The following is a 72,089-nucleotide window of genomic DNA, read 5'->3' on the forward strand; positions in this document are numbered from 1 at the left end:
TTAAAATGAGTAAAGTTTGGTGGAAAAGGTGTTATGGTTGAAGGAAAAAAACCTGAAAAGCTAAACAAAAAATGAAAACAAAGTAGAATGTATGATATTTATGTAAATTGTGTGGTTATGTTAAAAATTCTTTGAAATTAAAGATAAATGGTTTTAAAAAACCATAATACTTTTCATCATAAACTTTAAAAAAAATTTCGCATCCCATTTGCTATGTGATTCTTAAGAAAAATGTCTCTTAGGAGATGTTTTTGCAAAGTTTCTGTATCAAAGGATAGAAAGGATAAACATCAGAAAGGAAGCAATCAGTATTATGAGCTAAGTTTCTGTTTATCACTCAACAGTTGCATAATTTGAAAAGGGCAGTAAGAGAGTTATCTCGTGCTATCCACCTTCAGCCAGATGGAATCCAATTATATATAATAAGGTATGGACATAGAAATAAAATTCTCCTTGGAATAGCTGAGCAACTGCGCTAGCTATTGGAATCTTTAAGTTCTCTCTCGATCTTTCCAGACTCCTTGTTTTACATTTAAGCTTTCAACAATGGCCATCACCCAACCAGCAAGTTGGATACAGTTATTGTTTTTGTTAAGCTTCAAGATAATTTGTAATATAAGATAACCAGATCTTTCTCTTTGCTCTCTCCTTACATCAAAATACAACTGTTTAGTGTTTAAATTCTTTGAGGCCTCTGCAGATTACTGGTTATGTGGTTATCACATAGCTCAGGAAATTAAGGTAACATATTTTGAACAGTTTGATTGTGTCCACAGAGGTACCAAAAGTAAATCGCAGTTAATTCAGTGGGAAAAAAAAAAAGTGACACACTGAATTGTATTTCAAATGCAGTAGAGCTTGCTATAAAGAGACCCATTGCAAGTTATGAGTTATCACCAAAAATATGTTAGAGTCTCTAACATGGGAAATGGGCTTACAGATGGGAAAATGGACTAGAACAATGCTTTCTGATAAAAGCTTGCTTTGTTTTTAAACTTTTGAACCACGTTTTAGCAATTTATGTAAATACTTCCCCACTTTTTTGTCCCTTGATAAACTGTGTTTATCTTTTGTAATTTCTCAGCATCAGAGTATCACACTTTAAATACAGGTAACTGCAAAAAGCTTTGAGTATATTTCTTTCAGCTTCACATTTCCTAAATTGTTTTCTTATCACATCCCCAAGCTAATTGGTCCACTTAGACTGCATAAAATGTTTATAATTTTGACATTGTTTTCATCATAGATATGTAAGTATAAGTAAATGTATTGTAATTGTAAAATTTTAACTAATTGTTTATAAGAAACTTTACTGTAGAAAAATTGTTCGTAACTGCTTAGAATTGAAAAGGTATTATTTCTTCCAGAGGACAGTATCTTCTTATGATGAAATGTTATGCTCTTGCAAAGTTCACTATTTATCAAGTAGCAGAAATGAACAAAGGTAAATATAATTAGTGCAAGATTATAATCATCTTAATTTAAAAAGAAACACCTCTTTAAAACGTTTAAACTATTTGCAATAGCTATGTACAGATAGCTTGGAGGGTTCACTTGAAAGTCAAAGTTAGATTCTGAAATCTTAAAACTTCAGTTTCACTTGTACATAATCAGTTAGTAAAATGGTTCATAACATTGTGAATTTTGTGAGATTTTCATAGGAAATACCAGGCTTACATTTTTATTTTTGTTTATAATCGAAATGTCTTTCGTTTGTTAATAGATTTTAACATCATATTGATTTGTTAATTTATATTAAAACAGATCATTGAATTGCTTGACTTCTTTAGAATGATTACATATAATTCTAAATCCCAGACAGTTGACAAAGGTATTGATAAACTTTCCTTTCTTTTTAGGTGTCATTGAGTTGAGTCCCATACAACAAGCACTCATTTATTCATTTTGTGAAAACCATGACAAGGCCATTCAGGTCTTGAATCGGATCACCTTGAATAAGCCTGAGATCACCATGTATAACCTACTAGCAAAAGCCCAGATGAAGGCCAAGAGATACAAGGTGCAGTCTTAAGTAATGTTTACTAAATCTATGAATAGAATTTTTATATTTTGCTTAGAATGCTTAGATTTTTTTTTTTTTACAAAATTAAATTATACCATTTTTAAATTGAATCTTCTGTTAATTAACACTTGGGTTGTTTCCTTTTCATTTTTTTTCCCTCTTAAGAGTAGGGCTACTATACATATTCTTTTGCATGTCTTCTGTTAACACGTGGAGTAGTTTTCCAGCATTTTCCAGAAGGTCCTAGGAGTGGAATTGTTAGTATGTAGAGAATGTGAATGTTTAACTTTCAAGAAAGTGACACATTGTTCCATTGGGTTGTACCAGTTTATTCTCCCACCTGCAGTGTACGAGTGTCGCTGTTGTTCTGCATTCTGTATAATAATTGGTGTTGTCAGACTTTATTTTTTGTCAATTTGGTGCATAAACACTGCTGTCTCATTGTGGTCTTAACTCATATTTCTTAGTTTGAGCACAGGTCGAGCATCTTTTTATATGTTTATTAGCCACTCATATTTCCTGTTCTATCAATTTCCTATACACATTTTTTTGTTTGTTTCTCTTTTTCTTATCAATTTTAGGCCTTTGCACACTAAATTCTGTATATTAATGGTTGGTTATATGTATCACACATATCTTCTTGCAATTTGTGGCTATCTTTTCCTTTTCTCTATTGGTGTCTTTTGGTGAACACAGGTTCTTAATTTTCATGTGGTTGAATATAATTACTTTTTGTTTTATTGGCATGGCTTAAAAAAAATTTTGTTTAAGAAGTTCTTCCCGAATCCAAGGTCATAAAGATATTTTCCCATATTTTCTTCTAAAAGTTTAAAAGTTTTACTTTTTTCCATTTAAGATCTTAAATTGGAAATTCTACCTTAAATTAATATTTTTTCAGTTTGAGATAGTGATAAAATTTCAATTTTTCCCATATGGATATTCAAATGTTCCAGTATCATTTATTGAAATGTTCTCCTTAATCTAAAGATCTGAAATGCTGTAGCTATCAGATTACAAGTTTTCATGTATGTGTAGATGTGATTTGGGGCCTCTTCTGTGCCTTTGGTCAATTTTTCTATCCCTGGCCCAACAGTGCAATGTCTTAATTACTATAGCTTTGTTGAAATTCTTAATATCTGGTAGAACAAGTATTCACACCATATTCTCCAAGAAATTGCTGGTATTCTTGGGCCTTTACTCCTCTCTATGTATTTTTCAATTCAGCTTGTCAGGATCCATTAAAAATCCTATTGGAATTTTGATTGAATTTTATTGAATCTCTAGTTGATTTTTGGGAGAATCGACACCTTTATGATATTTCTCTCCTTTTAAGAATGATCTTATATATACTTTAATCTCCACCCCATGTCCCATTTGCTCTACTAGAAAACGGGTCCCCCTTGGTTGTCCTTTTCTACCCAATCCATAGTGATGTTCCTTTGGTTCTACTTTCTAAGTATCTCTCGAATCCACTTTCTTTCTCTATTTCTGTGGTCATTATCCTAGTCCAGAACATATTTTTATTTTGCTTGAATTATAGCAACAGTGTTACACTTTTCCAAGCATTTATCTACACAACGGCCCCAGTACTGTTTTCTGAATGTAAGGACACCTACCTGTAAGTCCCCAGAGCTACCTGCCTAGTGAAAGAGAGGTGAACATCAGCTAGAGGAGGAAGCAAGAGGAAGTGAAGATGTGTTCATTTAAATTTAAATGGGATGAAAGACTTGATGAACTCAAAAAGTCATCTAAGGTGCAGAGAACTAAAAAAGGAAGGAAATAATAGGTTGTACTCAGGTGGGGCAGGAGGAGTTGGGGTCAAGTACACAGCTTGAAGAGTTAGCTCTGAAAAGGAGCAGAAAGGAATGCATTCAAAAACAGGAGGGAAAAAAGGAAATGGAGGAAGATACAGATACACAAGAAGTTAAAAGAAGGGAAATTGAAGTGATGATATATTCTATGGCAAGGTCTTGTGCTGAGAGTGGGGATGGAAGGATGGATGTTGAGGCTGTAACATGGGGAGTAAATGCTAAGGACACAGGACACAGCATATCCAAGTTATTATAAATCTCATTGTTTCTTTAGCAATTTAATGTAATTAAGAAAATGGCCTAAAGAGTCAAAAGTGTTTGTGTTTCTATATAGATATATTCATCAATTAGCTAATTACAAAAAGGTAGTTCTATCTGGAAAATTGAAGTTTTGTTTTCATTATTATTCAACTATTTTGACTCAATAGTTTAAGAGGGTGATTTTTGATGTGAGTTTATTTTCTGGTGTCCATGGGACCTCGTTAAGAGCACAGCAGGAAAAAACAAAGGTTGATTAAAACCCCATCAAATATTATCACTGGAGATTTTTTACCACCTAATAGCTGTCCTGTATTCCCTTCAGGAAAATTACCAGGAAATTGGTGATAAACTGGTCTTTAAACTTACGTCTGATTTAAGACTATAAGAAAATAACCTTTAACTTTTAGTTCCAGAAGTCCACGGGTGTAAGCCTGCCTAAGTCCCTGCATTAGGATAGACACTTGGGTGGGACCCACTGCCATCAGAAGCCCAGCCTAGGTCCTCTTCTCGCCGAGTGTCACAACATCTGTGCCTTTGCCAGGCCTGTGTGTCCCTGTGGGAAATGAGAGTAGGGCTCGTGCTCAGGATTCCTTTTAATGTTTAAGGCTTTCATGTTCAGTAAATATTAGAAAGAAACATTCTCGCCCCTCTCACACTCTCTCTTTTTTTTTAAAACCATTATAGGAAGCTGTGATAATATTTAAAAAGGCTTTGGAAGTATTTTCTCATTCCCATAAAGGACCAAATGCCATAGAGGCTTCAGTAGACTGTCTGTATAACTTGGGTCTTTGTTACATGGAAGAAGACAACTTACAAATGGTATTTTCTGTTTTTAGGAACATAAGTTATTTGTGATTTTAGAAATTGCTTGCCCTCAGTTCTATTTCGGAAGGTTACCTATATAGTGAGTGACTAGCTCAAAGTTTCTTATAAAGCTTGGCTTACTACAGTCAGTATGTGCCCTGCAATATCTACTATTTTGTTTTAGTTTTCAACATATTTTATTTGAGGCTTATTTGTCAACAATATTCTAAAGAGTAATGTGTGTTTCCCACCAAAACAATAAATCTAACTACAAGAAATTATTATAGCAAAATAATTTCATCACATTAATATGAATTTACTTATTAAATTGTAATACTTTAAATTGAGTACTTCAATGTAATGTAGAATAAATGGAGAATGATTAGGGCACTGATTTCTCTTATTGACAGCTGAACAATTCAAATCAGATTGAAAATGGTTATTAAGGTGGCCAGATTCTTTGAAAACCAGTTGATTTAATTTTTATATATTTATACAGTATTTGGCTATTTGACACACAAGGCCATTTCAAAATTGTCAATGATATGATAAATATGTAAAATAGTTGATATTTTCCAATGGCTAATGTTGGATATTCCACAGCTCCATCTCTCTCCACACGCACAACACACCTTTCCAGTCCTTGTAGTCATAACGATGGACAGTGTGTGAAACTTGCATCTCTATAACCTTTAGAAAGAGTTGCACTTGATTAGTTGTTCCATTAACAGTCCAATAAATATAAGATTAAGTACAAATCTTTGCCATGTTTTTAGCCCTTTTGACAATCAGAGCAAACCGAGCTTTGTTTTACAAAGTTGGGAAAAATTTCAGAGTTCTGTTGTTCTGAAATTTCATAATTATGTATCTGCTGTGGTTCTTGGGCCCTCATGGAAAACAAATGTACTGGTTGTGATTTCTTTGGACTACATAATATGAAGAATAATGATTACAATTATACCGCAAAAATACTGTCATGTAACAATGATTATGTAGACATTAATATGGAAGTAAGAGGACTTGTAAATTATAATAATTAGCCTGACTTGTTCATAAATATTTTGTTTGTTCCACAAGGTTCACTGGGAAAAATGTGTTTAAAATGACTACAAAAGAGTGAAAACTTTCAATAATAGTTATATATAGTAATTTATTAATATTTTAAATTAATATAGTATTCTTACTAAATTATTTGTTTTTTAACAATATACTGTTCTAGGCTGTTGATTCTTTTACAAAAGCTGTGAAAGCAAATCCTAATTTTGCAGGAGGCTTTTATCAACGTGGGCTTTGTAAAGTAAAACTCCAAAAGGAGAGCTCGATCCTGGATTTTAACCGTGCAATTACCCTGGATCCAAAATATTATGAGGTATTTAAATGAACAATTTCAGTGATTTAGAGAGTATGCTAGCTTTGCTAAAACTGTTAAATCATTTATATGTCCTTGTTGTTAGCAACAATCGGTTATTTATATATCTACTTTTCAGCTAATTATGTTTTGATAATGCTTGTATCTGTATTTCCCCTTGAACTAAAAATATTATTTCCAACAGGGATATTATATATGTAAAAGTGTTTTGTGAATTGTGATGCATATAAATATTGTTAATATTTTGATGTACCTATTAATAATTATAATTTCATATACTTTTATTAATTTTATTTACGTCTTGTTTTGTTATCACATTTATTCCTGCCTTTTAAGAGACTATAGAGACAATACAAAATTCAATAGGTAAAGTTTGATTAGATCCCGATTTTACAAGTCTATGAATTTTGAATATGGACTAAATATTAGATGATTTTAGGGAAATACTATTAATTTTCTTAGATATATTATGATAGTGTGATTACACAGGAGAATGTCTTCTTCACAGATGATGCATTCTGGAAGACTTGGGTGAATTGTTATGATGTCTACAACTTATTTTTAAATAGTTCTGGAAAAAGTAAATACAATAAATATTACAGAATGTTAATAATTATTGAATCTAGGTATAGGCATATGGATGTTTATTGTACTATTCTTTCAATTATTCTGTATGAATCTTTTTCTAACAAAAGAGTAGAAAAAAGGCTACATATTTTACCACCTTTTGGTGGCATAGAGTTGTCCAAACTAGCATATATTTTGGTAGGATTGAAGCTTTTATGAAAATATCCATTCCTACTTTCCTCCTCTCTTTCTCTGAAAAGGCATATTTAAGCCGAGTAGCCTTCTATGCTATGAAAGGCAGATACTCAAAAGCAATCTTGAATTGTAATGAGGCCATCAAAATTTTTCCTCAGAGTGTGCGAGCGTATCTCTACAGAGGCATTCTGAAATACTCGTACAAGGTAGGGTGACTTCCTGTCTTTACTGAAATCTTAGGGTGGGCGGATGCTTGGAAGCCAAGTAGGGATGCACTTCCTTTTAGTCTCTGTGCAAGAAGAATCACCACGGTGTTAAGGGCAGAGCTGCGTAGAACACCTTACACTTCTACAGTATATCAAAAGGGATTTCAATTCATAATTTCTCACAAAATAGTGATATTTATTTTGAAACTTACATTTTATTTATTGTAATTATTTTCTTTTTCTAATTTAAAATTGATTGAGGTGACACTGGTTAGTAAAATTACATAGGTTTCAAATGTACAATTCTATAATACATCATCTATACATCACATTGTGTGCTCACCACCCAAAGTCAGTTCTCCTTCCATCACCATATATTTGACCCCCTTTACCCTCATCTACCACCTCCCTCCCCTCTTACCTCTGGTAACCACTAAACTACTGTCTGTGTCTATGAGTTTATATAGCACTTATTTTTTTATTTTTATTAAGAAAGTAGTATATATTCACTGTAAAGAATTTGGAAAATTCAGAGTGGGAATAAAGAAGACGACTAAATTCACCTATTATCCCATCATCAAATGAAAATTCTTGAGAGAATTTTGTTGTACTTGCCGTGTCTTTATTTTCCCTAATAATATATGATATTTATTTTCTAAAATTGGGATTACACTATTTACATAATTTGTGTTGTGCCCTGCTTCTCATACTTAACCTTTGAAGATACCACTTTTTTCAATGACTGAATAATATTCCACCATAGTTAATTTTTTACCACTTGATTGTTGGAAGTTTGAGTTGTTTTAATTTTTTTACTATTCTAAATAATACAGTTGTACACACTGAGAACAAAATCATTGCTTGAGCTTATGATTGATTCCTAAATGGAAATTAGAGTCAAAAGGGTGTGTATAGAACTGGTATCTGATACTTCATGGAATACTTTGTTGCTCTCTATTGTTCTTTTCTGACCTTTTTTTGTAGCTATTTCATATGAAATATTTTGCAAATAATACCTTAAAGCAAAGGTAAGACCTTGTATTATGTGTTAATTCCATGAAAATTGCTATCTATAGAAATGGGCGATCTAAGGTATCAGAGAAGCATCAAAGAGGAAGCAGAAGAGAACATGGGTAGAAAACATGACGATTATATGACAGTATGAGAGAAAGAAGGAAGCAAGCTGTGAATATTTGCTGAAGGAATATGGTTTGCTTCTCTTTTATCAATAAGAAGTCTAATCTTCTCCTCGTTGTATAGCAACATTGGCAATAAGATAATCATCTAAATTAAAGTTCTTTATATATTTAATTTTATTTGCAAGTAACAGAAACTATAATAATAATTCCTACCAAGATATCTTCTTAATTAACTCTATGAAAGATCAGCTTGATCGTCTTAATATCACAGATGGTATACAGCGAGTTCCAAAAACTCTGATAGAATCACGAATTTATTTTACAATTAAATTGCAGTCCATTATGATAAACGCTTCTCACCTAATTATTATTTTTTTCCTCGTAGGTTTATAAGCTAGCAATTGCAGATTTAACTAAGGCTATCAACATGTACAAAAACAATTATATAGCATTTTATCACAGAGCATTATGTTACACCAAGATCAGTGAACTTCGAATGGTAAGATGACCATTTCAGTAAACAAAATGTTAAAGCATTTGTAAACATATTTAAAGCCTGTGGAAAGTGTTTTCTTATTATTTGTTGTAATATTGAAAAGTAATTCCTGTGGAAATACACACACACACACGCACACACACACACACACACACACATACACATCACATTCCTGCTGCTTTGTGTGGTCACGCCCCCCAATCTGCTTGAAATGTGGACAGTTAAAAGTTAAATCTGTTTAAAACATTTAGAGATTTAAAAATTTATTTGCTATGGAAAGGAAGAACTTGAGAAACATTGTTTCTGCCTAAAAGGATGTAGAATTCCTGGTAACCAGACGATCAGGTTTCCCCAGGAAATGTTGACAAATGAATAACTAATTTTTAACAAAGGAGTTGTTAAGATTCTAGGAGCTAATTACAGGATCATTTATCAGAGTAACCTGCACAGCAGGTGTCTTTGATGACTCCCTCCAGACCTGCACTCCTGCCTTTCCTGGGTAACTATGAAGCCGAAAAGAATGGTCTGGGTGGAGGCAGGGAATGCCCATTTTGTTATCTCTGATAGGTAACAGCCCAGTGCTCTATAAATAAGGAAGATGTAAAACTACCTAAAGAGAGACCTAAGTAGAATAAATCATATTGGCTATTTTAGAGCTGCCAGGTACCCAACCCATTTCATCCAATCACTCATTTTACAGATGAGGAAATGGAAGTAGTGAGAGGTTAGAAACACATCCAAGTCACACAAGGAGTAGAGACCCGCACTGGTGTTCACAGGTTTGTTTGCTTCTGGTTAACAGTCTTTAGGTGGCTTTGTGAAAACATCTGACCTCCAGCTTATGGACCGGATATCCTTTAACAGTGTCATCTCCTCCCTTTTTGTTTACCTCCACCTGTTTCTCAGCATTCCTGCCATCACTGCAGCGAGAAAACCCAAGTATCTTACTGCAGAAAATGTACTTAGACATTCTCCCAAGATATGGTTTCATAAAAACTAAGAAAAGGTGAAGTCTGGTTTCCATCACCCTACATTAATAAAAATAGTAACAATTACCACTTACTTTAGGGCTTATTGTGTACTGGGCTAAATGCTTTACCAACGTATCATCAAAATGATGACTTTTTACAGCAATATGATATATTATTAATATCCCCATTTTGCAGATGAGGAAACTGAGGCTTGGTGTTAACTCACTTTCCCAAGACTGAAACGCTCGTAATAATAGCGGAGGCATGATATAAATCCTGCTCATTAATCGTCATGAAATCTCATCTACCAGCCTTTGTTTCCTTTTGTATCACATATACTCAGCTGCTCAGTGGATCTCTAGGGCATGTTACAGGTTTTACATTCTGTGATTCTATGAAAGGAAAAGTGCTAACATTTTAGTTTAGTTTAGTTCTATTTGTATAAGTATTATGAATTATTTTTACGACCCTTGCAGTGTTTGTTTATAATTATGCCATAACATGCATATAGGATCTTGAACTGTACAGTTCTTTTAGACACTTGAGTGCCTAATCATGAAACACTAGCAGACAACTGAGCAAATAGTAAAATACTATTTATTCACATTTTCAGTTAGCATGTGCTGTAGGCATATGATTTGACCCTTTTCTGATGAAACCATATGGCTCTTTTGGACAAAATGTTCAGTAGAAAAATGAATTAAAAGATTCAGCTCTTACTCAAATTTGGGATGCTCCTAGTAACTGGTGTAGAATAGACGACCAATAGAATATTTGTTTATTCATTGAGTAAACAAAAAAGATACAAGTAGTGGAGAAAGGTCCTCTGGGTTGATTTATTCTTAACTGAGGCTAATACCTTAAAAAGAAACGAGTATAACTATCGAAATATTTTGAAGTAATTGTCCAACAAGTGATTATTAGTTTTGTTGAGATCCATTTTCATTGATTCATGATTTATTCTCTCAACAAAAATTGATTGAATGCCTAATATATGCAGGCATGGTGCTAGTTACTGGCATTATAAAGATGAACAAAATGGATAAGCTCTGCCTCCATAAAATGTAGGTTCCAGTGAGAAAAACAATAAAATACTAAAATGAAAGTAAATTTCAAAAGGCAGCAAGTGCTCTGCTTTAATGTCAACAGTCATTTGGTGAAACTGAGTGGGGGAAGGGTGTCGTAGGCCCCCTTTCAACCCATAGACATGAAATATGCTTCAGATGAGTCACAATAACATGTGAAGTGTAAGCACAGTGAGTACCACTTATTAAAAAGTAGCAGTATTGAGAATATTTAGTTAAGGGGACCTTTAAATCTAGCAAATGATTATTTTTGGCTATAAATTGTAAGTCAAATTAAATACTAATTGTGAGGTCCCAGTTTGTATTTAAACACATTTGTCTTTGGCCAATGTAGTAAGACTTTACAGAGTTGAATCTAGGTTGTAAGCAATTATTTTATTTTTAGGCATTAACAGATTATGGAATTGTGCTTCTTCTTGATCCTGGAGAAACTGTGACATTAAATACCTTCATTAATCGTGGACTCATTTATGAAGAACTAGAGCAGTACAGCTTTGCATCAGAGGTAATCCTTCCTGTTTACTTGTAAAAATGAACCCATTTCATTTTACATGTTCACTTCTGAAAATAGTGAACAAATTTTTCTTAATATCAAATGAAAATATTACTCAGCAACAATTCAACTTTAGCAAGAATTGTATTTAAATACTTTGAATGACTAATAGACTCTGCAAAAAAAAAGTGTATTTTCACTTTGTTTTGATTGCAGGTACTGTGTTTCCCCGAAAATAAGACCGGATCTTATATTAATTTTTGCTCCAAAAGATGCATTAGGGCTTATGTTCAGGGGATGTCATCCTGAAAAATCATGCTAAGGTTATTTTCCGGTTAGGTCTTATTTTCGGGGAAACACAGTAAGTAGCCAATATGTAAAACTAATGTTTCTGATTTGATGAAATATCACCTCTAAGGGAGTATCTTGACTATACAGAAAATACAATTATTTGTCAAATAAAATGATTTATGTATTGCTTACTTTGCTACTTGGTGCTCTCATTCACGGTTTTCCTCATTCCTCATTGAAAATATATAAAAATAAATCAGTTTGTTTTGCACAGGGCAGAAAATAGCAGTTCAAAATAGGCTACTGAGAATAGTGGGCACAGGAACTCAGAATTGCAATAGAAGATAGCATCTGCAATATATCAAAAAGAAACAGGTGGTTAAAATGTATTTCTTTATAGAATAATTAAACAAAATTCATCATTCTCATTTTTATCTTATTTGTATTATCAAATTTAAATTAACTTTGGAATTAAGATTAAGAGATACAAGGCAAAAAAATAAATAGCAATTTGAAGTTTGCAGTTAAATAATGGTAGTTTTGCTTCTTTGTTTCTGAGGAACTACAAGGAAATATTATGTAGTGGAATGTTTCCTATTTTTCTCACCTCCAAAGATGGCTTATATTATTTTTCTACTTCTGGAGTCATCTTTTGAGATTCTGCCCAACAGAATTACTTATTATTAAGGAAGCGTCTGAGAAACCTTATTCTAGGCGATTTACACCATGATGAAATGTAATTCCAAGAGTTGAATTTTAGGTTTTGGTTTTGAGATATGCCATTTGGAATTTCCTCAGGTAGGAGGAGCCAAAGAACTTCTTTGTTTGGAGTAGGCAAGTCTGGGCAACAGTATTGGGGTGGAGATGTGTGAAAAATAGGGGTTCAGAGCAAAAGACCTCAACTGTGGAAGACTTAAATACAGGGCCTGTATTATCTACTGGGTAAATGTTTATTTAATATGTAATTTCAACATACCAGGTTCTCAACAATGCTTCAATTTATAATTCTAACTTATAGATGAGAAACTGATATTCAAAAGAAGTTAAATAAAGTCTTTCAACCAGGAAGTACTGGAGCAAGATTTGAACTCAGGTCTTACCTGATTCCAAATCCTAAGTTCTTTCAGACAAGGCAAGGTATTGGCATTGGTATGGAAGATACGGAGAAAAATAAGACAGATTTCCAGTCCTTGAGGAGCTCATGGCCTAGTGGAAATCATCCTCGATCCCTCTCTTTCCTTACACCCTCCATCTAACTCATGAGCAAGGTCAGTCAGCTCTACCATCAAAACATATTTTGAATTCAGTCATTTCTCATTTTTGCCACCACCATTCTCCTCCTAACTCAAGCCTCAACCATCTGTCCCCTGGACTACTGCAATAGCTTCCCAATTGGCCTGTTTCTGCTATTGTCCCTCTACGTGCTGTTCTCCACACAGCAGCCAGAGAGACCTCTTAAAAACATAGATCAAGTTATTCCTCTGCTCGAAACCATCCAATGGCTTCCTATCACACTTAGAATAAAATCTGAACTCTTGATTATGGCCAACCAAGAGCCTTCATGATCTGACTGCTGCTCACTGAAATGACTTGTCACTCCACTCTGGTCTTTTGCTATTTCTTGGAAATGCAAGGCTCCCTTTCTGCCTAAGAATCCTCATACAAGATATTCTGTACACGTAGAACGCTCTTCCTACTGATCTGTGTATGCTCGTGCCCTCCTTTCATTTCAGATTTCTGCTCAAATGTGACCTCAGTCGAAAAAAAGTAGATAAATTAAAATGGAATATTAAAAAAATTGAAATAATCCAAAATATGTCTGGAAAGGAAAAACAAAGAAACAGAACACAGAGGAAACAATCAGAAAACAAATAATAAGATGGTAGACCTAAGTCCAATCATATTAGGAGTTACATTTAATAGAAATGGTAAAAATATACCAATTAAGATAATGAGAATGTCAGATCCGAATTTTTTAAACATGCCCCACTATATTCTGGCTACAAGAAACACAATTTAAAATATATTGATAAAGATAGCTAAGAGTAAAAGGCTGGAAAAAAATATTCCCTGCAAACACTACTTAAAAGCAAAAAAAAAAGAAAAGAAAAAAAATTTTTTTTCTCTGTGTAAAGTAAGAAGGTAATTTGAAAAATTAAATTAAAAATATGATGCAGGCTGAGGAAGAACCAGTGAAGAAATACACAAGTGAATTATAAAAGGGCTAGATGAATAACCAGGAGACAGCAGTCTTAACACCTACCCAGGGAAAAATTTTTAGTAGGAATTATTGATTAACAGAGGTCAAGTAGGATGAGTGCTAAAAACACATCAATTAATTGATACTTGTATGATCTTCATAGGAAAGCCTGGATCAGGAAGTAGAGTGCAGCGTGTCGAGCGGCACTGTTTAGGAAGTTAATGGTTAAACTTGTTGGATTGAGAACATCTGTTTATCTCTTCCTGTCCTCTTGAAAACCTACCAGGAAGACAATAAAGGAATAAAAAAAATATAATCCCACAAGGTTAAAGATAGTGGAGAAGAAATGTTCAGGCCCTTAAAACCACCATTCCGGATTATAATACCTCAAACTTAAATATGAATGGGTAGCCAAGGATCCTACACTCCAGGGATGTAAAACAGAGACTAAAACAAGGAATTGTCAGAGGTATAGGGATGGTGGGAGAAGAGGAAGTGTGTGTAAGAGCTAAATTCTATCCTAAGTGGGAAGTTAAATGTGACACAATACTCATGTTATTTTGAAATTTGAAGGTAAATAGCAGAAGTCATAACACTAAGATGTAAAAACAATTACTTTTGGAGAGTGGGACTCAGTGCTAAGGAGAATTGGAGCAGGGGATCACTGAAGTATTTTAAGTCTTCTAAGTTTTATTAGACCCTATACACTGTGTACATGGGTTACTTTGATAAGAAGTAAGTAAGTAAAAAATGTCTTTAGATGCTGTGGGGACAGAGCTCCAAAAAGCAGTTTCTAGGTTCTCGGCCTCACATAGAAAGGTGTTGGCTCAGGTAGTAAATGGCCATCGACTGTGATCAAATGGCCATCAGCTGTGGCTAGTTGGCCGTCAGCTGTAACCAGTGAGCCATTGGCCACTAATATAACTGCCGTGGCTAGGCTAGCAAAAAAAGGGGGCTAGCAAGAAGATGGTGGCTGAGCCTACAAGTGGAGCAGTGAGGGTTGAGAATTGTGTGACTCCTCTTTCCTGTGTCTCCAACCCAGCCACCAGCGAGAATATAGTGAGTGGTATGACTCCCCTACCTATGGCTCCGTGGGTGTCCTTTTTGGCCTAGCCATATCCTGCGTTCTTGTGTGGGGGGCGGGACCAGAGACCCCGCAGGACACCCTGCATGACAGATGCAATTTACAAAATAAAATTGGCCTTATTATACGACACGAATAAGAGGAAGTTGATGGAATTTGGGGATATGGAGATAGTGAGTGTCAACTATGCTTTCGGGGAGATTGGTCATGACAGGAACTAGACAGACAGGGCCATGTGTAGTTGTAGGCAGGGAGCGTTGAGCAAAGGCACATTAGGTTAGGTTGGAGCAGTGAGACAAAAATTAAAAATACAGAAAACAGCAGGAATATGAGGGAACATGTTTCCAAAGGAGATGGGAAGGAATGAGGTCAAGAGTCTTATCTTCTGACAAAGAGAGAGGAAGACAGTGTGGGTGAAGGTCCTTACAGATAAGCTGTTCAATGGAGGCAATTTGCTTAGTCTGTGTGGTTTGTTATTTATGATCCTCATATTCAAGGAGAAAGTTAATGCAGAAGAGAAAAATCATTAAAACTGCTACTAGCTCTATTCTCAGTCATTCTAATAGTCATCATTTATGTCTATTGCTGGTAATAATGCCTGATGACCATCTAGCATGATAATGATTATGTATATAGAGTCAAGCTGACTTTTATAAGTTTTATCTGATTTCAAAACTAAACTTGGTATTCTCAGCTTTTAAGTTCTTGGTCACTCCTCATAACTCCCAAAATTAATAGGAATGTTTGTAATAAATCTCACTTACACGTGTAAGTTTGCCTCCATTTTAACAAAACAGTCCTTTTAGGGGATTTATCTGGTAGCATATTTGATTAGTTTACATTTGATTAGACATAGATTTTTTAATTTTAAATAGTTCCATTTAGTATCAAAGTACGCTTCAGAAATCTACCTGTCCACATCATCCACAGCTTACTCTGTGACTCCAACCTTCCCCCCCAGTAGGATCCTGGCTGGGTGTGACCCTACTGCTCCCTCTGCCAACCCCAATATTTGCAGAAAACTCATTCTACCCACACAAGACAGCCAGCTTCCTCCCTCTGGTACAGCCAGGGAAGGTTGTGGAAAGAGGAAGGGCAGAGGGAGATGGGGAGTAGGAGGGGGTGCTATGGTTAGCTCCTCTCCAGTTGGGGGAAGGCAGATCTCTGACACTTGCTCCTTAAGGCTTCAGAGTGCAGGTGTCCCAGCCTCTGGGAAGGGAGTGTGGAGGAATTTCCTTTTGCCCCTCCCGAGGAGGAGGTTACCGTACTCTCTACTTTTTAGCTGGATCACAACCAAAACTGCCCACGGAAATTCCTGCTGAAGCAGTCCTTTGGGAAAAAGCAAAACCATTGCAGTTTACATGATGTTTTGATATGTCAATGTTTAAATATTTTATTAATTTCACTTTAGTGATGTTCTTATTTTGCTTCAGATCTCAAATATTGTTGTAGGGCTTTGAAAAGCTTCTGAGCTTCAGACCCTGTGTCTCTGGGACCTAATAGAGGAGAGTGTTCAAGGTCATGATCTCTTGCATAGGTACTTAGCACTTTTAATTCTCTTAAACAACCTCTTCCCCAGGGCCATTCAGGTCCATCCTAGCTGACTTTCTTAACTCAAAATCTTGGGATAAGAGTTTCCATTGCTCCATCTCAGGAGCTTCTAGGATCTCTGGACAAAATGATATACTTCTCCCTAGAAATGTGGATTCCAAAGGTAGGAGCAGCCTTAGCTAATCCACACAAAAGGCCCCGATAAGTCCTTTCCTGGGCCTGGGTGTCTGTCTGTCCTATAGCCATATAATGCCAAAGGTTCTCTATCAGTGAATTTCCATTTCTATCTAGATGGGCAAGTCTCTGGTGGTGTGCACTGGGAAAAAACAATCAAGAGAAAGTAAATGAGATTCCTCATTGCACATAGTAGGGCAAAAACACAGGAAAAGTGGAGACCATTAGCACAACATTCTGAGTGAGTTTTCAGTTTCGGGTTTCTTCTGCTTCATCCATTCTCACTAGATGTGATACTAAGATAGAAAAATAAAGCTTTAAGAAGATGTATATTTTAATGCTGTGTTGAGTGTATTCATGGTAGAACCAAAGTTAGAAGGAAGTTTTAAGAAAGCACGAAAGATAATGCTGTAAAATTAACAAAAATTTATAAAACTGTTTCAGGATTTTAAACAAGCTGCACTGATAAGCAAGACTAACGTGAACCTTTGTCGAGCTACCGCCATGTGTTATCACAGGTATGGAGTGCGGTTTATGTTGAAGTGAAATCAGTGGGACTATCTGGTAATTATTAATAGAAGAACAGAAGAACGAGAGGAAACTATGGAAGTGACTAAGAGCACAAAAATGGGGAGAGACACAGAGAATCCCTGTATGGAAGTGGAGAGCACAACTCAGTGTGTCCTTAGCCCCCTTCTGCCTTCTAACAGATTATTTTAGCCAAGTCTGCAATTAAATACCTGTATCATGGCATTGGGGTGCCCATCTTATTCAAGCCCATTTACTGGGAAAGGACCTAGGTGGTATATAGAATAAAATCATGCATTGCTTTAAATGTCTAAGAATAAAATCAAGTAATTAATTTTGTTCCTACAATGAAACTAACCTTTAAAAAGTCCTTTTTCCTGAAAGAGAAGGTGCTTTTGAAAAATTATCTGTTTTTAAAAACATTTTGCATTTAAAAAACATAAGTCTAAATCTAAAACTAAAGCAATACCAGTAAATATCTACAAAAAACCCCAACAGAATCCACAAAAGAGATTACTTAAAAAGTTATTACCTGTTTCTGGGGTTATTGTAAAGGTAAGTTATAGAAGGGGAGAAAAGAACAGTTGTGTAAGGCTAAAATACAGAAGGCGATCAGTTTAAAATTTGCTCGGGGACAATGTTAGATTTTGCTTACTACAATGTTCACATTTCTACATACACATTTGACATCTAAAAATTAATTTCTGGTCAGTTTGTTTTTAAGAGCATAGAGATTCAGCATGTGAAGATTTTAATGTGCGGCACAATGTATTTGGTTAAGTCATATTTTACAGCATTATTTTTCAAGAGAGAAGCAACAACAATTAATGGGCGGGGAAAATTAGGATAGTTCATAAATCATATAGACTAAAGTGTATAAATAACCCACTCAGAGAATAGACATAGTTTGAATTATTTAGATAAACATTCTTTTTTTCCCTTCTAGTACATGGATAGTTCAGCTACATTTTCCTATGAGAGTTAGATTTTTTTATTTTATGAACATAGTAATATAATAACTGGAACTTGTGAAGGTGTCTTTGAGTTTAAAAGCCTAAACTGGGATCTTTAATGTTATATAGACAGCAAAACACAGTCACAGCATTTTCTGTTTTAGTCCAGCAACCTTTGTATAATCCATTCCTTTAAGTAATTGTCATTCTTAAAAAGAGATAGAATAATGATGACTGATGTGTTTGTTTTGGTGGGTGAGTGCAGGCCAAATATGTCTGAGGTCATTGCATTCCCTTAAAATTAAAAACAGGCTGCAAAATTTCTCTCACCCTCATTCCTATGTTTAGCAACTATTAGAATCAGTAAATTTCTCTGTGTGTCAGTTCCCGGTCTCTTTCATGAAATGTAATCACTGGCTATACTGTATGGCGGAGACTTCTTAAGCTGATGCTGCTTTGCAATTCCAAATAACCAACTTTCATCAGCCGACTAGAATCTCTATTGTCCTTTAATAAAGTAGAATTTAAATCAACAGTCAAGTCCTGATAACGCAGTCCCAATTCCATGTGTTTTGGGTTTTAACAGTCTCACTAAATTTAATAGTAAAAAATGTTTAGTGATCGGTTTTATTTAGTTCTGGAAAAATATTTTTGCTTTTCAAGGTAGGCGATAACATACTTATGTCACAGCAGCATGGTTTCTAAGTACTGAGATTCATTATTGGTGTCTTACAGTGGAGAAAGTAAAAATTTTCCCATTTGGAAATTTTTAAATAAAGGAATAGATCTTTAAATTTTAGGGCTTTGATCTTTGAACTCATGGGGTTGCAGACTTTTCAAGTATGCCTTTGTATATCTCTGGTTCTCACTCTCGTGGTTGCTAGGAGACAACATTCCTTAGGCTGAATATCCTACTTGTTGCCCAATTTGGTCACTAAGAGTGTTATGGTAGAGTTAATTTTTAGATCCCTTTGAAAAGGTCACCTTCAGATGGGGGAAAAAAATGTCACAGGGGGAGAGCCTGATTACTTAGTTACATATCCATTCTATCCACTTTTCACCTCAGCACATTTATTTTACTATCCTTATATTTGCATAAAATATTTTTGAATCTTTGACTCTGCAGGCCACATTCTTTAGTTTTTGGAGGTATTTATGATTTATTTGTACAACTCAGTAGGGCACATCTGGTCACGTATGTGATTAATTTAGAAAATGCAGTTGGCCCTTGTGTCTCCGGCCTAGCCTGCAAGCTCCTCACTATGATCCGTAGTCAGTGGACACGCTAATGAGAATCATTCACCTTTCGTCAGTGATCACGTTATTTTATACAAGCACATTTTGTTTTAGAAAAACTGATTTAATATACTTTTACATTTGTGGTAACTGATGCTTAGCACTTTGTGTGTTGATGAACATGTATCCTGATATAACATAGATATTCTGCCACATTTTCCCATTGTCTAATGGCCGTGAGATTATCAAGAGCTTCAATCTATAGGACATTGGGTGATATGCACATCTTCAGAAAAGTGAAATTGCTCTTTCTATGGCGATATCTGCTTCATATTTTCCCCCATTGATGCAGGGAGCTGGGGAATCTCTGGTTTTGACATTGTCCCCTCCGCTTGACTTGATTTTTAGTCATCATCTGCTTTAAAGAACTCGCTAGGTGGCTTTCAAGGTCCCTTTCCAGTGTTAAGGTGTAATGATTATTAGAATGGACTAGATGCTCATTAAATGTTAGTGCCGATAGGTATAGAAAAATAGCTTTCTCCATGTTAATTTAGATTATATAGAATTATTAGGTATGCAATGAGAGGAAATAGTGACTCCTTTATGACAAATACTGATTCCTTCACCAGCCCTTACTCCACCACAAGAGAATAATTAGGGAAGACAGAGCTATCATTTAGTCACAGATATTCACAAGTTAATAAACAAAATACATTTTTCTTCTTTTTTTCTTCTCTCCTGTCCAAAAAGAAAGGATCAGCCCTTATAGAAGATTCAAAGTAAGGACTTTCATGTGATAAAAAATTGGTTCCTTTCCGTGTATAAAGAAATATATATATAAATTTATTATAATCCGATTTAAATAGTGTACTCCATCAATAATAGCATATGTTTCTTTTCTTCCTATATTGGTCACTGATAGCTACTAAAAACAGGTTCAGAAGTGCTATGCGGCCTTTTGTAATTCTGAAAACAGAACTCTAGAATATCATCCCAGCATATTCTGCTATGAAAATGGCTCTTACCACCCCTCTTCTACCACACTCTTCAAAGAACCCTTAAGAAGTCATATGGACTTCTGTACTTTCTTCCAATGATGGATAATAAAAATGAAAGTTTTTTTATAAAGGTCAATGCAAATCTTTATGAAAATGTTATATACAAGAAAGCACTTAGATAATTCATCACAAAGTACCAATATTTTTACTTATTTTCAGAAATAAAGAGTTTGAAGAAGCTGTCCATTTCTTCACCTGGGCTCTTAATATTGATCCATGTTTTCCGGATGCTTACATTGGACGGGGCAATTCTTACATGGAATATGGTCATGATGAAGCCACCAAACAAGCACAGAAGGACTTCCTGAGAGCACTGCATTTTAATCCAACATACACAAAAGCCAGAATTAGTTTAGGCTATAATTTGCAGGTAATATTATATAAAAACATCTTGGGCCATGAAAGCACCTTTTGGACAAGACAAAGAATATATTTGGCCCTTTACTGCCTATGGGGACACATGCTATTTCTTTGGTTAGGAACATTTTACCTTTCCTCTACTGTTAGTATCCAGAGCAGCAGTGGGAAGCAGGGGTTTGTTGAATTAACAAGTTTCAGGGAGTATTAAAAAATGTGAATGATGGGCAAAAAGTATGTTCAAATGACTGTAAATTGCAGAAATTCCTGTTAGTAATCTGCCATTAAAGTTGATGTTTTTTTTCCATTTAAAAACAAGTGGATCTGGTTGCTACAAGACGAATCATATTGGAGGTGGTTGTTGGGATTGGTGGTTATAGGGAGTGAGGTGCTATGCCCAAGAACTTATTAATACGGGAAATGCGATTGCCTTCTGAGAGTTAAACATAAAATTAGCCATTGTTGGATCACAATAGAAATTTGCAAAGTCAATTTAAAGAGAGAGGATGACTCCCAAAGCAGCTAACGCTGACTGCTGTCCAATGAAATGCGTTATCCTTTACTGTATTCAGCAGGCATGTACTAAGCACCTATAATATAGGACCAGAACTGATCTAAGCCTAGAGATACAGCAGTGAACAAATTATACTTGATTCTTGTAGCGTTTACTACCTAGTAGAGAGATGAGTATCAAGCAATCGTATGAATAATTATTATATGCATAAAAGCAACAAAGATCAAGGATAGTGTCTGGGACAGTTTATAACAAGGGGCCTACCTTTGATGGGTAAAGGAGGGCTTTTTGAGAAATGAACACTTAAACTGAGGTGTGAAAGACTAGTGATTAGTCAGGGGTAGGAGTTGGGGGGTAGGATACAGTGTTTCAGACTGAGAAAGAGACAGAGAACCCAGTGGACAGAATGTTATGGACTAGGGGAGATGAGACTGGATGTGAAATGAGACTGGAGAACTGAATAATGACTGGAGGTGAAGGCTTTGCGAGCCAGTTAAAAATGTGAACATCACTAACCAGAGCAGTGACATCAGCTTTGTGTTTTATGAAGATCTCACTGGGTATGTATCTACCTGAAACAGAATTAGAAAACACATCAGTATAATGAGGAAGGATTGAATCAGGAAAGGAAGGACTGAAAAATGAGTTAGGAGAGGAAAGAGTTCAGGGGAACTCTTCAAATCCTGTTCAGGGGAAAGAGTGACCACTTGTTCAACAAATGCTTACAGATTGCCCTACTTGTATATGCCTAACATGAGAGAGAGAGACGTAAGCAAAGCAGATGACGTCAGGAACAGAGATAGCTATAATCCCACTGAGAGGTTGTTTGCAGTTTAACGTTCTAACAACCTAATCTGAATTTGCCTGATTCCTTGTTTATCAAACAAACTTGTCATGATGATGTTGAATTCCACATAATTTGCCCAGAGCGAGAAGATTTACTGGTTAAAGGACAGTGTCTAGTCGGCGCATTAGTTATATTGTTAGTTTTGTGCAAGCGTCCCTGGGCTCAGCTTGGTTTATGTGAGTCAGCGGCTGAGATTCTGGCAAGTTGGGTTTTTGAGCCCATGAGGAATAAAGGACAGGCCCTGGACTGTCCTGAATTTCTCAACTCACTGCCTTTCTGTGATGAGGTATTTAGTTGCCAGTTGGTCTCTAGGAAATACTCTGACATTATTCTATGAACAGTGCCCCTCTCCAGACCTTTTTTCTTGTTTTCCAGGTGGTGGTAAGGTGGGTACAGATAGATGTTTGGTAGATTTGCATGCATTTTCCACAGAATATGTATAGCGATCCAAAAATTCCAGAGGCTGGTACAATTTATCAAAGCAAGTGTAACACCAGTAGTTTATGCATTTATTTATTCAAAACATATTTATTTCATTATGTATATTATGTATAACTGGAGATTCAATGCCAAGCAAATAAATGCAGTCCATGACTGTGTGCAGAGCTCAATGTAAATTTTGTGGTGATTGCCCAAAGCATTGGTGTTTCACCTGATGGCCGTGATTTCATGTTGTCCAAGACTGGTGTAAAAGATGACTCTGACAATTAGATTTATTTTAATTAACTAAAATTTCAGCATAAATACTCAGAGGTAATTAGTTAATTGAACGCATTCACAGTACAGCCTACTTCCTTGTTTAAAATATCTTAGATTTAGCACAATATAAATATACCCTTACTAAAGGTTTTATTTGATTAAGTTAGAATCATAAACATTGGTCATGTTATGGATAATTTCCTCCTTCATGTAAATGGAAAATTATTTCAGGCCCAAGGAAAATTCCAGAAAGCTTGGAACCACTTTACCATTGCCATAGAAGTTGATCCAAAGAGCTACCTAGCCTATGAAGGAAGAGCTATGGTTTGTCTTCAGATGGGTGATAATTTTGCTGCAATTCAGGATATTAATACTGCCATAAAGGTAAAACTCCACTTAGGTTATATTACCATTAACAGAAATTAACACCATCAACGAATAGGATGAAAGTAAAAAGTTCTCTGTTACCTTTTTAAAGATCAACTTTGAGAGAAAGTCTTGTAGAGAAAATAGTATTTGTTTTTGTTGTTGCTGTTCCAGGAGATTCCTAGAGCAAAAAGTTATTGTGACTTGCCAATTTTATACGTGCATTTAAAATTCAAAAAATGAATTTCTTATAAATGTTGACTCCTATCAGTAAATGCAAGTTATAGTTTCATGGGACATCAATGTTATTTTGTAATAAAAAATGAGTACAAAAAAATAATGTTCTGGATTTGAAGGAACGAAAGAAAGAACAATGTAAATCCCCAGATTTTTCTGTAGTAAAATGGCAAATAAAAAACTCAGGTTTTATATACAATGACAGAAAATTTTCCTTTTTTTCTTTTTTTCTTCTAGATTTTAGATTCTGTTTCTGTAGGCTTGGGTAGATGTTGTAAGTTTTGAGATGAGGGGGAAAAAAGGAAAGACCTGAAAGATAATTGCTACTGCTTCCTACAAATAAACATATTAACTATTTAATTTCTTCTCCAGCTTTAACAGAGCTAAACAGAAAAGCCTTTCCCCTTTTCTGTTCTTTGGAAAGGAACTGAGTAAAGCACCAAGATTGTTTGTTTTATTACTACCAAATCAACACAGCGTTCACATTGAGCCAACTTCATACTGAGTCCTTTCTCAAAATACTTTCTCTAATGGAGTTTCACCTGAACTATAAAATTACTAGTTTCCCACAAGCAGATTTCATAATGTTCATTTCTGCAGACATGAAATTGGAGATAAATACTATTCCCAGATGCTAAATACTCTTACTACTACATTGCAGATCAATACTACAGCAGAATTCTTAACAAATCGTGGTGTGACTTATGAATTTATGGGTCAGCAACAGAATGCAATGAAAGACTATCAAGCAGCCATTTCTTTAAACCCCACATACTCACTGGCTTACTATAATGCAGGAAATGTGTACTTTCGCCACAGGCAGTATTCCCAGGTAATGTGAGTTTTTCCCAATTGGGAATACCCATTTATATATTTGATGTCCTTTGACTTCTATATATCAATTATTTTTTCTAATTTCTTTACCTCTTAATTTCTTTTTCATTTTCATTGCCTTCTTCACACCTCTCTTTTAAATCTTTTCTGTGTTCTGAAATGTTTGTTACCGTCTTCTGGACCTTATAATTCAGATTTTTTAAAAAAATTTATTCTAGTTCCATCCCATTTCCATGTCTTATCTTCCTGGCTATCTCTTTTCTGAGATTCTTTATTTCTGATTTATTTTTTTTCTTAAATGAAGTTGCTTCTTTAACAATTTCTTTCTAGTTCATTTTGAAATGTTATATTATAATTTTTATCTAGATTGTACCAATACATTTTTTTTTTATGAGTTTTCATCTTTCCAAAAATTAAGTTGTTATTTTTCATCCGTGTTTTCACAATGAAGTCAGGCAAATTACATTTCTCATTACTCATATTTGAATGAGATAAATTATTTTTCTGGTCTAATAGCAGAGATTCTTGTGGGAAACAAGGGGATGGGCCATGATAACTTTCCTAGTTGGGATTCCCTCGTGCTGCAGCAAACGACTTTACCATATATCCTCTCTAGCCTAGCCTGCTTTGGGAGGGTTTCTACCACAAGTTCTGTGTTTCTCTGAACTTTTCATGTGGAAGTTTTCTGTCATTATTTCTTCAAATAGGTTTTCAATTCCTTACTCTGTCTCTTCTTCTGGTACCCCTATAATGCAAATGTTGGTACACTTGATGTTGTCCCAGAGGCCCCCTAAACTGTCCTCATTTTTCTGGATTCTTTTCCTTTTTAAAGTTCTGATTGGGTATTTTCTGATACCTTATCTTCTAAGTCGCTGATTTGATCCTCTGTTTTGTCTAATCTACTATTGATTTCCTCTAATGTATTCTTCATTTCAGTTATTGTATTTTTATTTTGACTGGTTCTTTTTTATACTTTCGATCTCCATTTTTATGTTTCCTATATTTTTGTCGAAGTTCTCCCTGAGATCACTGAGCATCTTTATAACCAGTGTGTGGAACACTGCATCTGTTAAATTGCTTGTCTCCATTTTATTTAGTTCTTTTTCTGGAGCTTTGGTCTGTTCTTTTATTTGGGACATGTATCCCCATTTTGGCTGCCTCTCTGTGTTTGTTTCTATGTATTAGGTAGGGCTGCTATGTCCTCAGGTCTTAGTAGAGTGGCCTTATGTAGTAGGCATGCTGTGGGGCCTAGTAGTGCAGTCTTCCTGGTCACCTGAGCTGTGTTCTCCAGGTGTGTCCCTTGTGTGGGTCGTGTGTGCCAACCTATTGTAGTTGAGCCTCGGTTGCTGTTTGCATGTCAGTGGGAGAGAGTCACTCTCAGGCTCATTGGTTGTGAGAACTGGCTGTGAATACAGTGGAGGAATTGTGGTACAGAGGCTGACCCTACAGAGCAGGATCTGCCTCAGCAGGGTTCTGGTGCCTGCCCAATTTGCCCTTTGGGTGTCATCCTTGGAAGCAGCCGGGTGATGTTGCAGCTCGTTTTGAAGCTGGCCACTAGGCACAACAGCCCACAGACCAACTGGGAGGGGACCCAGTGCAGATCAAGTTCAGCCACAGCCCATGCTCCACCCGGGGCCACCCAGCAAGAGCCAAAAAGAAATCTGCAGATGGCCACCGCCTGTACCATGCTTGAAGTTCCTTGAGAGGCCAAGCTGCAATGAAGGCTGGCTGTTGCCAGGCTTAGGGTTGCTAAACCAGAGGTACAGGACATGCTGAAGCCAAATGCTGCTTGTCTGGGTTCCGTGACCCTTTGGGAGACCCTAGGAAAGTCTGCCGCTTGAGTCAAGGTTGGCAGTTTGTATGAAAAAGCCACTGGAGTCGGCTTGTGTTGCCCAAAAGTTGGGTGGGGCAGAGTCTCAGAATCACCAGGGCATGGTTAATGAATGGTGTCATCCAGGTTGATGGAGATTCAGATATGGTGGCCACCTGTGTCTGCACGCTGGGAGGGAGGAGGGCTCAACAAAGAAGCAATGGCTTCTGCCAGCTCCTCCATTCATCTGGGAGAAAGGAGCCCCTCCAGCTCTCGTCCTGAAGCCAGACAACCCCGTCCTTCCCCACTCCACACCCATACATCCCTGTTGCTTCTGCAGCTGCTGCTCCAGTGCTGGAGCTCAGAGCCAGTGATTCCGTAGGTGAGTAAGTCTGTTTGTGATACCTTTTAAGGAGTGCCTGGGACTCCAGCCACCGTCCATCTCAGCCACAATCTTCACTGGTTTTCACAACCAGAAATTATGGAGACTTCTCTCCCTGGCACTGGAACCCTGGGCTGGGGAGTCTCATGTGGCGCTGCCACCCCTTGCCCCTTTGGGGTGGACCTCCACAGCTAAGATATCCATCCTGATTTGTAATGGTCACACATGGGTGTGGGACCAACCTTTTCTTCATCTCTGCCCCTCCTACCAGACTCAAGGTGGCTTCTTCTGTATGGCCTTAGTTGTAGGGCTTTGGTTCAGCAATATTTCAGGCAATTTTCAATAATGGTTATTTTATAGTTTAGTTGTAATTTTGATGTGGTCATGGGAGAAAGTAAGCACAGCATTTACCTACTCCACCATCTTGACTGGAACTGATGCATGAAACTGTTTGGTTAGATCTAAAATGTAGTTTGATCTCTCTCTCTCTCTCTCTTTAATTTTTTTAGTGTGACTCTATTTCTTTAAAATTGGGAACACGTTAGTTGAGCAAATATTTCATCTAAAATGTAGTCCATACTCTTTCTTGATATAGTGGATGCTTGGGCTTCACAGTGCACACTCCCTCCAGATACAAGCAGGTGCTGAGATTAGTTATTCATCTATTTTAGTGTGCTGTAGGCTTCTTTGTGGAGAAAATTCTTGTATTTACTGCTCTCCCTCACCTTTGTTTCTGACTATACTGGAAAGAAGATTTAAGGTCAGGAGAAAGGGTCCCTCAACAGATCAAACAATCTCTAGAAGGTTAAAATGTGTATGTATTCTAGCTTCTTTTATTGTTAGTGATGTAATGATTTTAAACCAAATTTGGATGAGCTGCTTGTATGCATCATGACTACAGATGACTTTTAAAAAATAATTGGATGTGCTTTTTGATTAATTAGAGGTATGAGAGCATAGACCAATTGCTTAAACATCAAGGACATCCATTGTGGTTGACGTCTTTGGCCTTTATGCTTCATGTTAATACTCCTTACTTCAAGTAATCTCATTAAATTATAGGCTTTCCTTTTCTAAGTAATATATTTTGGAAGCTATAATAGAAAGTTACAATGTTCAAATTTAGGCACACTATTGTGTTTTACTAAGTTTTATTATTTTAGGTGAGGTAGGCATTTGCTCCTACCTGACTGAAGTTGTACTATTGTGATGCATACTTATGTTGCCTTTATTGATCATTTATTGGTGAATTAAATGAATCCTAAATTGTGTTTTGAAGGAAGTCTTGGTCCTGCTTGGACTCATTCCCTTGCCTCATTTCTGATGATTGTGAGTCCAGTCTTCTATTCAGGAATAAATTCTCTTTACGCTATTCACAGAAGGATGTCAATTCTGCTGCCATCTTAATAGATCCTTCAACTACATTTAACTGCAGCCTCTTAGGATGAGATAGGTTACAAAATTTTTATCTAATTGCCTTTCAAAAATGATAGGCAGCCAAGTTCATGGAGTATTGACTAAGAGCTATGATGTATCTTCATTTGTAGACAATGGAAAAAATATCAATAATAATTGAGAACTTGCTAGATTTTTGCATATCATACTCAGTACTTTACTATTAGCTCACTTAATCCTCATAATGATACTGGAAGCAGAGTTCTATTTGTTACCTCCATTTTATAGGTAAGAAAAGTTGAGGCAAAGAGAGCTTTAGTTGCTCACCCAAAGACATAGAGATAGATAGTAAATGGTAGAGCTAGGGTTGGAACCTGGAAATCTGGCTCCATCGTCTGGGCTTCTGGCTATCATGCTATCAGTGTTTTGTTTTACCCATGATGGAAGTGAACTGAGGACAAATCCCTGGGAAACAGAGAAAAATAGTCCAATGAAGGATACTGATAGAAAATGATCAAAGAGGTAGGAGGAAAACCAGAGAGATACCCTGTGTCAAAGGCAAAGAGAGTTTTAAGAAGTAAGGAGAAATCAAGAGTGTTTATGCCACAGAAATGTCATCGATGAAAAGTACTAGAAAATGTCCACTGTGCTTGAGGACATCTTCAACCTTAATAAGAGCAGAACTCATGGAATAGGGGGAGGTAGGTAGAAACCAGATTGTGGTGGATTGAGGAAAAAATAGAGTGGTAAGGAATTGGAGAGAGCAAGCTCTATTGTGAAAAATAACCTTTCCTTTAGGGTAAGTTTTAAAATTAGGAGCCAAATTTTTATCTATCATGGAGTTAGAGAAGAGATTCCTGGAGTGATATGGTGTCTAATCAGCATCTCAAGCTATTTATGGTGAATGACCAGTTTTTTAAAAATTTCCAATTTGTTGTTGATCAAGACCCTAACACTTTGAAGGGTCCCTCCCAGCTTGATGATGCATTGTGAATAATCAGGAGTCTTTGATCTTTTTGACAAGCCAATTTTTGTCTTCTCTCTTCCTTCCTTATAACTTTTCATAATATAACTGTGTTTTTATCTTTTTTTTGGTATGGTTTAGAACCTTATTTTCAAAATTCATTAATCTTTTTAGCTCTGAGGTGTTCGGCTTTTATATGAAAGGTGTTACTTATCTAACTTATATTTTATCTTCTTTTTAAATTTAGATTTTACCTTTTTCTAGTGATGTACAGGGACGTGGGATTTGTGCGGTGGGAGTTAGGTCATGGAGCATTTCACTTCAGTAGAGAGGAGTATTTTATCACTGGCATTGTCTAGAATTGCCTATACATGATGATAACAAAAAGCAGACCAGCTGTTGGTCGGTTTTATTATTATTATTATTTTTACATTCTCTACAGACAACGCACCTTCTTATCATCTGTATCGGATGAAATACTTCCACTACCACCACTGGCCTTAATTCTATATTAAGAGTAAAAGTGCTTCCAATTGCTGTACAGCTGCCAATTAAAATATATTCAAATGATCATTATCTTCATGTTTTATAGGCCAGTGACTACTTCTCAAAGGCTTTAAAATTTAATCCAGAAAACGAATGTGCTACCATGAATCGGGCTATTGCAAACATAATATTAAAGAAGTATGAAGAAGCAAGAGAAGACTTTGCAAAAGTAGTTGAAAGCTGTCCCTTTTGGGCTGCAGTGTATTTTAACAGAGCACAGTTCTACTGTTCTTTAAAGCAATATGAACTAGCTGAGGAAGACCTAAGTAAAGGTATATTTTTTTGTAATGTTTTGGGTAAGATTACAGTGGTTGATGTATTTGTTTTTAAGTAACAAAAGAGCCCACCAGGTCTATTTGTCTAGATAAACTTACATTAGAATTAATATTTTCATATATCATATCTTAAATGTAATCAACATGGGTTCATTTATGTAATTAACTTATAGCATTGGTAAGCTAAGATATAGAAAATTATTAGGGAAACTACATATAAACTTTGCTAGCCTTTCAAAGAAGACATTGTACTGTGTTTCCCCAAGTTAATTTTCTTAGGAAGATTTACTACTTTAAATTTAACTAAATAATTAGGTACATATGAAGAAAAATGTTTTCAAATAAGTAATATTAAAGTTGTTATACAATTTTTATTTTTAAAAAATGAGACTATTTTGGGGTATTAGCATAAAGCATATCTTGATTTTTTTTCCGTTACAGCTCTGTCTTTGAAGCCTAATGATGCTCTAATATATAATCGTAGAGCAGAAGTTCGTGGTAAAATAGGTGTGATTGAGGAAGCCATAGCTGATTATAACCAAGCACTTGATCTTCAAGAATATGCCCAGTGATGTGATTACGTAGACTGTAGTTTCTGTAGCAGTTTGCACAGCTGTTTTACCAGAAATTAAAACATATTTGTTGTTTAAAACAAAGGTTGCACCATCTTCATTATTATATTCATTATGTTTAGTCTTCTATATACTCCTTTTATGCAATTAAACAACATATTTATGTTACATATTAATTTTAAAACTTTTAGATCATGTTCTGGATATTTGGAATAGCCCAATAATTGAATTTCTTCCTAGGGTGCAGAATTTAAATAGGAATTTCTTAAAGAATATTAGCACTTCAAATATTTTCTTTAAGGTAAAATAATTCCTTTTGAAATAATACTGGATGATTGTAGAAAAAGTGTCATCAAGCTTTTCATCAATACCTACTCATTATGTATTCAACAGTATCCAGATTTTAAAAAATAAATATTGAGCTGATAACTATAAAGAAATTGAAGTCATGCACATTTCCTCTCTCCTCCTTTAAACAATGTCTAGACAGGCCTATATGTTTCCCACTACTGATATTCTTCCAACAGATAAACACGTTTCTTTATTTCATGTTGCTTCCCTTCCATGACAGCATTTAAAAAGGTTTTGAGCATCCCATTGCCTTGAGATGGTTCCTCTGCCTCTTTCATGCAAATTCATAAAAATATATTTAAAAATCTTTACACACTTATATTTAGTGCTTCATAGAAGCTTACAAGTAAAAATAAAACAGCTAAAAATTCTTTATAGAATATCTCTTGAGTGAATCCCTTTCTTTTATTTCACAGATAATAACAAGGTTTCCTGACTTTGAACTCATTCAGATTCACTTCACTCAGTGTATCTTCCTTCGTCATTTCATTCTTCCCATACCTCTCCAGCTCCCCAGAGACCTATTTTCACTGAGATCAAGCATTACGGAAAAAGTACCTTTATCCAGTCAGCTTCCTTTGGTTTCAGTTTGATGTACTAGATTTTCACAGTGGAAAGTTGACTTTAATTTGTCAGCCCCTGTGGGAATGCTTCGTACTCTTTAGGAAAATTTTCTTGGCATGATATGTGGGTCCACATGAGAATAACGTCCTCATCAGTGACTTATTTCAGTTGGTGAATCAGACACATTGAAGAAATCTCTCAGATCCTCTTGCCCTCACTCCTCTCCAGGCCCTTTAGTCCCAGCCCTGGCCACTGATGAGATTCAGACCAACCTCATGCACCCACAGCCACACATCTCTCCCCTACTGCCCTGAGGCGACTCAACGCTGAGGTGTTGGGTGCCGTGGAATTCTCCCAGTGCCTGCCCACGTGCACAGTGGATGTGCAGCACACTGAAGTCCCTGTCAAATGAATCTTTGATGATGGGAGAGAAGAACTAGTATTATAGATAGCTGCTTCTGCCTTCCATCTCTTGGTGGAGTGTCCTGACACACTCAGATTATAGAGCCTCCTGGGGCACAGTCCTGGGAACTGAAACAATCAGTTAGGACCTCCTGGTGGCCAGCTTCCCAATGTACCTCGTAGTCGTGCTTCTGTCCTCCCTGCCTCGCTTTCTTCTGTCGCTGCTCCTGCTTCCCCAGGTTTGCACTTCTTGATGAAGTTGTAGCACAGAAGCATATGCCTCTGGCTCTGCTCTCTGGAGAAACCCAGACTAAGACAATGAGCAATTTAAAATTTTTTTCTGATTACACACAAATACTTATAACATGAGGCAGGGATGATGCAGACCAAGGGCCATGATAGCATAAGGCCCAAATGCTACGTGTGCATGGATCCATATCCCCTGTGTACCCACAGTTTCTGTATGCCCTGAGACTGTCCTACTACTGCACTCACCTATGACTTTCCATGAGGCATTTCTCTCAGTCCACACTTCAGCCAGGCCAGACTTTAAGGAAGTTCATGTCAGTAGGAGCAACCTTCAGCAAACGATAGGGAGAGGTGGAGGATAAATGCTTCTGCTTTCTTGCCTTGTGGGAGTACCTCTCCCTGACTTCCCCACTCAGCTTGAAGTGCCCAGTTGCCCACCCTGTAATCTCTTTGATACACACCGTTTGTTAGCTTCTCCCTTCTCTGCCTCGGTCCCTGCTCCCTCACACCAGCTTGCTAGGACCTCCTCCCAAATAAACTATTTGCACTCAAATCCTTGTCTCAGGTTGGCTTCTGGAGCAACGGAATTAACACAGCATCACCAAGAAAGAGGCACTGAAACTGGATCCTGAGCAGGGATGAAAGCCCACAGAGGTGTTGAACAGTGAGGCTCTCTCCATTCATGCTGATGTCAGGACAGAGATGTAGCAGTCGGGGGAAGGCATGTTTGGAGAGCGACTGGAGCAGAGTTTTTGTGAGGAAATGTTGGGTGGAAAACCTGGTCATGTAGACATGGAGGATCCTTAATGCTGGATCAAGGAGTTACAACTGAAGGAGCTAATACCCGCATGTGTGAGAGAAAGTGACAGTGGGGGCAGGGAGAGCGACACAGAAAGGTTTCTATCCCCTTTATTCCCTTTACCTCCTTCCACCCTCACATTAATGGACTGAGGATATTTTAGCATCACCAAATAAAAATCGCACATGTGAAAATTGTACTCTCCAAAAAGAGGTTTGCTCTGTCCTGTATATGCTTTATTCTGATTCTGGTTGAGTCAAAGAGTCTTCTCTGACTGAGATGATCCAAGGCAGGTAAATGGAGAGAGAGCAGGAAGAACAAGATGGAACAAGGATTGAGATCAAGGAATCAGTGACTCCCAGACAAACATGGGAGTTGAATCGAACACCAAGGAGTTCAAGGGAAGAAGAAAAAGATGTCTGGATTCTATCTTTTTCTGATTAGCTTTATGAACTGAGCCTATTTACTTCCCACCATTGTAAGAGTTAGTGACCAGGTCTAATTTATTTACAAGATTGTGCAAGCGCGTGGGCACACGCACACACACACACACACAGATACCTTTTACTGATGATTACCTCTAGAAGGTAAAATTGGAGGGAGAAAAGGATAAGAATATTTTTACCTTTGTTCTACATCAAGATGGAGGAAGAGTGGTAGGATTATAGATGGCTTTCACTTTCAATTTTATGTATTTGTATAATTTAAAGGGTTTTTTTTTTTGTTATTGTTAATTGTATTTTTTTCTCCATTAGAACATAAACTGTGTGAAGACAGGGATTTTGTGTTTTTTACTTAGTACTGTATTTCCAGTACCTATAGTGCTTGGCAAATAACAGATGCTCAAGATATACATGTTTGTTAAATACAAAGCGAATTACAAATGCAATGAATCAATATTATTGTGTAGCTATTGCGGTGAATTGTTTGCTTTTCATACGTCCCTTCATACTTCTCGCGTGTCTTCCATAATACAGAGAATGAAAAGCTAAGAGTGTGTCTCCCAAATGTCTTTGCAGCCAGAGTTCCTGATGTGATTTAATTTCTGCCAATTTGATATAATCCGCTGAGACTGAATTGAGGCAGCATCATGCAAGCCACCCTTCTGCTGGTATTAAAGCAGCAGGCTCTGTGTGGCTCTAGGGTAGAGCTGTCAGATTTAGCAAATAAAAATATAGGACACCTGATTAAATTTGAATTTCAGATAAAGGAGGAGTAAGTGAGGACGCCCAGGTAAACATGTGACACCAAGTTAAATCTGAATTTCAGATCAACGACAATTTTTTTTTTTAGTGTAAGTATTTCCTATTGTATGAGACACACTTATACTAAAAAATATTTGTTGTTGATCTGAAATTCAAATTGAAATGAGCGTCCTGTGTTTTAACAAGCAAGCAACCCTACTCTGGAGCCCAACCACCATGGCCCCGGCTTCTTGACCCTAGATGGATTGTACATTTTCCAGGACCCAATAGCTACGGGGCCCATTTCTTGATTTCCCAGCTTCTTCTTGATGGCAGGAAAGCCTCTCCCCAAGTTTGGCCAGTTTCGTGTTGCTATTCCGAGGGTCCAGCCTAGAACCCGCTTGCTTTTCTAGATCTTCTGATGATGATGTGAGCACTCATTTCTTTGTGTAAAATCTCTTTCTGCTTAAAATAATACGAATGGCTTCTATTATCTACCATTGAACTCTGACTGATATTGTTTTCCAAGATTAAAAAAAAAAAAACCCACTAATTTAGGGCTTTTCTTTTCTCATGAATGAAGTAAGAATCACAACGTCTTTTCTACCATGAGGTTTTTATATAGTTGGTCAAGGGCAGTAGATAAACTCGAGAATAACAACCATAACAATGGCTTTTAGCACTTCCTGTGAGCGCAGTATAGTGTCCCATGCCTCACCTACGTTGTCTCTAATTTGTCAACAGCCCCGTAAAGTAGTAGGTAGCACTAGATGAAGAAACGGAGCCTCAGAGTGTATGATTAGGGTCACGCAGCTGGCAAGTGGTGGAGCTGAGAGTCACTCCCTATTTTAAAAGCCTCTGCTTTTCCTCCTTTTTCACCTAGAAATAAAACAAGATAAACTCACAGCCTATCATAATGACATTAAATTTTTTGGCCTAATGATCATCCGTGTGGAAAAAGTATTTCCAGTCTTTCAACACTTCTGTTTGGTACTGACATATATATGTGCATATTTGTGTTCTATGTCTACGTATCTATGTATCTGTATATCTAAGCTAACGTTAGATAAATGCATAGTGACATGATTATCTCAGGCTTTTACTTTAAAGTACAGTCAATGTGCAATATCTTACGTTTTGGTTTTAAAAGTAAAGGCCAGTTAGGAAGTGACAGCAGAAAGGTCAGCATGTGGGCAGTTAGAAAGGGAAGAAAAAAAAATTGTCATTTGTTAAAAACTTACTATATATATCACAAACTCAGCTATGAATTAGGGACATGTTCATTTCACCATTATCAATGAGACAGGTCTTATTATTCCCATTTTACAGGAGAAATACATGAGGTACAGAAAGATTAAATCACCAGTTTGAGCACCCCGACTGTAACGATGCTACCCAAACATTGCCTCAATTTTATTTGCTCAATATATTTCTTCACATGGACTTGCGAGTAATAACTGAGTTTCTTTAAAAAGAAGGAATTTGTACAAATAAATGCATAACTTAAAAAGTTTGTCCTTGTTCTAGCTAAAACAATCTCTCTTTATACCAGTTACTCATGTTACATTTTGGGGAACATTGTACTCTATCGTGTTATTGCTTGTTGGGTGCAGCTGGAAGAGTAATTAGGGAGAGGGAGGGAAAAACATATAATGAATGCCTCATGAGATGGGTGACAGGAAGAGAATGAGCAAGAGGCAGAAGTTGATTGGTGCCTGGACAGTGGAGCAGAGCCAGAAGCAGTAATCTGTGTCTTCAGTGTCTTAGTCTACATTTTTAGCGCGTTGCAAGATCTTACTTCCAGAGGTAGTAAGATCTACTATTGGAAGTATGCTACTTCCAATAGCATAAAAAATGCTTTGTTAGTCAATATCTTAGAATCATTGATTTCCAAAAATAACAGGCACTTAATGATCATTTACTAAAAGATCCAATATGCAACATCTCTTCCTCTCCTCACCCTTCTTTGCCTGGCAGATTTATTCTCAGGAAGAGATTCCTTCCGCCCATCTAGAAGGGTGGCTTAGATCTTTCTGCTGTACACTTCCAAGGCACTGCTATCTATCTTTTGGAATACGCTTCATATCTGTATATCCTTGTGTAATAGCTGTCTTCCCCACTAGACTAGAAACTCTATGGGGACAAGGATTAGGTCTGTGTTATTCACCACTGTACCACCAGTGCTTGTAGTTCCCAGTACGTAGCTGGTGATTCATGAATATTTGCTGAATTTATTTAAATAAAATTTAGGTCTGAGCACTCATAGTATGCAGGACAATATGACCCAACACACTACAGATATATGTTTTACTATTCATTTCTACAATAAAGTGAGTGTCCTGTGAAAACCTAGGCAAGCCCAGAAACTTCAAAGTTTAAAGCAACAACAGCATGCATCATCCTCACTGATGTTCTTATTTAACATTTCCTGAGTAGACAGTTCCTTAGCATCATCAACACAACTTTCACAATGCCTAACTCCCCCCACCCCTCTCTCTCTTTTTCTCTCTCTCATACACACAGCCCCTTTAGGATCACAAGATAAGATGAAGCTTAGAAAATGAAATTAGGAAAAATTAAGGCGTAATGAACAAAACCAGCTTACTGTAAAAACAAGTAGGTAGCTGAAAAACAACTGCCAAGGTGATGAGGGTGGGAAAAAAAAAAAGGTGATGAGGGTGAAATGTCTGAAATAATGATGTATCAACATCTCAAACTAATCACTGTAATTTTTATAATTGGACTAATCAAGCGGTAACCCAATCAAGTATAGTGAATAACAGACTGTAACAAAATTTTAATTTACTGCCCCTTCTTAAGGAAGATTGCATTAATCAAGGGGGCATTGAATCTACAATGGGGGAAGGAATGGTCAGAGTGCAGACATTTCTATGCACGTTCCTGGCTCTGTCTGCTGAGCTGGCGCTCTAAAGAATAGACAGGAACATTCTGATCCTTTGACCTCTTATTAGTTGGTAAATTCCCACAAATTAAATGGAGAGTACCAGTGTCATAGCTTTAATCCACTAAACCATTGGCAATTCAACTACTTCTTCTGTTTCTGATTCTATTCTAGCAAAAAAGCGAATGAAAATTTGGTTTCATATATTTATAGTATAATTCTACTTTATTGTAAAATCATACATATACAGAATATACCCATTATATTTTCATAAAAAGTCTTAAATATTTTTAATACACCAGCCTTTAACAGTGAGTACGTGTGGAGAATATATTTCTGGTGTAGGATTCGTTGATAGAGGTATGTGGGAGGTTTAAGGAACCTCAGTTTGATTTTTTTTTACTTTTGACACTTCTGCATTCTCTGATTTATTTACTTTTTTTTTTTTTGCATTGTCTGATTTATTAATTTTTTAAATCATGGAGCACGTCTTGGGTTTATAATAAGAAAAATATAAAAATGTCTCCGCTGGCTCCTATGTTAAATTATTTGAGGCAACATTTAAGATTGTAAAAGAGGCACATTGCCTTTTTCTCTGGGTGCTACTGTGGATGCTGAGTTTGAGCTGGTGGCAGTGCCCCTTGGGCAGACCAGCTCGTTCAGACAGGTCTTGCCCATAAAGCACCTCAGATCCAAGCACCCAGACCATCTCTTTGGGAAAACTTAGCCTTAAAAAAATATTTTTGTAAAACACATAGGGTAGTAATCATAGTCAGTTAAAATTTCCAATGAAAACATAAAATTTGCTGTTTAAACCTGTGAATCAGTTGAAGTCTTTTATCTTCCCAGCACTACAATTTTAATTTACTTGCAAAAGGAGATGATATTGATTTGCATGTACTCATGTGGTGATTCTGCTTTACTTTAGAGCTCTGCTCCAAAAGTATAAAGATCTCCAAAACCTCTGAGGAAAAGAAAAAAAAAATTAATCACTGAAAACCTTGTCTTGACATATCTATCAACTTCATGACACAAATTATCAGAGAAAGAAATCTTAAAAGACCAGTGGTTTATGCTGATGATATGTATAACTTTATAACCATCACTTATAAGAAATAAATCATTAAGTAGAAAAAGCATCATTTGCATTCCTAATATAAAAATGCTCTTTAATTTTAATTTCAATTGGTTAGTAGATTAGACAATTCCATTTATTGTTACAATATATATATTTTAATATTTGACACTTTAAAGTATGATTTTTAATGTGGTTCTAGAGATCCTAGTGACATTGCAGGAAGCATTTCTTTTTATTCTATAAACTTTCCATAGGAGGTCTTTGTAAGTCGACAAATCAACTTAGCTTGACTTACATTTAGAGAAAGAAGAAGTAATTGAGAATTTATCTTAATACTTTATGACTTTATGACTGCACAGTAGTACGTTTGTGTGTGTGTGTGTGTGTGTGTGTGTGTGTGTGTGTGTGTTTAAGCTTGTTATAAATCACAATATTCTGATATTTTTTACACTGGGAGAACACCATTTATTATAAGCTAAGAATAAATCTCTTTTTTAAATTTGAAGACCCAGATAAGAATTTTAGTGTCCAAATTAAGGTGTTTTATTACACAAAAAATAGAGATGAGCTCTTTTTTCCTTAAAAATGATAGGGCAATGGTTTCATTAAAGTCTTGGGGCCCTATTTAGAAAATCTACAAATTCTATCGTACAACTCAGTGTCTTTGAAATAGGGGACACATCTCAACAAAATTTTTCTGGGTGTTATTTATGCTGAATAATGTATGAGTAATGTAATAGCTCCACAGAACATTCTCATCTCCACGGAATGCTGGCTTCTCTAGTATTGTATCTCCTACTTTCGATCCCCGTGCTGTGCGTTCACACAAATATCCTATATTGAATCTTTGGTGGTGAATAGAAAGGTGGGAGAAGAATATCTGAGAAGTGAAAATCCTTGGCAATCTGGGAACTAGTTTACTACATTAAACTCATTGTAGCTTGGTTGTAAAAATGTGGTTTTTGCATAGAACTTACCTCTAGGGTTTCTGAAAGGGATATCCTTATCTCTAGGGGAAGAAGTGGGTAGCCAAGGAGTATCACTTTTACTTGTGGAGTATTAGAGGGAGAGAGGAGGGAGAAATTGAAGTAATTTAACGGGAAAGCAATTTAAAACATTTTCACATAAAAAGATATAGCTAAACCCAAGGTCCACTAGTTTACTGCTTATGCTTTCTTCTATGCAACATATTATTTCACGTCTTATATTTAGGCCTTGCCTTTGATCCATTTTGAGTTAATTTTGGTATATGGTGACAGACAGCAGTCTTGTCTCATTCTTTTGCACGTAGCTTTCCAGTTTCCCCAGCACCATTTATTGAAGAGGTTTTCTTTTCTCCATTGTATGTTTTTGGCTCCTTTGTGGAAATGATCTTCCCATATATATGTGGGTTTATTTCTGGGATCTCAGTTCTATTCCATTGGTCTGTGTGTCTGTTTTTCTGCCAGTACCATGCTGTTTTGATTACTGTCACTGCGTAGTACAAATTGAAGTCAGAGAGTGTGATACCTCCAGCCTTGTTCTTTCTATCTCAGGATTGCGTTGGCTTTGGGGTCTTTTGTGATTCCATACAAATCTGATGATTTTTTGTTCTATTTCTTGAAAAAATACCATTGGTATTTTAATGCGGATTGCATTAAATATGCGGATTGCTTTGGATAATATGGCCATTTTACTTATGTTGATTCTTCCAATCCATGGACATGGAATTTCTTTCCGTTTCTTTGTGTCTTCTTCAATTTCTTTTAGTAATGCTTTGTAGTTTTCAGTGTATAGATCGTTACTATCCTTTGTTAAATTTATTCCTATCGTGTTTCCCCCAAAATAAGACCTAGCTAGATCATCAGCTCTAATGAGTCTTTTAGAGCAAAAATTAATATAAGACCCAGTATTATATTATATTATATTATATTTATTATATTTATTATATTAACCTGGTCTTACATTATAGTAAAATAAGACTGGGTCTTATATTAAATTTTGCTCCAAAAGACGCATTAGAGCTGATGGTCTTGCTAGGTCTTATTTTCGGGGAAACACGGTAGGTATTTTATTCTTTTTGTTGCAATTGCAAAAGGAATTGTTTTTTTCATTTCTTTTTCTGAAATTTCATTGTTAGTATATAGGGATGCAATGGATTTTTGTATGTTGATTTTGTATCCTGCAACTTTACTGTATGTGTTCACTTTTTTCTAATAGTTTTTTTGTGGAGACTAAGGTTTTCTATATAAAAAATCATGCCATCTGCAAAAAGTGACAGTTTGACTTCTTCATTCCCAATTTTGATGCCTTTTATTTTTTTCTCTTGCCTGATTGCTCTCGCTAGGACTTCCAATACTGTGTTGAATTACACTGGCGACAGAGGGCAACCCTGTCTTGTTCCTGATCACAGAGGGAAAGTATGATATTAGCTGAGGGTTTATCATATATGGCTTTTATTGTGTTGAGGTACTTTCCTTTTATACCCATTTTATTAAGTGTTTTAATCATAAATGGATGTTGTATTTTGTCAAATGCATTTTTTGTATCTATGGATATGATCAAATGATTTTTATCCTTTATTTTGTTGATGTGGTGTATCACATCGATCGATTTGTGTTCGTTGAACCATCCTTATGCCCCTGAAATGAACCCTATTTGATCGTGATGTATAATCTTTTTAATGTATTGTTGTATTAAATTTGCTAGTATTTTGTTTAGGATTTTTGCATCTGTATTCATCAGAAATATTGGTCTGTAGTTTTCTTTTTTGTGTGTTATTCTTACCAGGTTTTGGTGTCAAGGTAATGTTGGCCTCGTAAAATAAGTTAGGAAGTATTGCCTCTTCTTCAATTTTTGGAAGAGTTTGAGGAGGACAGGAATTAAATCCTCTTTGAATGTTTGGTAGAATGCACTAGTGAAGCTATCTGGTCGTGGACTTTTGCTTTTGGGGAAGTTTTTGATGATTATTTCAATTTCCTTATTGTTGATCAGTCTATTTGGATTTTCCAGTTTTTTTGTGATTTAGTTTAGGAGAGTTATATGTTTCTAAGAACTTGGCCATTTCTTCTATTTTATTAAATTTGGTGGCATATAGTCCTTCATAGTATTCTTGGATGATCCTTTGTATTTCTGTGGTAGCCATGGTAATTTCTCCTCTTTCATTTCCAATTTTGTTTATTTGTGTCTTTCTCTTTTTTCCTTAGTGAGTATAGCCAGGGGTTTCTCAATTTTATTAATCTTTTCAAAGAACCAGCTCTTTGTTGCATTAATTTCTTTTCTATTTTCTTTTTGTTCTCTATTTCATTTAATTCTCAGACAGAAAAAATAGAGAACCATATGACTGCACTTATATGTAGGATGTAAAACTGAAAGCAACAAATGAAAAAGACAAACAAAAAAAACCTCATAGACACAGACAATGGTTTAGTGGTTACCAGAGGGTAAGGGGGTAGGGGGGTGGTAGATGAGGGTAAGGGGGATCAAATATATGGTGATGGAAGGAGAACTGACTCTGGGTGGTGAACACACAATGCAATATACAGATGATGTATTATAGAAATATACCCTTGAAACCTATATAATTTTGCTAACCAATGTCACCCCAATAAATTTAATAAAAAAATTTAAAAAGATACAGTTATGTCATGGAACAGTACATTAAAAATTCACATGAATTTCAATGACAAAAGACAGGACTTTGGAGACATTTCTCCCTTTTGGGTGGCTGCTTTGGGATGTGTGAAATATCCGTTGGTGTCAGCACTCACTTTTCTCCATTGCTGGGGACCATGAAACAGCAGATGCCTCCACCCACAGCCACACAGCAACTCTGTTCCTGAGGCTCCCTCCACAGCAAGTGCTCATGAGCCCATTTTTCAGATGGGAAAACTTGTGTCAAGAGAAATGAGGTAGCCCATCAAGTTCCCATATTTAAGGCAGAAACCAGAATACAAACCCATGCTACCTGATAAATTTGTGGAATGCCGTTTCAGGAATACTTTGAAATGGAAATACCAATAAGCAGGATAAAAAAAGCTGAAGCTCCTCTCTTTGTTTTTTCTCTAGGATTCTAATGAATTCCTCACTAACTCTGTGAAAAGTGATTCATTTCTCAAAGTACTTTCAATGATACAATGTTTTTTATATAATATTTTAAGTGCCATCTTCATATCTACTAAGATCCATTCTATGCTGTATAAAATATGTGGAATAATAAAAACATTCAAGTGCTTACTGAGTGTCAAGATATTTTCTAAATGCTCTATATGTATTATGTCTTTAATTATTACAACCACCCTATGATGTTATTATGATTCACGTGCCCATTTTATAGATGAGAAAACTAAAGCGGATAGAGATTAAGTCATTTGCCTATCGTCACACATTACTTACGGGGTTGACCAGTCTGACTCCAAGGCCTTTTGTCTTTACTTCGATTCTAAACTGCAGAAGGGAGGACAGATGCCAAGGCCCATATTGTTTAAGGGGGCTGCCTGTCAACAGCCTGCAGGTCTGGGGAGATCTGTGCCCTAGAAACTCTGTCTCTTCGTGCCCTAGAAATTATATGCCTCCTTGAGGATTTCAGGAACTCCATGTTTTATCCTCTGTTTGGAATAGCCTAGACCCAAAGTGGGCAATTCAATTTTGTTTTGAAATGAGGAGGATTAGAGGATGAAATTGAACCTTAAAATCTCAGTAATTAACCTCACTATGTTATAAGGTTGTAGCTGCTACTGAGCCAGAACTTTATTTTCTAGATACTAAGTCTCTCTGAGATTTATCCCTGAAAGTTTACAAGAAAAAGAAAGGAAACTCTGACAGGAAATGGCTAATACTGACCTAGTTCTCTAAACAGGACAAGGCTTTAAGAGTAATTTCTGTCATTAAGGCCTCCTGTGACCCACAAGCAATAAACGACAGTTCTTTAAAAATGGCAATGGCTTATCAAATTCTTGGCCATCAAACAGGGAAGAACTCCAGCGATTTCTCTACACTTGTAATGTCAAGAAGAGTCATACTCAGAGACCTCTGTTATAAAAGAGGAATTGTTTCTGGCTATTAAAAAATCCTCATGGAACTGTCTATCAAACTTCATGAAATGTGTGAATTACTTAGGTATCAGATTTCTGGATCTAATTTTCTTTCCAGAACATTCAGAATCAAACTTTTTCCCTTTTGGCTAGTTTCATATGAATAAATAAAGACTTGTTTTACTTTTTTTCTTCCTTTCCTATCTGTTTTTGTTGAATCCCTTCACATCCTTTTTTATTTCTTTTATCCCTATTCTGAGACAATGTTTCTCAAAATGGGGTCTGTGCCTCACTTTTGTCCGAATAGGCTGGGGTGCTCATTGAAAATGCATACTTCAGGCCTTACCACAATTGTTTTAAATCAGATTCGCTGGGGGTAGGGGAAGCTCAAGATTCTGCATTTCAATAAGCTCCTGAGGAGATCCCTACCCATTTGAAGCAGAGAAGATCTAGTCCAGTGGTTTTCCAACTTAAGTGTGGAAGACTTGTTTCCACAGAATTCTAGTTTCTGGCCCAGAGTTTCTGATTCAGTAGGACCTACGGGGACCGAGAACTTGCATGTCTGTGGAATGTCTGGGTAATGCTAATGCTGCTTGTTTAGGAACTCCACTTGGAGAACTCTAGAGCTTTGTGCTAATCTTTGAAGTCCTGGAAAACGTTTTAATAAAACATGCCCTAAAATTCTGGGACTATATCTTAACTCAGTGTTTCTATAAAGGGTCTGTGGTCCACCTACGTCAGAGTAGGCTGGGATGCTTATTGAGAATGCACACTTCAGGCCTTAATGTTAAATGTTAAACATTTTGGTTGTAGAAATAAAAATGTGCAATGACGAGCGGGTGGTAGAAAGGAGGAGGCGCACACGACAGAGAGGGATTTATTGATTTATTTAGCAATATCTAATCAATTTAGCTAGCAATATCCAGTCAATTTATTTAGCAATATGTAATAGCAAAAGACAAAGGTACTTAAAAGAATGTGCTAATAACAGAAAGTAAAGGTGGTTAAGACTAAACTATATACATTGATAACAATATCATGTCAAAGAAGTACACATACACATAAGTTTAAGAGATCTCAACATATGTTTACTATTGACAAAAAAATCACTTGGCTAAATACACAAATAACATCAGTACAGAGTATCCAAAAGCAGTAATAAGCTTTATAGGAAAGCAACTATCACAGTAGATGCCAAAACCGTAAGAAAAACAACAGTGGAAAGGTCAGGAATCAAAACCTTGGCCAGGTCTGCAGCTGAGGGAAACTCAGGCGTCTCCCACTCCGCTGCTTGCTAGTTCCCAAGAACGTGGCCGTTGTTGTTGTTGTTGTTGTTGTTGTTGCTAGAAGTCAGAGCATCTTCTGATACTGTAAGCTGCAAGCTGTATATAAGTTTTTAAGGTATTAACAAGTTCTCAAGAAGGCTAACCATAGCGAACAACACTGGAGAGGTCGGGAACCAGCCAGACCTCACCAGGTTCGCAGCTGGAAGTCAGGACATCCCCTGGTGTTGTAAGATGCATGTTGCTGGAACTCTTCAAAATGTTAGAATGATGAAGAATCACCAAATGACCAAATGACGAAATGACGAAATGACAAACGACCAAATGACAAAAAATTACACTGCCTACCGAGGTCTGTCTTATATATTTTCTCAGATGTATACTCTTAGAGCCAAGCTCCTTGTTCCTGTCTCCCCCTCCAGGAATGGTCAGTTCCAGGAGGGTCTGGCAGTCAATGATAAAAATATTGCTTATCCGGCTGAAGGACTAGTTCATCCAGACAAGCAATATCTACTGTTTCTGCTTAGGGCTATCGACCCAAGGCCTTCCAAAGCCTGGCAACCTGTCTGGCACGTCATCCTGACATAACTTAGCTACTTCTTCTCTTCATCTGCTGATGCAGGAGGAACAGAAAGCAACATTGTCTCATATCTCCCCTACTCAGGAGAATGAGACCAAAGGGGGAATTTACTCAACCCCTAATCACAGACAGCATTGTTTTAACGCTAAGTTAGCCATCACCTCACATGCAGTAACAGATAAAAGCTAACAGACAAAAGCTCACATCAGCCAATGAAGGCAAATTTTTTTGACATCTTCCCTACAAAATGTTAACAGAAACATCCAAATTTCTACCGATGTGGCTGTGTAGACCATTTCTCACTCTGTATCTCTCAATATTCAACCTACCTCCTCCTTCAGAGGGGGACTCCCACCTCCTTCAGGAAGCCTTGAGTCACACAACATTGAGTCTCTCCTCGGGCCCACCTCCCCCAGCTTTTCACTTGTTGGAGGACACTGGTCCCTTTTACATCAGGGTACAGTTATTTGTGTTGGAGGAGGATATCTCATCCTTCCTACCATACTACAAACTCCTTAAATAGAAAATTTGTGCCTTTTTAAAAAATTCTGTCTTGCCAGACAATGGCACTTGGTTGATGCTCAACAGATGTTTGATGCTTGATTAACGAATGCGTGTTTCAGTGGGAGAAGGATAAATTTAATTCTTTAAATTAGAGCTAGACTCTTAATGCTTTATATTTTGCATTTGAAGTTTCTGTCTTCACAGCAATGGTGGTCATTAATTTAGCTGAGAAGGTGGCTAGTGTCTGAGATGAGCCTCTTTTTCTTTGATTAAATGTATTGCAGTGACAATGGTTAATAAAATTACATAGGTTTCAAGTGTACACTTCTATAATACATCATCTATATATCACATTGTATGTTCACCATCCAGGGTCACTTCTCCTTCCATCATCATATATTTGACTCTCTTTACCCTCTTATGCCTCTTTATAATAAAACTTATTCAAATCCAAGGAACACTTCAGTAAGGTGCTGAGGTTTTCTAGCAATATTTCTCTACTCTGGCTACCTGAAGTGTGATTTGTGGACAAGCAGCCCCAGCCTCACCTGGGAGCATGTTAACAACACAGAATCGCAGTCCTACCGCAGAATCAGAATCAGAGTCAGAATCTGTAAGTGCTTTGTCTGTGCATTCAAGTTTGAGAAGTCCTGCATTACTCAGAAGTTGTCTTTTGACTGAAAAAGGGTATTTAAAAATAGTGACAAGTAAATGCTAGAATCTTTGCTATTGGTGAGTATAACTTGTTAAAAAATTTTTTTTAAAGTAAGATATCCTTATAGTAACTGGGAATTCTGCTGGAGTTTGTAAGCATCATCAAAGATTTTTATTAAATGGGCACCATGTTGTGCTAGACACAATGAAAGAAATGTAATGAATCTGAGCTTTACCACAAAAACTGACATCATTAATGTGGGTAAGTGCGTATTATAGATGCAGCATCAACAGGACATGAGTGGATTTGTTTTTGAAAGTTTATATTGTTCATCCCTTATGATCCATATTTCTTTGATTTGAGAGTTTTCAAAATCGTGTTTTTAACTATTTGGCATCAAAAATTGGGTATTCAACAGTAACTTGGGCAGGTTATATAAAGATTGATATTCCTGAGTACCTTTCCAATCTATCTTAAATGGTAATGGAGAAGAATAAATATCCTTTGATATGGAAAGTTGGTTATGCTATGTGGTACCCAAATAAAGGCATCTTCTCTTTGACTTTCCTTTATAGTATATGCCTCATGTATAAATGGGTCAGGCATCAAAGGCATAATTAACAGTTTTAGCTAAATTGTTAAAAATAAAGGAAAGTGTTTATGTGCTTTGTATTAAAATGTTTACTCATAATTTAGGGTTCAAAGTTATTATCCAAATATAAAAACATTCACTTAAGCTCATTTGAGATGACTGTACTTAAAATTTTGATCTTTCCTGCTCCCCAGTGAATGGATTACGCAATATTTAATATGTGAGGCTTATGTGGGATACGAACTTTCTTGGTTAATAAGATCTTTTTTCTTTTATGACAGTTGTGATTCTCAAAAGAAGCTCATTACAAAGGTCAGAGTGGCTGCTTTGAAAGCGTGTTTGGTAACGGATGAGCGTATCAGCAGGGCTGTGGAAGGTGTCTGGGAACTATATGTCTTATTCTTTGTTGTATTCTTTTTCATTTCTCTGGGAGATTTTATGTGACATAATTTAACCAAAGAAGACCAGTGTCATTAAAAAGCTATTTAAGATATGGACGGTTGTAAACATCCTGCTTTCTTAGGCCTGAGAGTATTAGAACAAAGGAATACAGCAGTTCATTATATCTTTTTACCTTTTACATAATAATATAGTATTTGGATGAATTATTTCTTTGCCATTGAAGACTTTACTTTTAAACAATCTACTTATTAGTTACATAATTGCTGTTAAACTTTTAGCACATAGTAATTAATATATTAATCACGATCATTTTGTTTCACGGATATTGTCTTTATTTGGGACTGTGGTATTGCAAATAATCGATGCATACTACCATTTCAAAATACAACAAGATGACCGTGTTCATTATGAGCAGAAACAAAATAGACCACCTCTTCTTAATGGGAGTTAAAACCTCTTCAAATTCGATACGCACTTTCCTAAGTTACATGAAGATTACCATTGAAACAGGTCTCTTGTCAGTTTTATTTCCCCAAGGAGAATTTCACTCCCTTTCTCTTCTTCCTCTCCTCAACATAAACGCCAAGAGGTCCTGCATCAATAATGAATTGCACAGCACATGGTAAGCATTTAATGTGTTTTTGTTGAAATAAATTAACTTAATATTTGGGGAAAAATTCGATCTCTCAAAAAGGGAACAGATTTTAAAATGTGAACATGGAATTCACAACAAAAAGTCAGTGCTAACTGTCAGGACATAGAAGGTAGTCATGTATGTTTTATATCAGTAATAATCAAGTGACGTGCATTTCTGTCTTGTATTAATGTGCTTTTATGTACAGTATAACAAACTTCTACATAAATGCTTATAGGTTCCTTGACCTCACTCTGTTTTTTGAATCAAAGCAAATTTAAAATAAAATAAGGTTGTTCCCAGAGACGAAATAGTTCAAAAGACTAGGGTACTTTTTTTTTTTTTTCTAAAGTGTATATCTGGCCTTAGGTGTAGAATTGCATGTCTGGAAAAACTATTCATAATCTGCTTTTCTCCTCCTTTCTTTTATTTTTGCACGTATTTATTTTGGCCAGCTGGTGAGACAGATCTTTTTCAGGGCTCAGCCTTCCAGTCTGAGTGTAGTTCTCTCCAAAACCAATCTTTAGATCAAATTCCTGTCTTACTCGCTCCGGTGTCTGAACAGTGCTGATGTCACAGGAGCATGGTGACCCAGTTGTCTGTTCCAAATGTCTGGTGGCTTGCCAAGTAAAGAGCTTAGCTAGGTGGCCATACACTACCCCGCCTCACAAGGGGAAGGAGGTTGCAGTATAATCCTTAGGTAACCTGTTTCACCTTTGCATCTCCCATATCAGCTGTTTAATATGAAGGTAGACACAGAAGTCTCCCGATAAAATAACTGGTCTCTCATTCCCTTCCTAGCTTGGCTGTCACTTTGCCTGATGTTGTCACTACATCATTGGGCTCATAGAAGTGTTAGTTTTAGGAGCCATGGGCTGGAAAGTTATTCTTGTTCTGAAAGCATTCCATGGCTTTGATTCTGGGGGGAAACTTTAAAATTTGGTTCCATTGTAGATGAAATTTATTCTAAGGGGGTCTCAAGATTTTGGACTAAGTTTGAGCCCTGTACATCACAGTCAGCCTTAGAGATGATCTTTTTTTCTCAGAGATTCTCATATTCCAGACCTAAGCATCCCGTGAAAAAGCCAGGTAGGATGTGTTGACTGGGAACCAATGTTCCCTTGGAGTTGGAAAAGCTGACTGAAGGGCTTTTCACTTCTGCATCAGTTGTAACATGGGCACACAAACCACAGGAGGTTTAAGGGGTTCTATACCTCATACTGTGAATGGAGTCTTGAATGTGAGGGTCTCAGTTGATGTTGTTACAAAACAGAGACATTCTTCTGTATAAACCCTTGAGCACCTCACCCTCCCTCCTTCTCTTGTGGTCATCTACAGACTAAGTGACCACTTTTAGCTTTCCCTACTTGAGCTAGATGAGGCATCGTGATCTAGTCGAAAGGCAACGGGTCTGGATGTCAAAACTAGGTTTTCTGGTCCCATTTCTATCAGTTGTGCCAACTCTGCTGCTCTGAACCTATTTTCTTACCTGCAGGGTAGGTCTTCAAGTCCCGTCTAGCCTAAAGATGCATGGATTTGATGGGAATAATATTACCTGCTCAGCCTACTCAACTGGGCTGTTGTGGGAATTAAAGGAGATCATATTTATGAAACTACTTGGTAAATCCTCAACAAAAGATTAAGGAATGTGATACTATTAATGCCCTCTGAAGAATCAAAATAGCTTGCAATTTACTTTTAATCTTCAAGACTGTGTGTATATCTTTTGTATTTGGGTCTTTAACGATGTACACCGTAATGCAAGATAAATGAGCAGATTAATCTCTCTCACACTAGATGTTACTCCAAGTGTCGGTCTAATGCCATGGGCTGGATGGAGGAATTATTATTTCTTTTTAAACGGAGGTAAAATTAATCCCAGGTACACAGGGTTCTGGACATTTTTTCCACTCCTTTCAAAGTTCTGAGAAGCAAGGTAGTTTACTGTTTCACGCCAGAGATTGCTTATACAGGGCTGGGAATTCAACATAATGTCTTTAGAAAGGAAAGTGTTGTGATCCAGAGCAACCCACAGCTGAGGGCCAGTGAGTGGTGATTGCAGGAGGGACACAGTCAGAGTCCAAAGGGAAATAGTGGTGTCCTTTGTACCTGTCTGTCACTGTTGAGACACAGCAGCATTAAATTAGGCCCTCTACCAGTTGGGGTACTAGAAGAATATTTCCATTGTTCCACTTCACAGAGTGACACAAACACTCAAATACCCCAAATATTTTGAATATCTCTATCCCATCTATCTATCTATCTATCTATCTATCTATCTATCTATCTATCTATCTATCTATCTACTTATCTATCTGTCAATCATCTATCTATCTATCTATCTATCTATCTATCTATCTATCTATCTATCTATCATCATCTATTATAATTGGATGCAGCTGAGAGAAGTATAGAAAAAATGAGAGTACTCTTTAGAAGCACTGAATTGTTCTCTAATTCTGCATGCCCACTTTAGAAAGGGAAGTGCTGTGGTCCAAAATAACCCACAGCTGAGGGCCAGTGAGTGGTGATTGCAGGAGGGACACACTCAGAGCCCAAAAGGAAATAGTGAAAAGAAGATCACTCTTTCCAGCTAGACTGTATGCTCCTTGAGGACAGGAACCATGTCTTAGGCTCTTTTTATATCTCCTCCCTTTTCTAACAGCATCAGACCCAGCCCTTGGTCCACAGTAGGTGCTCAATAATGCCTGTGGCTGAGGGGAACGTGCTCAGAGAGAAAGGGCAGGGTGTTGAGGTAGGAGTGCCTATTCTTCCTCCTGCCTTTGAGTTGTGAGCATATGGTTAAAGCTAAGGGTTAAGCACTGTCCTTACAACTGCTCGCAAAACTTGGTAAGGTGTTATAAAGTGGTGCAAAGTGTCCTGGAGACAGGGGTCCCGAAGGAGTTGCCCATTCTCTGCCCACTTCTCCATGTGATGAATTCTGGATCATCTCAAGGTTACCAGCCTGTTAGGAGAAGAAGTCATTGAAGGTGACTTTTTTTTTTTTTTTTTTTTAAAGAAAAATAGGGCTTCTAGAGAATGGGGCAGATCAAATGAAGGGGACCAGCAGTGTTTATAATGGTATTGAAATTTAATTTCAGTGCTGACCTTTTATTTGACATTTTAGATAATGCTATGAATGTACTCAGCTATTTGTTCTTAGCATATTTCCTATCTTTTGGGGGCACTAATCTACTTAAATTCAAAGTCAATAAAAGAATAAAGTAAATTTTTGGCTTTAAAAAATCAACTTTTGGAAAAAGTTCATTCACAATAGCAACAAACATGCAAAGTATATGAATTAACTTAAGCAATGTTCAAGACTATGAAAAAGGACAAAAGTTTAAAACAGGCAAAAGAAAATATTGGAAAGAAAAATCATGGTCTGAGATGGGCAGAGTTCATATTATATACAGAGTGTGCCAAAAAAAGGTATACACATTTTAAGAAAGGAAAAAACTGTATTAAAATTGTAATATGATGAATAATGCTAACAATCATTTGATTAACGCCATGTTTTGAGCAAACGTCATACTACACATTGCTGCCATAATTCAATTCAACTTTGAAAAGTAATTCATAGACAACATCTCTTAAAATGTGTACTTTTTTTGGCACCCCTGGTATATAGGTTCTAATTTTTTCTTTTTTTAATTTTTAAAATTCTTATTTTTTTATTAGTTTCAGGTGTACAAAGCAACATGATGATTAGCCATTTATACTCCTCAAGTCTAATAAAAGTGATAACCCCAACAAGTCTACTACCCATCTGACATCATACATAGCTATTTTAATACCATTGGCTACATTTCCTATGCTGTACTTTATAGTCACGGGATGTAAAGTACAGCATAGAGAATGTAGCCAATGGTATATATATATATATATATATATATACACACACATATATATATATACACACACACACACTAATATATATATATATATATACCTATTAGTATATATATATTTATATATATATTAGTGTATATATATATATATATACACACACATATATATATATATATATATATATATATATATATATATTAGTTGGCATTCAATATTATTTTATATTAGTTTCCGGTGTACAGTGCAGTGGTTAGCCATTTATATAATTTATGAAGTGATCCCCCCAGTAAGTCTAGTACCCATCTGACACTATACATAGTTTTTACAATATTACTGACTATATTCTCCATACTGTGTTTCACATCCCTGTGACTATTTTGTGACTAACAAATTTGTACTTCCTACTCCCTTCACTTTTTCTCACCCATCTCACCAACCCCTCCTCCCATCTAGTAACCATCAGTTTGTCCTCTGTATCTCTAAGTCTATTTCTGTTTTGTTTGTTCATTTATTCTGTTCTTTAGATTCCACCTAATTTTAGAAAATACGTATATGAAGTTAAAAATTCTATCAGAACTTGACAAGAGAGTTCTAAAGTTCATCTAGAAGAATAAATCAATCAGATTGTTGAAAGTTTAAAAGCTTGAAAACACTAAAACCTGGTGAGACTGTGGAACAATGGAAACTTCTACACTGTTAGTTTAACAAAGCAAATGTACAACCACTCTAGAGAGCAATGGGACCATACTTAGTATAAAGTTGAAGAGATGTATACCCCACCCTCAGCAATTCTACTTATAAGTATATATCCTTGAGAAATTCCTACATGTATATATGGAGACAAGGACAAGAAGTTCATAGCAAAAACAAAACAAAACAAAAAACCCACATAAAGCTTCCTTTGCAAGGCAATGGATAAATAATTTACATGATATATTTCATTCACACAATGGATTAAGAAACAATGAAAATGAAAGACGAGAACTACATATATCAATTGCACCAACTTCACAAACATAATATTGAATGCCATCAATGTTAAACAAGTGTATACATTGACATAATATTAAGATATAAATAAACTCAAAAAAAGCTTTCTGATGTTGGTGGGTGCATGGGTGTTCATTTTATTATTCTATATGCCTTTTTAAATGGTTGAAAAATTTCACAACATACTCAAAAATACTAAGGAATAGACATGTGAGACTAGCACAATTTCTGTTTGAACAAAACAAACAAAACAAATCAGCCGTGAGGACCTCATACCATACCATATCAGCTATCACAAGGTTTTATAAAGCTAAAATAAAGTCCACAGTATTGACTGAGGAATGGAATCTTGATTAAAAGAAAAGCATAGAAAATCCTCAGACTGGTCCATCCATCTATAAAAATTTGTTAAGTAATTAAATGGGGCAACAGTGAAAAGGGATGGAATTTTCACCAAATAGTATTGAGACAACTGGATAGCTACCTGCAAAATAGGGATAAACTACTACTTTGCCACTACATACCAAAATAAATTCCAAATGGATTAAAGAAATGTCAAAAATTCATAAGAATAATATGAACAAATTTAATGAGGATTTATATAATCTTAAGTGTGCTAGATTTTTTAAACCTGACAAAAAAATCCAGAAATCATAAAAGAGAAAGATGGATAGATTTGACGTGTACAAGTTTAAACTATTTTATATAGAAAAAGTATAAAAACAGTAAACATATTAAAAATATATTTGCAACATATAAATGAAGAGTTAAACATAAGAGTGGAAAATCCCAAATATATAAATTTTTAATTGGGCACAGGACACAACTCAAAAACGAAGAAATCACAAAAATAATATGCATTATAAAATATTCACGTAAACAAAGTATAATCATAAGGTCTAGTGTTTAAGAAAATGGCCACTTTCATACACTGTAGAAGGAAATTAAATTGGTTTAAGATTTTTGGAAGATTTGTCAATACTCATCAAAACCCTTTAAAATGTGCCTGTCCTTTGACCTAGAAATCAGACTTCTATAAATGTGTCCTAAGAAATGATTACTCATAGCATGATCATAAAAGTTCTGCTTTTAAAATGGAAATATTGGAAACACTCTACATGTACAAAAGCACATAAGTTAAATGAATTATGGCATATTTATACAATAAAATGGTATTTATCAAAAAGCACTGTATATCACAGCTGAATATGTTTTCCATAGAAAGATGTTCACAATATATTGTTCAATATATAACTAGAAAATAATGTGTCAGTATGCTCCTCTTTACATATGTATCTAGAAGGATAGATACAATATTGTATTAATAGTCATTATCTTTGAATGGGAAAGGATTAAAGATTTTTATTTTGCTTATATGTTTTTTCTAATTTTGTTAAATAAAGATGTATTTTCCACAGATAAAAACTTTACATTTAATTTTAAGTCCTTTTTATTTTTAAACTGTAAAGCAAATCTGAAATTAAAAGTAAAAATTCATGAACTGTTGGAGGAAGCATTTTCTATAAATAGAGATTATTATATTTGAAGTACAACTAACAGATGTTGGCTAAATTTCATGGAGTGACAACCATTGCTCCCATTTCATATTCTTAAAATGTGCAAAAAAAAATATATTGAGTTTACCATATATTAATACCTCAAAATAAGACTCACAATGTCTATGACTATTACTATTATTTATACATAATTAACATGGAAAATAACCCTGTAGAAAAAGATATTTTCACTAATTATCAGGAATGAAGTTGTGCATTAATGACTTTGTAAGTTATTTGAATAAGTTAAGAATATGTGCCTGGTGGTTGTGGGCTATGAAAGAAGTAAGTCCACCCATCCATTTGAGGTGAGGAGAGATTGTGAGGCATCCAGAAAAGCTTCCCGGAGGATGTGCCCCTTGTTGGCAAACATGGGTGCAAATCATTTTATTAATTAACTATTCATCCTGTTCTGCCCTGCTCCTCCCTCCAGCAGAGGGAGACTTTCTAATTATGACTGACATAGGCTATTTTTCACATGATTTTTCATTCCCTGAACACACAGAAAAGTTGGTAGCCTGAGAGAGTATTCTGGGCAGTGGGAAGACATTATGTTTGAGATTTAAAATGATGATCTTGCTACTAAATGCTATCGTAACAGAAATTACTATAAAGTTTGATCGTGAACCTGGCCTTGTACACAAGAGTTTTCTTGTCTGTTAAACAAAGATTAATCTTCTTGAGGGAACTATTTTATCAAGTCACTCTCTTGCTAAGGAATCTTTGACTTCCCATTACTTTATAAAGTGAAAATCAGACTCCCGCAACTGGCACACTCGGCTCTCTGTTTCCTGACTACTCACTTTTCTGACCAGTTTCCCCACGATTTCCTTTTCTGCACACCATTGCCCAGTCAAATGGAACCATCTTCTCTAATTTTTAAACATTTCCAGTTATTCTGTTCTCAGTATCATCACTCACACTGTGTCTCCTTGAGAATACGTTGCACAAATGAATTTTACCTCAGCTCTTAGTGCCTACACAAAATCTTTCGTAATTCCCCCAATATGACGATCATCTCTCTTCCTGAGCGGAACCAATGCAGTCTTTATCTGTGACTATATAAGGAGCCATTTCTAACTTGTATTGTAGATATTTGTGTACTTATAGTAGTAACTAGTATAAACAAGACCTCTGTTTAATTTATTTTTTTGTTTTGAAAAACATTTAGCCCAGTGCCTTGTAATATAAACATTTGTTGAATGAATGAAATGCCTGACCATGACCTCAGCCACCAAATCGCTAAGTTCATTTACTTCTACTTTGCATTTTCTGGGCCACACCAGTAGGAGGTAACAGCTCCTGGTGCTGTTAGCAGTATAGCACGTACTTTCGGTTCTTGCCTCTGTCACTGCTGTGGGGCTTGTATCTGGCTCCCCACAGAGTCTCACAGTAAGTTATGGGGTCCCTGGGTACCATGTCATGGGATTTCATGAACAAACCTGCTGTTGTGTCAGCAGCTGCCATCTGTTCCTTTCAAGCTCTGCCTTTCTTTGGTAACTTCTTGGATAGAGGCCTCTGTTGCCCATTAAAGTCTCTTGGGGGACTCGCCCGAGCTGACCTCTGATCTGAGTCTCCTTCACAAATCGTGTTATGGGCCTGATTCCACCAGTAAGTTGTGATGGGCCTGGGAAATGGGGACCTGGGAAGGGGGGACCTGAGAGGTGGAGATGGAGAGGAGCCAGGGGCTGGTTCCCTGCTTTTCTTCACTCCATCAACGTGACACTCCACCTGCCAGCTTCTTTCATTTATCTCTTTTCCCCTTCATCTATTTTTCTTATGTGATCTTTGTGCTCACAGTGAGGAGTCTTTAAAATAAAAAAACACATCTGTGTCATCCATTTGACTCATCCCTAAGGCATTTTAGGAGCAAGTAAAGAATTCTGTGATGAGCAGTTTCATTTAAAAACCTCCAATGAGTTGTTTTGTTTTAAACTAGGCAAAATGTTCCAGTCTTCTCCCTGACAAAAACATGGAGAGCTTCATAATCCATCTCCTTTGCAGTTCAACCTACTGTTTTGTGTCCTTCCTGCGCTGCTTATGGCCACCCTTTGGCACAGTTGGAGGAAGTGAAATATCACTGGGGTGGAGGAGTCCCCCTCCGGGGTGGGATGGGGCTGGGAAAGGGAGTCCACCTCTGCAGGTAGGTCAGCATAAAAAGGCCCCGTTCCCCTCCACAGCAAAGAGAGTGGATGCCTTACTGTTTGTACTTCATTTCCTTTGAGCTGCTGTCCTCTCTCCTACTCTGCAAGTACATGAGTTTGGCAGGGAGGTTGGCAAGCATTTCACAAGACAGTAAAGGTTAAGGTACGGTGGAGGTTGTTTAGTGCAGGATTGTAAATATTTGTTAAAAGGTTTGTGGATCTGCTTCTTTTGATACCTCTAATCCACCGAGACAGAAATAACTTCAAAGCCATGCCTAGTCTGACTTGGTCTTCAACCAAAGGGAAAGATCGGCTACTGCTAAATGATGTTTTCACTCACAGCCAGGCAGCCTGCCTTAGCAGGCGTCCTGGAGTATGAATCATCATTTAATTGTCTTTGGGCTCTTGCACATCTGCTTAGGAACGTCAACAGGGTAGGAGCTGAGCTGCATGAATAAATGTGAAGGAGCCTTTAGTTTACACCGTTCCATGCTGTCAACAGCGGAACGAGAAGTGAGGTGTGTGTCTGTTCAAAAGGATGGGCTGAGCCCAGAAAACAGGGCAGCTTGACTGCCATGCTCCTCAGAGTGTTGGGAGAGCAATGATCTCTACCCTTTGGGGCTTCTCTAGGGAGTTCAGAGTAGGGCTTTCCAAATAGTCCTGTGAGATCGGTGCAGCTGACGCCTTTGAGGGTGGCCGAGAGAGGGAATTGGAGGCTATTTTATTTTTTTAAAAGATTTTTGTTAAATATATAGCTAACATACAATATATATTAGTTTCAGGGGTACATCATAGTTTTTCAACATTTATATACCTAAAGAAGTGATTACCATGATAAGTGAAGCAACCATCTGACACTGTACTACACTGTCATAGTATTATTGACTATATTCCTGATGCTGTATATTACATCCCCAGGACTTGTTTGTTTTATACCTGGAAATTGGGACCTCTAATTCCCCTTCATCTTTCCTCCTTTCTTAAAAACTTCAATTACAGTTGAAATTCAATATTATTTTATATTAATTTCAGGTGTACAGCATGGTCGTTAGACATTTATGTAATTTAAGAAATGATCACCCTAACTAGTCTAGTACCCACCTGGCACTATACATATCTATTACAATATTGTTGACTGTATTCCCTACATCCCCATAACTAGCTTTTAACAATCAATTTGTACTTCTTAATCCCTTAACCTTTTTTTCACCTACACTGCCAAAACCCCTCCCATCTAGCAACCATCAAAATGTTTTCCGTATCTATGAGTTTGTTTCTGTTTTTTGTTTGTTTGTTTTATTCTTTAGATTCCATATGTAAGTGAAATCACATTGCATTTATCTTTCTCAATCTGACATACTCCAAGTAGCACTGTACCTTCCAAGTCCATCCATGCTGCCACAGATGGCAAGAACCCATTCCATTTCACGGCTGAGCAATATTTCATTGTACATATTTATCATCTACCCTTCATCCATTTTTCCATTGACTCCAGGCTGCCTCCATATCTTGACCATTGTAAACAATGCTGCAATGAACATATGGATGTACAGTTCCCCTCAAGGTAGAGTATTGGGTGTCTTCAGATAAATACCCAGAAGTGGGATTGCTGGTCCTTCTTTGTCTTGTGTTATAGCCTTTGTTTTAAAGTCTGTTTTGTCTGGTATAAGTATTGCTCCCCCAGATTTTTTTGTTTGTTTGTTCCTAATTTCACGAAATAACTTTTTCCATCTCTTTACTTTCCTTCTGTGTGTGTCTTACAATCTGAAGTGAGTCTCTTGCAGGCAGTATATGGGAGGGTTCTGTTCTTTTTCTGGAGTTTTCTCCAGTTCTTTCATTTCAGGTGTATTTCTTTGTTTCCTCATTTTGGCTGCTGGTCTATGTTTGTTTCTATGTTGAGGTTGATCTGCTTTTTCCCGGACTTGGCCGGGTGGCCTTATGTAGTAGGTGCCCTGTGAGGCCCTGGCACAGTCTCCCTGGTCACCTGCTCTGGGTGTTCAAGGAGTGTCCCTGTGTGGGTTGTGTGTGCCCTTTTGTTATGGTTGAGTCTTGATTGCTATTGGCATGTCGGTGGGTAGCCTTCAGGTTGATTGGCTGTGGGTTTGGCCATGTCCGCAGGTTATGGGCTACTGTGCAGGGGGTTTACCATACTGAGTGGGATTCGCCTCAGTGAGCTCTGGTGCCTGTTGAGACCACCCTTTGTGTGTGCTGCTTGTGGGACTAATTGGGTGGTGCTCTGCTGTGGTCTGAAGCCAACCTCCAAGTATGTTGGTTCTGGGACTTCTTGGGAGGGGCTCCAGTGCAGGCCCAGGTCACTTACTGCCTGTGATCAGCTGGGGACTACTGGTAGGAGCTACAAAGCAATCTGCTTTGTTCACTACCTGTACTAAAGTTGGAGGCGCGTGGGAGAGGCCACCCGGCAAACGAAGGACCTCTGCCACCAGTACCAAGCCTGGAGTAGCTCCACAAAAAGCCAGGACACCTGTGGCCTGCTGCCACCTGCTGGTTCCCTTAAGGTTCAGCCATTGATAAAGCCACCTGAGGTATGCAAGTTTGGCAAGGCAGAGTCTTAAGGAGTCACTACAGTGAGAAGAGTTGTGGTCACCAGGTTAATGTAGACTCTGGTTTGATGCCAGTGCTGAGCCTGGTGCTACCCAGCAAAAGTCTCAGAGCACACTGAGGCCAGTTGCCACTGGAAGGGGCCCTGAGACTCTGATAGTTTTCAAGAAAGACTACAATGCAGATGGGGCTGACTGCTCGGGAGAAAGTGCCTCTAGTGGTGCAAGTTGGGTAGGGCAGGGTCCCAGGTGAGTCAGCAGGGTGGAGCAGCAGAGCTCACCAGGCCAATCAGCTTCAGATTTGTCTGTGTGGGGGTGGGCTCAACACAAGCAAGATGGCGCCTGCTTGCCGGCTACACAGGAGATGAACCCCACACAGGGAAAATGGTGAGTGTCTTCCAACCCTCTTCCTGCAGCCACACACCTTGGTCTGCCCCTTCGTCCTGTATGCCTCCGACACCCCCTGAGTTACTGTCACTCTGCCAGAGCTCAAGGTGAGTGCCTGCAAGCAAATGGGTCTGTGTGTGGGCCCTTTAATAGCATATCTGGGTTTCCCAGAGCCTTCCGTCCCACCTGGATGGTTGGAATCTCCACTGTTTTTCACAGCCAGATGTTGTGGAGGCTCCTCTTCCCGGCACCAGTACTCCTGGCTGGGGAGCCTGGTGTGGAGGACTGGGGTCCCTCACTCTTCCAGGGGGAACCTCTGTGGCTGAGATATCCCTCCTGATTCTCAACAGCCACAGGGGTTTGGCGCCAGCCTATTCCTTGTCTCTGCCCCTCCTACCAGTCTCAACGTGGCTTCTTCTTTATATCCTTAGTTATAAAACTTCTGTTGAGCTGGACTTCACATGGTTCTCTAGGTGGATGGTTCTATGATTTAGTTGTAATTGTGATGTGTTCATGGAAGGAAGCAGGCACAGTGTTTATCTATTCCGCCATGGATCCAAATTGGAGGCTGTTTTACAATTTCAGATGGGTTTTTGGAACTTTGGTATTTTTTTTCATATTTTAAATTTCTGTAAGGAATTTTACAGAATTCCTTACAGAAATTTAAGGAATTGGAGGAGTATTCCTCCAATTCTCTTGGAGAATTACCTGCCAAGTAGGAACACCTGTTTTGGATTTTAAGTGAGCAAGCAATAAACTTCTCTTATATTAAGCCACTGACATTTTGGTTTATCTATTACAACAACTAGCTTTACTTGGAAGTGAAAGACATGTTTGAAGGGCAAGAAACAGATTGATGATGAGTTCAGGTAGGAGGGCTGCCAATGGAAGTAATTGGAGAAAAGTTTGGAAAAGTGGGTGGCAGTCAGCTTATGGAAGACTTTAGTTTTAAGGGGAAGTACTTGAATTTTCATAACATTCTTTACATTTGTATTTTCACATAAATACCACTTTACATTCATTATTTAATTTGTCCTTACAATAGCCTTATGAGGCAGATATTAATATCACATTTTATAGATGATGACATTTAGGCTTAAAGCAGTCAATGTTATAAAAGTTATTCAAGCACAGAGCTAGGATTTGAACCCAGGGTGACTGATTCCAAGGCTAGCGTTCTCTCCACGGTAACATACCTGATTGGTATGGCCAATTGAAAGTCAGAAACTACAGCAAAAAGTTTATTTGTTCAAAGCAGCACGTAAGGATTATTGTTTGGGGAGCAGCTTTTAGGATGAATTAGCAGAGCAGTGATTCCAATTAGTGAACTTCTGAGGTAAGCCAGGAGCAGAGATAAGCTTGAATGAAGATGGTGGCAGATGAGAAGAATGACGTTCTATGAAGGAAAAAATTTCTAAGACCTGGTGCCTCGGAGTCAGAGACAGTGTGAGGTGGGATTAGACTCTTTCCTGTTCAGGGTCAAGTCTTTCTTGGCATGTTTGTCAAAAGGAGAGAAGGACCAGAGGAGTTAATTTGCATGAGAACTTTAATTTTTCTCAGAAGGAGGACATTAGTGCCCCTTTAGGTGATGGAGGAGGGGTGTTTATTCCCGGGGCCTTGGTCTCCATCTGAAATGGATGGAGTAAAGAGCAGAAGTCAGAAGTAGATGAAGATGTTTTCACAAAAGATTTTGTAAGATGTGGGGCCCAAGTCAGGCTGTTTTGAGGCCCGAAAAGCAAAGTGGGACATGTGCTGGAACGAGAGACCCTCTTGCCTTTTTGTTCTGGCCTCTGAGGCATGGTTCTGGCCTCTGAGGCCTGAAAGGGATGTGCGTCTTTTGGCAGCTAGTCTTGGGAGCATGGGGATCGCACTGGGGCAAGAATGGCATTTAGGAATGTCATTTCCCCAGAAGGTGCCCTCAGTGGGGCAGTACCTGTGCTCATGGAGGAAGCAGGTGCAAATTTCTCACCTGCGCACTTGAGACGGATGTGTCCAGGGCATCCCAGGAACACCTGGTTGGGGTGAGGGGAGGGCCTTGCAGGTGGGGACAATGGGGAACAATAACTTTGAATTATTGCTATTGATGTATTTATTTGTCTCCAAAGGTTAGTGAGCCCTGGGACCATTATGGGTTCCATTGGGACCTGCTGAGAATACTAATGTATAATTTATTGAGGAGACACCTTCCATGCACGAGATAGGATCGTTTAAGGATTGAGAACCGAACAACAAAAATGAGCTTATTCATACAAATGTAACTTAATCCTTACCCATTTTAAGCTTCTTATTGTGCCTTGTTACTTGACGGGACTTGGTCTGGCAGCGTCCTTGGTGTTTAAGAGGTTATATTTTCAGAAAATAAGGGAATTCTTTTTTTTCACTTGAATGTTTCAAAATGCTTTCATGGTATGTGAAAAAAGCCACTTGATTAAAGCATTTGTCGTTTATACTAAATCCTTTTCTTCTTTCCAAAGAATTTAGGTTCTGGCACAAACTAAAAGGGTTAACCTACACCTGGCTCTTTTACAAGCAGTGAATATTGTGAGTAAAGTCCAAAATATGAGTCTTCATGGTAATTTCTACCCCCCACACCTCTGGCAACCCATGCCCCACCTCATATATCTCACGATGTAAATATGCTACTCATTTATCAAGTACTGTGTGGTGATGAGGCAAATTGGTGGTTTTGTCACCCCTTCATTAGTAAAGAGGGAGAAACCTGTAGAGACTAAACTTTTTCTCATTAATCTGTTCATTGTACCTCCCCGTTCTTGCAAAACCCACTAACTAGAAGCCACCTGGTAATGGTTCTGCGTTTTTCTGCTCCTTCTGCGTGTGTTTGAAATGCAAATGGATAGGGCTGGCTATTTAAACACACAAAACCCATCTATAGTTGAGTTACGATGAGCCCATCCTAAGCCACACCTATTATTTTTCTTGCTTTGAGTGCCATTACCGTAGGCTCTGCCTCACTCTCATTTGTCATCCTCCTCAAATAAATAGCTCCCGAGGGAGAGGGAAACAGTGCTACACCTTTTCGGCCCCTCTGAGCAATGCAGCTTATTTTGACAGATTGCTCCATTAACACAAGTCTATTTACTTAAAAACAGACCACCAGACTTCTATAAACACCAGCGAGAGAAAGACAGGGACGTTCCTTGTTCTTGGCCCAGCCATTCTCCACATTGTTTCAGGCTTTTTATATTTTGAACTGTAGGATGGATCCTTGGAGCACAATGCGGCCACATTTTCTGCAGTAGCTGTTTTTGGCACTCTGGGTGTTGCCAAGTCCCTACAGCAGGGGAGCCAATCTTATTTTTAGGCAAGGATGCAAAACAAACTGAAATGTTGAAGGAAATGTGTTGGCAGAGCATATTGCCCAGGCCCAATCCAACAATGGCTTAACAATAATCATTTAATTTTCGCCTACTTGTTTTATCCTTTGCATAATATGCTTTAAGACAAAGTTAGCACAAATAATTCAATCATCCATCAAGTATTTATTGAGTGCCTACAGTGTGCCAGGCACTGTAGTAGGCAGTGAAGATGTGGCATTGAATCAAACCAGATAAAAAGATCTTTGCTCTTAGGAAGCTTATATTTTGGTGGGAAGAGACAGAAAAAAAACAAAAAACATATTAGGCAAAACCAGTTAGGCAAAAGCATCTGAGGCAAAACCTCTAAACATAAAATTAGAGGTTTTCACATATTTCATAAATCTTTTTTCAAATAACTAACAATGACATATCATTTTACAGTTTATAAGTAACTTTTTTACATATCAGGTTAAAGCATAGGCAATTTCATATGTTTCAACTTCTACATGACCTCATCTTATCCTTTCAATAACCCTGTGGGTATTAGTCTTTATCCTACCTACAAGTGCTGAAAGAGTGGATGATGTAAGCCCAAGGTCACCTCAAACTCAGGTACTCTGACTGAGCAACAAGGAAAGCAAAACCAAAAACCACAATCCCCATGAGTAGCAAATTTTTGAAAAAATACTGGTAAAACTTAAAAACTACAGGTTAATAGTTGCTCTGTTAGATTTTATGTGAATGGGGATTCAAGGAGATTCATAGATCATGCTATTATCACTTGCCCTGAATCTTTTCAGACTTAGCCTCTTAAAGTGACACATACTCAAGAAACCCTGGGTGGGAAAGTGATACAAGCAGTGTGCCCCAGCACCACGCTCTTCTGGCTTACAGTGAGACGGGGCGAAAAGACCAGTGTTTAGAATTCTCATACCTGAGTCTGAGTTGAATTTGTGACGAGTTGGAGACTGTAATTAGTGGGAGGATATCTGGAGTAGCCTGGGTTCTGTCAAGTCTAGAATCTAAAACCCAAAGTTCCCTTGAGAGGCAAAGTTCTGCACTGAGGAGAAACTGCTGGGAATAGAATCCAAATTGAGAATAGAAATAATAATGGCAAAGGAATAAGAAGTACTGATGAAAATGGGAGAGGAAAGCAGAGGAGGCACATCTCAGAAAGCTTAAGGCCATACAGTTTTCTCTTCAAAAACAACAGAAAAGCAAATTCTAGACCTATGAAACTAGAAAAGATATTCTCTTACTGAGACAAGAGAGTTAGCATGTCCCTAGGTAGACAGGCAGGTCCCTGGTGGAATAAACAAAGACAGTCATATCCTAAAACTTCAGGTTTTGAAATCAGTTCTTCACTCCAGGACATAATGTAACAAAGGCTTGAGATTAATCATAAAATTCATTTTGGCCTGACAAATGGAGCAGATCTGATAGATAAAGAGTGGGTTACTTTGCTAATTCCTTTATGATGGGCAAGCAGAACAAACCTGGTAGACGAATTTCATTAGAAGGCGCCAGTTCCCTTCTTCAAACCAGTTCCCTTCTTCAAACAGCTCCCCTTCCCGAAGCAGGCAAGGGAAGGTATAAAAGTAGGAACTTTTGCCTCAGTCATGGGGCACCCCCGATTCGGGTTCCCCTCCCGCTCGGGAGCTGCAACCTTTTCTCCTGTCTCTAATAAACTATCCTGTTTTTAAAACTTTTTGCCTCTCCCTGGTGCGTGTTTCCATTCTTCGGCTTCACCAGACACGATCCCGGCCCACACTCAGAAACTGCCGGCAGATCCAACATCACCTACACCATTACCTCTCTTTCCTAAAAGTATAGTAAAACTCATCTGTCTGAAAGTGAGCAACAGAAAAGTATTGTGAATCAATATAAAGTTACTTAAAAAGGAGAATAAGAAGTAGAATAATATCCACACTCAAGGAAAGATCCCAGAAAAATATACCCACAAAAACAGGTGACAATTGTACATTGGTATTTCAAAACAAGCTAAAAGAAGCAAAGAAATTGATAGAAACTATGGAAGAGCAACAAAAATTAGAATGAGAAAAACTCAGACATGAGATAGAGAAAAGGAACACTTAAGTGCGAAATGGCAGAATTCACAAAAGAAGTAAAAATAAAAAAAAATTTAGAAATGACAAAGCTAGGCCGAAAACAAAAGCAAATAAACACAATGAATACTGCCTCAGAAAAACAGAAGGGGAAAAAAGAAAAGAAATCGAAAAGCAGTAAGAAATGAAAGACAGAAATAGGATTTGAGAGAAAGTGATAGATACGACTTTAAGGATCAGCAAAGAAGATCCAGAATCCATACGACAGGAATTCCCCAAGAAGCACACCAAATAAATGGAGCACTACAAAAACTAAAATCTATAACTCAAGAAAACTTTCCTGAAATAAAAGATGATTTCTTGCCTCAGATTAAAATGGAAAATACTTGGGAAAATAGACCCAAGAAAGTCAACACTGGGACATACTCTAGTAATCATATTGGACTTGAAAGAGTAAAAGAAAAAAATTCCTCAGGGTATCCAGGCTGATAAGACAATTTGTGTGTTAGGGAAAGAAAATCAGTTTTCATGGGATGTTCAGCATCAATGTGTTATGCCAATAAACAATGGGATAACATAATTAAGATACCCAAGGAAAGAAACTATAAGCTAAGGGGTTTACACCCAGCCAAACCTACTTCAAATACAGAATTCAGGCCCATTGTCATAACTATGCCAAAATTTAGGAAGTATTGGGCTTGTGAGTTCTTGCTGACGAATCTGCTGTAGAGTGTGCCTTAGGCAACCACAACGACCAGAGAGCCATTGACATAAGGGTGGTAGATGTTACTAGAGGATATGCTCCATTAAAATGAGGGGGAAAACTGAAGAGGAAAAATCAGAGCCAGGAAAGATGAGATCCGACACACAAAAGATGTGAAACTGCAAATAATCTGACAAATTCTCCTAGGGGGAAAATTGGCTTTGAAGAGACATTTTACAGAGATGCTAGAGAATGTGGGAAATTTAGTCAGATGGTCAAAGTAAACTTTCTTAGTTTGATTAATTCCAGCATAAACAGGACATTTTATTAATAAATTAAATATAATCATAGTATATTACTTGATATAGTATGTTACTTGAATAATATTTATATGTATAGTCATAATGGAAACAGTGAATATAGATATGACTCCCAAAATAAGATAAATTATATTTGAACAATGATGAAAGGGTAAGAGATGGTGTAATTGAATTAATATCCTAATTCACCGTAGAAAAAAGTCAATAGCTACTGAATTAAACATTATATTGTACGTATTTGGAAATATGGAGGCATATTTGGAGAAGAAACAGTAAAAGAGTTCAAAGACATTGCTTGTTTCTGGGGAAAAGGGACGATTGTTTTGATGATGCGCTTTATAGTCACATTTGACTTTTTAACCAATTTGGAAGTAATCTTTGATAACAAACAAAAAAAAATTAAAACGAACAAACAGCCCAACAAACAAGAAAACCCCCAAAGCCACCACAGAGCCCTGACTGCGACTACACCGATTCACCGCCCATCCATGTGCCCCGCTGGGTCTCCCCTCCTGGCGGCCAGCCGTCCCTCCGTGGGCTCTGTCCTCTCTCTGCCTCCCCCTGCGTTGCCTATAAGATAGGGATCTTCCGGTTTCCTCAAAGTCTGAGCAAGAAGCGCTGATCACGGAACGTGAGGGTTGGAAACGCCCATTAGAGATCCCTCTTCGCATATTCCGTTTTACTGGACAGGGAATCAAGCCTGATGGTGAGTGAGTGGCGGGCCCAAAGACACTGCTCATTGGTTTCAGCATCTGAATTGGATCTTAGATCTGACTCCATGATGGGTGTTCTTTCCACTGCTACAAGTGCTCCCTCCTGTGAGTTTATTCTGGTCCATGTGCACAGGTCCCTCCATGCAGCCAATTCTCTCCGTGTCCTGATTTTCCAACTGCCCTCTTACCCGTGCAGTTTTGAGCTTTCCTGGAACCGCCTTCCAGGTTGTTTGGGACGTTGGAAAGTCCTGTGCAATTTACCCTGCCCTCTGCTTCCCTCTGCTGGTGACATATGGTCTTTGCTGTTCACCGTTTCGGGCCCGTAAAACACGTTACTTTGGGCACTTTTGACGCTACCTCTCAGTGAAGAAAATCCTTTGTTTTAGGGCATCATTGTGCCCTCTAACCTGGGCCAATCCGTGACCAGTCCTATCTGTTCCAGGCACTTGCTTGCTACTTAAACTGTGATTCTTGAGCGGACAGTGTAGACATTAGAAGGGAGCTTGTCAGAAATGCAGAATGTTGGATCTCACTCTATATTTACTAAATCAGAATCTGCAATCCAGCTAGATCCACAAATGATTCATATGTACATACCAGTTTGAGAAACGCTGCTCTAGTTCAAACTCAACTACACTTCAGGGAAAAGTTGAGATCGATCTTATCCACTTGGTAATTATCTCTGATCACTCTAATACCTGCTTCAGTCCTGTCACCTGGTAATGATGAATTCTGGCCTAGATGCTTTTTTTCTGCTTCATTTGTGCCAGACTGGCTGCCTACAATAACAGAAAGCAAGAAATAGCATACATGGAATTCTAAATTTTAAAAAAAATCCACTAAATTGAAATTAACTCAATCCACTAATTTAAGTGGTGGAAAGGCATAGCACATGAATTGTGTGACAGCCTTTTAATCTTTCTGTATATTTTTCCCTTTGCCTTCCACAGTTGTTAATAGAAATATCATGTTTTGGTTTTGAAGCTAGACTAAAACGATTCTATATGTTTTTAACAGATCTATTTTGTTTGTAATTTATAAAATCTCTATATAATTGCAATGGGCATGTAGGAAATATTAGTCTGTGGGGGTTTCAAAATGCTAGAAGGGGAACATCTTACTACTTGAAATGTCCCCTATCTTCTCCTGCACAACTTCATTTGTTCTTGGTCATTTAGTCAGCAAAGGTTTACTGACCACCCATTATGAGCCAGGCACTGTGTTAAGTGCTGAGAAAGAATTCAGGGCAGACATGGTTCCTTTTTTAAAAAAAAAATTAATTACAAAAAAAATTCTATCGGGGAACATTGTGTTTCCCCAGGGCCCATCAACTCCAAGTCATTGTCCTTCAATCTAGTTGTGGAGGGTTCATCTCAGCTCCAAGTCCAGTCGCTGTTTTCAGTTTTATTTGCAGGGGGCGCAGTCCATCATTCCATGTGGGAATTGAACCAGCAACCTTGTTGTTGAGAGCTCTCGCTCTAACCAACTGAGCCATCCGGTAGCCCCAGACATGGTTCTTGCTTTCATTGATCTTCCAGTCTAGTGGTGAAGACCACTATTAAACAAATTATGTTTTAATCACAGTTGTATTAAGTTCCTAAAGATAAAGTGTAGGGTGATGGAAGATCAGGCTGGCTTCCATAAAAAAAATGACACAATGGAAATTGGAATTGGTAGAGGAGTGAGGATAGGTGAGCACTTAACAGCTGAAATTAAAAGGAAGGGAGACCACTGTTTGGGTGCCATCAAAATCAGTAACAGTATTTCTAATGGAATAGAAATGTTTTCCCCATAGGCAGATACATACGGGATCTCACACTTTCACTTCTTGGAAGAGATAATAAATACGGTAAAATATGTGATTTTCTTTAGATGTTCCGGATGTTTTTTTACAGTGAGATTTCTCTTTGTGCCTTTCTTATGTCTGCTGTTTTGTGTTTCTGTGTACAAGAAAAAAAAATGTGTTTCTATTATGACTGGTGGCAAAACTCAGCCAGGCTGATGTCTGCCTTTGCTGTAACTGTCACTTCAATAAGGTGTTTATTGTGTGTGGGGAGTGGGGGCTTACAGAATGAATAGAACTAGGTGAGGTTTACAAAGAAAACCAGGGACAGAGAAAGTGGTTATATATCGAGTGAGTTTAAAATGTCCTATTTTCTGCAGAGGCCCATATAACAAACTAACCTCTGAGAACCACGTTCACAGGCTCATGAAAAGCTTGGAGCTGGAAAAAACCTCCAGAATTGATTGGCCTATTTCTCATTCCATCCTTGCCCTGTTTGGGCTTAGGACCTTAGAGTACCCTGGTGAAGAAGGAGAGAAAGGGAAGTGAGAGGGAGAGAATCATATTTAAAATGACAGCTTTAAATGTGAAGAAACTGAGTAAACTTAAGTGGAAGTAATGGCTCAAGAGCTAAAACAGCATCAGTTTTGGAAGAATAAGGAAATGTAAACGTTTGTACATCTCAGTCTCAATGCATAATACGTGAAATTCATACCTGCTTTGTCTCTAAACAGAGCATCTTATGAAACATGGGTCTCCCCAAGAGCACTTCTGTGTGTGGAATTTCCCAAAACAAAATCTCTCCAAAGGTAATCAATATTTACCCTCAGAAATGTGAAGGCTGGCAAGTCCTCACTGGCTCTCCCTTTGTGAAACAAACAAACAAACAAACAAACACTCCTCCTTTGGCATTGGCCAACTTTGTAGTGCCTGAATCTGATGTTTGTTAAATGCATATGGCACGCCTGGTACTATGTAACGCAGGGATCCAGCTATAAATACGAGTATAAACGTGGTACAGCCCTGCCCAGGAAGAGCTTACATACTTGTCGAAGAACTAAGATATATACATATCAAGTAAATAATTAAGAGGTGGGATAGGGTATAATGAAGTCTCGTTGTGAGTACAACTGAATAATAATATTTATTAAGCACCTACTATGTACCAGCTTCTGTACTAATCACTCTATGTTTATTACCTCATTTATCCTGACAACAATCCGATGGGGTAGGAGCAATTATTATCTCCATTTGCAGAAAAGGAAATGGAGACACAGAAGATTTAACACCATCACCACTAGTCCAGACCAAGTGGCTGAACTAGCATTAAAACATTGCAGCCTGGTTCCAGTGTTCCAGCTCTAACCTCTGAGATTTACTGTGTTAGAAAGGAGGAGATAGAAGGGTTCGAAGGGAGGAGAACGTGGGCCAGCGCATGGGTGGTTTATTGCAAAAAGCAGGATTTGAGCTGGGTCCAGAAATGCAAGTAGACAGGTGTGAATTGCCAGAAGCAGAGTCTGGAAGGGCTTCTAGTTAGTGGAATAGCATGAACATGGCGTGCTTGAGGCACAGTGAGTAGAGGGCCCAGTGAGGAGCCGCCCACTTGGAGGCCAGTATGTTCCAGTGGAAAGTGAAGGGGCTCTGGGATTTCAAGTTCCAGCTCCATCACTTACTCGCATAATCAACTTCCCTGAGCCTCAGTTTCTTCATCTGTCTGTTGGGAGGAAATCAATACTCTCATTACAGGATGGTTAGTAACAGAGATATTACACACACAGTCTGTAGTACAGAAACTGTCACATTGTAGGTGCCCAACAAAAGGAAGCTATTATATTATTTTAAAAGCTGTGTTAGGAGAAGTGGGAACTCAGAAAAGGCAGGGAGATGAGCCCAGATTGTGCAAGGCCTTTTCAACAGACGTGTCATGGCAGCAACTTGGGAAGTGAAATCATAGCCTTTAGGCCAGTGTTTTTCAAACAGGTTTCTGGCCCATTAATGGGCAGTGATCAGTATACATAGTGAGCAACAACAGGTTTGTTTTATTGACTTTTTAACGAAAACAGAGCTGGAATTAAAATTTCAGGGTGCATCAGGGGGCAACAAAGTATTATTTCATGATTCTCTTGATTCAGTTTATGTATATTTCTGTGTATTTCACATATGTGTGTGCAGGTTCGTGATATAAAAATTATTTTGTACTGATGGGCTGAGGTTAAAAAAACAAGGTGAAAAAGCCACTGTTTTTTGTTGTGTCTTCCTCTACTAATTCCAGATGTCCTGGTAGGTAACGTGCCAACAGGACTCACGGCAATTTTGAAATGCACGACACTGTAGTAAATGTAGATTATAAACCATGGCAGAGCGAGACTGTGTGGGGAGTTTATCTTGGCTTTACCCGGTGAGGCTGCAGAGGCACGAAACAGCGGCCCGTGCCAAAGAACAGGAGGGAAAGGCATCGCTTTGCAAGAGCCACACTTTACTGCTTTTGACCTCAGGAAGCCATGTGGTAAAACTTGTTCTAAACCTGGCTAACAATGTTTACAAGTCTTTTGGAAAATTGTGTCAGTTCAAAACTTCGTAAAGAGAAAAATAAATAATCATTCTTATAGTAGAAATACTATTTTGAATTTTATTACATGGAAAGAAATTTTCCCAAAGTGTATTTTGTCCCCCACCAGCAGTACCCTTTAATCTAACCATTTGATATGTTGTGTCTGCAGAATTTCCTCGTTCTTAGGGGGCAAAAGCTGGTTCTTCTTGAATTGTTGTCAATAGCAACAATGAAAGAAAAAAGAAAAGGAAGGGTGGATAGTTGGAGGGAGGGAATGTAAAAGATGTTTAATAATTGCCGGTTAATAATGTCAACTTAAAAAGAATCTTGTGTTAAATGGTTCCGTAAGTCAGATTCCTCTTTCACTCCAAATGAAAACAGCCACAGTTCACATCTAACTTCTCTAAAGACTGCAGGGACCCTTGCCCATTATTTATAGGTGCTTAATTTACCACTTTTTTATTTTCAGTATGTAAAGTCTGCACTGTCCAATTTGTTAATTACTAGCACTTGAAATGTGGCAAGTCCAAATCAAGATGTGGATTTCAAAGACTTAGTATACAAAATAGATATAACAGACCTTATTAATAATTTAAAAAATATTGATTACATTGACCTAATATTTTAGGTATATTGGGTTCAATATATCTTATCACTCTGATTAGCATATTGCTAAAATTAATTTTACCTGTTTCTTGTTAACTTTTTAATGTGACTACTGGAAAATTTAAAATTATATTTGTAGCTTACAATATATTTCTATCAGACAGAACTTATCTGTCTGATAATACTGAAAATGAGAGCGTTGATAAACTTGATTGTTCTGCGTCCCCTAATTGACAAAGTTGAGTTTGGTAATTACTGCTATGTCCCAGGCTGGTGAACATGACATGAGCCATTCCCCTGCACTTGAATGTGAAGTTCATTCTCTACTTACCGAGTCTGAGCCTCTTAATGCTCCCCCCAGAAGCTCATCCCTTCAGCTCAAAGTCAGTGGGACGTCTCATTTTCTTGGCTGGCTGTGTGCCAGGCTGTCTGTCTGCTGCTGTCTTGCACTGTCTCTCAGCCTCCAAAGTCAGTGTTACCTTGTTCCCCTGCAGATCATTATAAGACAGTCCGTGGGGAGCTTTTGGTTCTAAAGCCTTGGCGAAAGGCCTGCGAGTCTTTAGAAATAGTTCCAAAAGCCCCAGGTAAGCAGTGTGATTGGGGTAAAAATGGAAATATGTTCTATCACCCATCCAAATTCTATCCACAGACATCTGACACACCCTCCTGTACATCCCACACCCCGTGGCTTGACTTAAAGTTCACATCATACAGGCTCGTTGTCTTACATATTTTGAGTAAACTTTTCAGATGCCCAACCAAATCCTGGATTATGAGTTCCTTTGAATGATGAATACAACAGAAAATGTAAAAATAATGGGTTATTTTACTAACCAGAGTGGCTATTTTACTGATCAGATTGCCTACCTGTGTCAAATCTTTTTTTCCCCTTTTTTAAGAATTTAAACCATATGAAACTCTCATCGTATGTACTTAATCATTCTATTACTCATTTGTTTATTCATTAATATAGCATTTACTATGCAGTAGACCTGTAGAGTACCCAAATGATACATGTTCCTTTCCCACAAAGTACTCTTGCAAGCCACATATACAAAT

General features: G+C 37.4%; 1 protein-coding gene across 1 annotated transcript; it reads left to right on the top strand.

The window, feature by feature from the left end:
* Window positions 1–347: 347 nt before the first annotated feature.
* LOC117023898 (tetratricopeptide repeat protein 6-like) lies at window positions 348–30,696 on the top strand. The gene is made up of 12 exons (XM_033109131.1): window positions 348–427; window positions 1,368–1,444; window positions 1,860–2,020; window positions 4,780–4,914; window positions 8,761–8,874; window positions 11,313–11,432; window positions 17,165–17,238; window positions 20,655–20,865; window positions 23,144–23,296; window positions 24,177–24,347; window positions 29,493–29,718; window positions 30,163–30,696. The coding sequence occupies exons 2-12, from the start codon at window positions 1,384–1,386 to the stop codon at window positions 30,291–30,293; spliced, it is 1,557 nt and encodes a 518-aa protein (XP_032965022.1). The 5' UTR covers window positions 348–427; window positions 1,368–1,383; the 3' UTR covers window positions 30,294–30,696.
* Window positions 30,697–72,089: the final 41,393 nt, after the last annotated feature.

The sequence above is a fragment of the Rhinolophus ferrumequinum genome, chromosome 6 (assembly GCF_004115265.2).
Source record: "Rhinolophus ferrumequinum isolate MPI-CBG mRhiFer1 chromosome 6, mRhiFer1_v1.p, whole genome shotgun sequence".
Lineage (NCBI taxonomy): Eukaryota > Metazoa > Chordata > Mammalia > Chiroptera > Rhinolophidae > Rhinolophus > Rhinolophus ferrumequinum.

What these genes read in the sequence shown, in the direction of transcription:
- LOC117023898 (XM_033109131.1), top strand. Translation starts at nt 1,384, where the DNA reads ATGATGAAATGTTATGCTCTTGCAAAGTTCACTATTTATCAAGTAGCA. An exon ending in AGTAGCAGAAATGAACAAAG is followed by an intron (nt 1,445 to 1,859) that starts GTAAATATAATT and finishes CTTTCTTTTTAG; the next exon opens with GTGTCATTGAGTTGAGTCCC. An exon ending in AGTACAGCTTTGCATCAGAG is followed by an intron (nt 11,433 to 17,164) that starts GTAATCCTTCCT and finishes AAACTGTTTCAG; the next exon opens with GATTTTAAACAAGCTGCACT.